The 60,948-nt window shown below is 53.0% G+C and overlaps 3 long non-coding RNA genes across 5 annotated transcripts; all 3 read left to right on the top strand.

Annotated features, from left to right (window-relative positions):
- The first annotated feature begins 5,573 nt into the window (after nt 1–5,573).
- LOC142093173 (uncharacterized) lies at nt 5,574–12,942 on the top strand. Its single transcript, XR_012677313.1, has 7 exons — nt 5,574–5,798; nt 7,466–7,524; nt 7,998–8,512; nt 10,577–10,643; nt 11,134–11,194; nt 11,300–11,534; nt 11,893–12,942. It is a non-coding gene; the product is annotated as an uncharacterized LOC142093173 (long non-coding RNA).
- A 14,915-nt stretch (nt 12,943–27,857) lies between these two features.
- Nucleotides 27,858–33,768, top strand: LOC142093181 (uncharacterized). Of its 2 annotated transcripts, XR_012677325.1 has the most exons (6): nt 27,858–28,082; nt 29,748–29,806; nt 30,280–30,794; nt 32,859–32,925; nt 33,416–33,476; nt 33,582–33,768. It is a non-coding gene; the product is annotated as an uncharacterized LOC142093181 (long non-coding RNA). The 2 variants fall into 2 exon arrangements; XR_012677324.1 differs by lacking the exons at nt 27,858–28,082; nt 29,748–29,806 and having other exon boundaries at nt 29,986–30,794.
- A 16,543-nt stretch (nt 33,769–50,311) lies between these two features.
- LOC142093186 (uncharacterized) lies at nt 50,312–57,470 on the top strand. 2 transcript variants are annotated; one of them, XR_012677326.1, is made up of 6 exons: nt 50,312–50,536; nt 52,207–52,265; nt 52,739–53,253; nt 55,317–55,383; nt 55,742–55,934; nt 56,040–57,470. It is a non-coding gene; the product is annotated as an uncharacterized LOC142093186 (long non-coding RNA). The 2 variants fall into 2 exon arrangements; XR_012677327.1 differs by lacking the exons at nt 50,312–50,536; nt 52,207–52,265 and having other exon boundaries at nt 52,445–53,253; nt 55,874–55,934.
- Nucleotides 57,471–60,948: the final 3,478 nt, after the last annotated feature.

Here is a 60,948-nt window from a genome sequence, read left to right as displayed (position 1 = left end):
AATGACTTAGTACATTAGTTGCAACATTTTTGTAAGGCTCAGCGGACGAATCGCAACAACAGTTCCTGATAAGAGCCAGGAGTTTGTTCGAAGCCAGTTGAAACCAACCCTGTGATTTGGGTAAAGGCCAAGGAACAACTGAGTCTGCGCAAAGACGGGGGTTATTAGCGGTGACGAAGAGGAACCACTAACCTTCATCCCCACGACCCCCGACGACCACCACCAGGAGGCAATGCGCAAGCGTAGATAGGAGGGGCTCATGGAAATAACGTCTTGAAGCTTATTTTAATACAAAGCGGGGATAGGTCATGCATATGTATAGGCGTATTATCTATATGCAACATTTCGCTGTATATATTTCTGGCAAGTACCGTGTTGAGGCGCGCACGACTTTGGTGGGGTTACCCCCCGTGCCGCCCAGCGCTGAATAAACATACCTACTTTACAATCTCACAGATTGTGGAGTCTGTTTTCCGCAAGTCGGGGGAGGTTGGCGGGGGGGCCGCTGCTGGGCTGCGGCTGGCTGGGCATCGGTCGGTTGGCAGCGAGCCGTTGTTTTCATTTGTACCGCTTGTCTGTCTGGGGTTTTTCTCTCTGTTGTTTGGGGTTTTTGTTTTCCCCCCTTTTCCTTACAAGTGGAGTTTTTTCACTTTTGCCCTTCCAATTCTCTCCCCCCTCCCACTGAGGGGGGCAGCGAGTGAGCGGTTGTGTGGTGCTGAGTTGCCAGCTGGGATTCAACCACGGCACAAGGTGAGTTGCAAGCCCTGCCTGGCTAAACGCTTTAGGCTCTCCGTGTTATTCCTGCCATCTTACGAGGCCCTCCTTGTTCTTTCCTGCTGCTTTCAAGTGCCTTGTGCTCCATCAGCAGTCTGGGAAGGATGGTTGTGGCAGGAGCTGCAGCACCCTGTGACTCCTTCTCAGGCTGTTAGCTTCGCCCCGACGCTGTTAGCGTCGGCTCTGCACGGGACGCAGGCAGCCCGCAGAGCTTGGCGCCAAGCCATTCCTTTCCCCTCTGCGCAGCAGCGGTTCTGCCGCTGCTACAGGCAGCCGCTTGCTCGAGGGCGAGGGGCTGGGATGACGACAGGCTGCTGCACGCTTCAGTCGAAGTAAGACGCCGTTCTCTGGGGAGCCGGTGCAAGGAGAGCTCAGGTCCGTTCTGTACTGCCGATGGCTCTTCACAAGGGAAGCGTGCTCTGGTTTTAGCAGAAAAAGGTGTCGGTCACAGGCAGCCACCTATCACTGTGCACAGCTCAGCTATTTGGCAGGGGTCTTGCTTGTTCAAGTAGAGGCGTATTCCTCGCCTTGCAGTCTCGATGGCAAAACAATCGGGGGTTCAAGCTACAAAAGCCTTTTGACATCGGAGCGAGGTGGCAGCTGGGTTTCTACCAGCACCGTACTTAGCTGTGTTGCTAGCTGAAAATGGCTCGCGGGCCAGGAGATATGCAGAGGGGTCTAAAATAAAGAAACCAAGTGTTGAAGTGATTGTTTCAAGGAGGCAAATTAGGCAGCTAAAGGAACCGAGCTGCTCACCTGTCACGTTGGCAGAACAGCCCCTCCAGCCCACTAAGTGCTGCGTGTTGCAGGCAGCAAAGTGCAACTGTGACGCTTGCTGGCAGGAGCGGCAAGGAGGGCAGAGCTACGCGCCCTGTACAGAGCAAGGATGGAACCTGCCGGGCTCTACGGTCAACTGCTGAGGACGCCTAATACACCAGCAGGCCTCTTGGCTTTCCCTGCTTCATTTCTAATTCCTTTGCACGCTGGAGGGCAGGGTGGTAAGTGACGTCGTGCAGTGTCTCTCCTCCAAGTGGCAAGCCCTGCGTGTGTGCAGGATGAGGAGAGCAAAGTGCTGATAGCACAGAGGCGAGGAAAGGTGCAAACACCGCAACAAAGGCCCAGGACCACCAGCGTATCGCTCGTTTGCAGGTCAGCCACTGGCACCGGGTCTGCTCAGAAGCGCGGTTTCCTGATGGACATAGCTGCCCCTCCTCTGCTCTCAGGGTGTCACCCGTGTGGCCTTATTTTTTTTAAATCTCTCTCCAGCATCCGTTGAGTCGCTGCTGTCACTCCCACAAGCCCGATGCCACCTGCAGACCGAGACAGCGATCCCTGGGGCTTCCTCCGGGTTAGAAAGAAACCTGTTCCACAGGTTCCCCGCGCTGCTTCTCCTCCCTGGGTAATGGGCTGGGGGGCACGGGCAGAAACAACCACGGGCCTTGTAAAGCGGCCAAAGGGAAAGGACTGAAATGCTGGAGCCACCGGGTGCTTTTTGGTACAGAGGCGATGAAGATTAGTGCCCGGGCCGCGAGTGGGAAAAGGGCAGGGAAATCTAAGCCCAGTACCGCCAGTAGGCAGTTACGGTCTTTCGATGGTACGAACTGGGCGGAGAGAAGGGGAAAGGGCCGGTGAGGCGACGGTGGCACCCGGCGGCCGGAATGGGGTACTGCAGCTCTTGAGCCGCGCATGCGCAGTGGCGCGCTTTTCTTGGCTCGCTGCTGCCACCGAGCGACCAGAATTGGGTACTGCAGCCCTTGAGCCGCCCATGCGCGGTGGCGCGCTTTTTCTTTGCTCGCTGCTGCCACCGAGCGACCAGAATTCGGTACTGCAGCTCGGGAGCCGCGCATGCGCGGAGGCGCGCTTTTCTTGGCTCGCTGCTGCCACCGAGCGACCAGAATTCGGTACTGCAGCCCTGGAGCCGCGCATGCGCGGTGGCGCCCCCTTTCTCCGCGCTGCCGTCCGCCGGTAACGGCAATGCCGTATTGTGGTGCCTGCGGGGTGATGCCGCCGCGTTCGTTGGTTCGTCCCGGTAAGGAAACGCCGCTGCCGCCCCACGTGCGCGATGCCGGCGGGCGCTGGGCGCCCAAAGCGCGGAACTGCACCGCTGGTGCCGCCCCCGGGCACGAGCCGCCCGGCGGCTGCTCGCTGCTGCTGCCGCCCCGTGGCCGAATCGCGGTACTGCAGCGCCGGCACCGCTCAGGTGCGCAGCAGCGCCGCCGCCGCCGCCTTCGCTGCTGCCGCCCCGAAGCCGAAGCGTGGTCCTGCAGCCCGGCGCTCGCGCGCCGGCTGTGGCCCCTCCATGCGCCGTCCCCATCCCGGTGCCTCCCTCATCCCGGTGCATTCGTCATCCCGGGCGGCAACGATTAGGGTGCCCCCCCCCCCGCATGCCAGCACCCCCAAGAGTGTCGGCGTGTCCCAGTGCTGTCCCCATCCCTGGGGCAGCTCCCCGTCCCCTGTCCCTGCGGCTGGTCGTTGGGCTCTGTGTTCCCCCAATAAAACACGGGGACGGAGGGGACCCCTGGGGACAGGGGGCGGGGACCCCCAGAGAGTGGGCTGTGCTGCCGTCGCTCCTTGGTGCTGGCCCTGCTTGTCCCCTGTCCCCCCAGTGGTGACGAGCTCCGGGCCACTGGCGGGGACCCTCACTGTCACCTTCCCCCCATGCCGGTTGCCACCAGCGACAGGGACAGCGACGCACCCCCGGGGGTGTTTGGGGTCCCCAGGGTGGGAGCGGAGCTGCAGGATGCCGGGTCCCCCCTGCCCGAGCCCTGCAGACCCAGGTGGAGCGCAGGCAACCCCGGCCCTGTCCCCAGCCCTGTCTCCGCGTGGCCGTGGGTCGGTGCTGCCATTGCGTGGCCAGCGGCTGGGAGGACACAGCTCCCGCCGGCTGGGGCCAGAGGAGCCCGGCAGCCTGGGGACCCCCGGGAAGGGCTGGCTGTCGTGGGGACTCGGCGCCCAGGGCCCAGGGCACCCCAGAGACCCTACAACAGCGTGCAGCATGAACTATTTTATTACCTGTGCAGTATCCATGAGTGAGTCCCCATCATTCCCATCCTGGTCCCCCAGTGGGTCGGGGTCCCAGCTGCCCCTGGGGGTGGCTGCAGGTGTGGGGGGTGGGATCCCTTCTCCCTGCGGTGCCCCCCACCTCCCCAGGGTCATCCCTCCCAGTCTCAACCCCCCACATGGTGTCCTCAATCTCCCGAGAAACACCTCTGTCCCCCAATGTCCCCCTACCTACCCCACTCCCAGGGTCCCTCCCGGACCCCAGGATTGCCCCCCTGCCCCATCCTGAGGCCCCCCCCCCATCGCCATGGTCACCCCTAGGCCTGAGACACCCCCCCTCCCCAGCACGGCAGGTGCCTGGGGAGACACTGGGAAGAGCCGGCACCGCCATCTCGGGGTCCTGCTGGCCCTCATCCCCCCTAAAGTCTTGCACCATGCTCTGCTCCTTGGGGGGAGTGCCCACAGTCAGGGGGGTGGGGGCTCCCCTCCTCCCCAGGGAACCCCCCCAACCTGTCCAGGGCACCCTCTGCCACCTCCCCAGGGTCCAATCACCGTAACAGGATCTGACCCTGGGATCCTGCTGGTTAACGTCAGGTGCAAGAGAAGGTTCCTCATTACTCCTTGATTAGTTCTTAGGTGCCAGCTCGAGCTGGGTGCCTCCAGAGAGGGACCCCTACCCCGGATCACCCTCCTTGCACACCTGCACCCGTTGCAGGAGGGTCCACGCACACCATGGGAGCCATGTGGGAACCGGAGGCGGCCTCGAGGCTGCTCAGCAGCAGTCAAAACACCCCAGTGGTTTCAGGCACCGGCTGTTTTGCTCCCGAACCCAAGGGTACTGCCGAGAAAACTAACCACCACTGTCACACGAGGGTCCTGCACAATCGCCACCATCGCACAAGGGTCCCCGTGCACCTGCCCGCCATTGCACGAGGGTCCCCTGCACACCAACCAATTGCATAAGGGTCTTCCTGCACTGCCCCCCCCATTGCATGGGGGTCTCCACACACCGACCCCCCGTTGCGCAAAGGTCCCTGCACAATCACCACCGTTGCAGGGGGGTCCCTGCGCAGGCACCCGCACTGCACGAGGCGCCGTGCGCATGCGCACTTCCGGGGCGGGGACTACAACTCCCGGCGTGCCCCCCGCGGGCGGCCCGGAGGAGCCGCGCGCTGATTGGCTGCGGAGGATATTTCAACGGGGCGCGCGGCGGGCTCTGCACCCAGGCGGCGGCGGCGGCGGCGGCGGCGGCGGCGGCGGCGGCGGCGGCGGCGGCGGCGGCGGCGGCGGCGGCGGCGGCGGCGGCGGCGGCGGCGGCAGTCTGAGGTGCCGCGGGCACGGCGGGCTGAGGGGAGACCTGCAGGCTCCGGGGAGGGGGACTGGGGGGAGGCTGCGGACTCCTGGGGGGGCTGAGGAGGGGGGCTGTGCGTCCCGGGGGGGCCGGGGAGTGGAGCTGGGGGGGGCTGTGCGTCCCGGAGGGGGCCGGGGAGGGCGGCTGGGGGGGGCTGTGCGTCCCGGAGGGGGCCGGGGAGGGGGGCTGGGGGGGGCTGTGCGCCCTAGATGCGCTGAGGAGTGGGGCTGTGTGTCCTAGGGGGGCTGGGGAGTGGGGCGGGGGGTGGGGGCTGCAGTCCCCCAAGGAGCTGGGGAGTGGGGCTGTGGGTCCTGGCGGGGCTTGAGAGTGGGGCTTGGGGCTCCCACGGGGCTGGAAAATGGTGTGGTCGGGTGCTGTGAGCACCGGGGGTCCTGGGGCTGGGAGGCACTTGCAAACACCGGGGAGGGGCTGCGAGCATGGGGGGGCACAAGGGTTGCACCAGGGTCCGTGCACGATCACCTCCATTGTACGGGTGTCGATGTGCAGCCAGCCGGGCTGCACGAGGCGCCGTGCGCATGCGCGGTCCCGGGGCGGGGACTACAACTCCCGGCGTGCCCCGCGCGGGCGGTGCGGTGGAGCCGCGCGCTGATTGGCTGCGGACGGTATTTCAACGGGGCGCGCGGCGGGCTCTGCACCCAGGCGGCGGCGCAGCGTGAGTGTGAGGGGCCGCGGGCCCGGGGAGCCGAGGAGTGGGGCTGTGGCGGGGGGCGGCGGTCCTGCAGGCTCCGGGGACGGGGGCTGGGGGGGCTCCAGGCGGGGGAGGGGCGGGGGGGGAGGGCTGTGTGCCCTAGGGGGGCCGCGCAGTGGGGCCGGGGCGGGGGGGCGGGGGGGGGCGCTGTGTGCAAACAGACCCTCCCTGCGAGTTCCCACTGTCGCCCCGTGGGGCCGGGGACCCCCCAGCCCTCCCTGCAGGCAGACGGGCAGCCTGTAGGCAATGGAGGCCGCCCGCCCCAGCGAGGTGCTCGAGCCTGGGGGCTTCACGGGCCGAGTCGAGGGAGGAGCTGCTGGAGAGAGGGCTTAGAAACGGCCTTCTGCCCCCGAAACTGCTGGAGCATTTGAAGGGGAGGGACAGGTCCACCCCAGGGCCCCAAGGGGAAGACCTCGGAGCAGGGACTTGGGGTTGTTCCAGGAGCAAAAGCTGGTCCCAGCCAGCTCGCCTCTGCTCCCCCGGCACCGGGATCGGACCTTTCAGCCCTGTTTCTGCCCGAAGCATCACACAAGCGCTTGCCCTCCCCCGGGGCATCTTTGGGCCTTGAGAACAGGTGCAGCAGCTGGGTTTTTGGGCTCAGAAATGGGCACCAAGTGAGCTGATTTGGGGGCCCAAAGCAAAAGCCGGTTTGGCCGTTTGTGCGGGGGGGTGGGAGGGCATTGGGGCTGCAGGGGAAAGCAGGGGGTGGGCAGGGTGCGTGGACCCTCCCCGGGGGTGGGGGTCTGGTCCTGCTGGACCTCGAAGTGCGGGAGGCCGGCATGCACCAGGCCCAACTCAACGTCTGCGGTGGTCTCTGGGGGGAAGAGGTGGTCTCTGCTTTTCAGACCCCGCACGCCCTCTTCGAGTCCAGCTCTTGCTTGTCGACTGCTTCGAATAGTTATTAACTAATTAGTCGTACAAACTAATTGGTATTTATACAATGTACAACTATGATATTTTATCCTAATGGTCAAGTTTTGACAGCGATTGGTTTACGACCTTGTCAAAAGCCCAGGCTGTTGCAAATAGCTGGAGCTTGTAAGGAGAAGGAGCTGAAATCAACGGTGCAGAGCTGGAGCTTCAATTAGCCAGAACCGTCGCAAGCAGGAGCTGGAACGAGACAGGGTGTCCGCTGTCTGGGGCATGCCTTAGCCAGAGGCAAAATTACCAGCAGCTGTAACGAGCAGGAGCTGCGATTCGCTGCAGTGTCTGTTTGCCGGAGCATCCGTCGGCCAGACTGCACTCCCAGCACGGCTGAAGAGCAGCCAGGCGCAGGCAGGGCTGTCCCCAGCAAGGCGCTCCGAGCGGCAGGGAGGCGAGTTGTCCTTCTGCCAGCGGGGAGCCCGGCCTCTTCCCTCAGGGATTAAATCCACGCCACGCGTGGATCCGCTCTCTTTGCGTGGAGGGTCTCTCCCGGACCCGTTCCCGAGGGCTGAAGCGAGGTCCCCCGGGGGGCAGGCGGCAGCACGAGGCGGCGGTGTCTCCCCGGTACCCGGCAAAGGGGAGCGAAACCGGCCGGCTGGAGCTCCCAGGGTGCACAGCCCGGCCCCGCACGGAAGAATCCTTCCCTGGGTTTTCACCGTTGGCTGGGTGTGACAAACAGGTTCATTTTGTGCCTCCTCTTTTCCCAGCGTCACCTTCTGCGTCACGTGAAGAAAATCCTGCGTGGTTGACGCCGCTTGCTGCTCAGGTAATGGCACGTGTGGGGCCGGGGGAGCCGGGAGAAACATTGGCGCGTTCAAGGACGCTGCAGATGCTCCATGTCAAACCCAGGGAAAAGGCAAATTTGCTGATGGTGCAGAAAAGCTGATGAACAATTGCCGTGAACAGAGCGTGCCTACGTACCCTCGTTAGCGTAACTAACCCTGGGTAGTTACGAGTGTTTTCCTTTCAGGGAAAAGAATGAGCTTTCATCTATGAAAAATTAAGAGCTGCCTGTGTCCTTCTTTAAGTTCAAGTGTTTCTCTTCTGTTTGTTCATACTGATTTTATGGGCAGGTTGGAAATAGCCTTCTATTTTTATAGGCATAACTCAATTTGTAGTACTACGTGGTGTCAGGGTAGTTAATTTTTGAGCACCCAGGTACCACTAGAAACGTAATGAATGAGACACGATGGAAACTGATATTTAAACTTGATTTTTACTTGATTTTTTTTTCATTAGAGTGTTGATGGCACGTTGTCCTGTGGCTCAATCCACGTTCTGTTCAGTGGAGTCTTCAGTCTAGGACTTCCAAGGGAAAAAGTTGGTCCTTCCAAAAAAGGGCTAGTCATTCATAGGATCGAGGTATAGACTTGGCGAGCCGCTTAAGTACGTGATCAGAATTAAAGCCGAATGTCGCTTCATGTTGCTGCTGTTGGCCTTCACTTTTGTTAATTTCCCCGCTGCTCCGTCATGGTTGGGAGCTCTGAATCATCATTTTTTTCACTCCTAACGCATTTTTCTCCCCAAGGAGAGGCTACGTTTAAAAGTTACTTAGTTTCCTCGCAAATGCATCGGTCAATAAAACGGAGTTATGATTATTAAAACCACACAAATGACACCAGTCTTACAGATCTGGACTATTTCTGAACACGTGTTCATCACGTGCAGATGTCATCGGGATACGGATCATCTGCACTTCGTGCTCTGATGAGACGATCAGCTGAGACAGGGACGAGCTCCAAAAGAAAAAAAACGTACAAGGTCAAGGTTTTGTTTTGTTGTTGGTTTTTGTGGGCTTTTTGTGTTTGTGTTATTTTTTGGTTTGTGGTTTGTTTTTTTTTTTTAAAAAGAGCGCGAAGTTGACAGGTGGCAGCCTGCAGAGCTCTCTTGCTGCCTGACCTCTCTTTTTCTTCTCTGTCACTCCTCTTTCGTGGCTGTAATTTTCACTCGGGTAGTTTTAGAAGAGCGATTTAGTTCCTCGCCTGTGTAAATGTGCTGGTAATTCCTGGAAGGTAAATGCTTGAACCGGTAGCGAATAACTTGGCTACAAGTAGAATTTCTGAAGGAAGAACAACAACAGCAGGAAGCAAGTAGCGAGTTACCACAAATTTGTGTGTGTCAAACACATCAAAGTTTTATTGCCAAACATTGTTTGGCAATGTGTTCCAAATGGCTCGTTTTGGTAAGCATAAATTTTCAGGAAGTTCAGGGTTGTGTGTGGAAAAACGTGCCCCTCTGTCTAGGTGTCCTGCTACGTAAATAGCATCAGTCAGTAGCACATCCAGCGGCAGGGCTGTTGTTCCCTGCTCTCGATATTGCCGTAGTAGTGTTGTGATATTTCGACCTAAGAGGCGGGTTTAGGAATGGAAGGAGAATGCCTGCGTTCTGTAAGGGCTACGAATGCCGACCCTTTTCTCTGCCTGCTGCTTTCCTGTGCGTGAGATGAAACTGTATTTTTTTTCTCCCTTGTTCCCGGTAGAAATATTTCTGAAGCTGTCGCTGCTGTGGGTTTGCAATTTGCGTTACTGCGTTTTTGTAGAGTTCTAGTCACGGATCGTTTCTGCCGCGGCAAAGTGTCAAGATACGGTTTTCAGTTTAAAGCTTCAGAAGCTGCATTCGCTGAAATCGGAGTAGGTGAAGCTGGTTGTTGTGGTTTAACCCGGCAGGCAGCTAAACACCACGCAGCTGCTCGCTCGCTCCCCCTGCCCCCAAAGTGGGGTGGGGGAGAGAATCGGAAAAAAAAGTGAAGTTCGTGGGGTGAGGTAAAGACAGTTTAATGGGACAGAACAGGAAGGGGAAACAATCATAACGATAAAAGAATATACAAAATAAGCGACGCACAATGCGATTGCTCACCGCCCGCCGACTGATGCCCAGCCGGTCCCCGAGCGGCAGTCGCCGCCGCCCGGCCAACTCCCCCAGCTTATGTACTGAGCGCGACGTCATATGGTATGGACTGTCCCTTTGGCCGGTTTGGGTCATCTGTCCTGGCTAAGGTCCCTCCCAGCTTCTCGCTGGCAGGGCATGAGAAGCTGAAAAGTCCCCGACTGGCGTAAGCGCTACTTAGCCACAACTAAAACATCAGCGTGTTATCCACGTTTTTCTCGTCCTAAATCTAAAACACAGCGCTATACCAGTTACCAGGAAGAGAATTAACTCTATCCCAGCCGAAACCAGGACACTGGTCTTGCGCATGATCCTGCTGTGCTCGCAGGGGTGCTCAGTGGCTCCTCATCAAAACAGCGAGGTGTGTGTGGACGTCCGTAGGGTTGCGCTAGGGGTCTGGGGGCGTTATGTATTTTTGCTGTTGGAAGACGGAATAGAGCGTGTGCCTGTTAAATCTAATGATGGTCGAAGGTTGGGAGGGACCCTGAGCAGGTTTGGTGGCACAACTGCAGTTTTCAAAGATCTCGACTGTTTGGAGAAACGGCCTGGAAAAAAGGATTCCTCTTTTGCAGCGAGTTTGCGAGGACAGACGGGTCGCCGTACTCTTTAACAAAAATACTCAACTTGGGACGTATAGGGTGAGGAAATCGCGGCTCTACTTAGGCTTGAGAAAACGTACGTAGGTGTCTGTGCCTGTCACCTGCGCGTCTCTAGGCAAGTGAGTTCTAGCGAAACTAAAGCTGCCGATGAGCCAAAAAAAAAGGCACGGTTGTCTAAAACATGCAGAAGCTCTAGTGGCCTGTCTCAACAACTGCACCACAGATGATGCCAAATACTTTCTTCTCCACTCAGTTGTAGTCTTCACAGAAAAGGAAGCTTTGTGCTAAACGTGTTTTTGTGTTTGTTTTTTTTTTTTTTTCCTTTCCTCTCAGCAGAATGTCAACTGCCGTGAAAGTACGAGACAGATGGAAAGGATCCATAGTGGTCTGCAAGTACAAGGTATGCCTGTGATATGTGTCTGCATTTTTCCTAAGGTGCTTGTAGTGTGGACTTTACAGTTAACACGAAGAATGTGGCAGCTCTCCTTCTATCTGATTTTTTAACATGAAATATTTTAACACAAATACTAAAAATAAAGGTCTGTTCTGGAGCGTGGTACACCTATTCAAGGCTTGTTTTCCTTCGTCTATTTTCTCTTCCTGAAAGCAGAGTCTTCTGTTTCTGTGTGCTTGCTATTAAAGGGTGCTGTGAAAATAATGTTGGACTAGAAGAGGAAAGGAACCGTTTGTAAGAGTTCGGATGTTCGGGAGAAACAGGCTTTGTTTTCATGATAAAAGCTTTATGCTTTTTCAGTCAGTGTTTAAAATACCTTACAGGAGCACTCGAAAACCTTACTGAGATACTAGCATCTGTGCTAAAAGCAATCAAGGTCAAAGAAGAGGCGTGGACAACACGGGACAAATCGGTGTCGCTTCGGTGTGTTTTCCAGGCTTTCCCGAGAAGCGGTAGCAGCCTCGTAACTAGCGACAGAGAGTCCTGATGTGTTTTTGGTGAGTTACTGCTACTATCGCGTCCTTTTTCCTTAACCTGCAGCGCGTAATTTTGACTTTGGTTGGAAAGAGATTTTCCAGAATGGAAATCTTTCTCATTCAAAGGAGTTGCCTTTTACGAACTTCCCATCAGAATGGATCTTCAGCGATGACGTGCTTGGCAGTAGAAGTCATCCGCAACGAGACTTTTTGCTCTCTCTGGAAAAAAAAAAGGGGTAAGTCGATTTCCTTGCAAGGACCCAAGCGCAGCACATCTTCCAATAGTCGACGTATGGCTGATCTTTGGTTCTCGGGTGTAACGGTCGAGAGATCGTAAAGACGCGTTCCTCTGCACGCTTGGGTACAGCCAACAGCATTAGCAAACCTGCCAGTCCTTTTTGGTAGCCTTATGTATTGCAGCACCGGGGATTTGATATTCCCCACTGCCTGCCCCTCCCCCCCCCCCCCCCCCCCCCAAAAAAAAGTAAAACCATATGGGAGATCTCTTATCTCACTGATTTTTCTATCATAAATGAAATTTTAAAAAGAAAGTTAAAATTGTCTAATTTCCAAACTGACTTGCATTGTTTAAACTGCAACTGCCAAATAGCTGTAGCGTATAATTTATTAGGTGTACTTAAGCAGTTGGGTAGTTGCTCTAAACGTTTAAAAAGAGAGGCAGCTGAACGTTACGGGTTTTTTCCCCAATCTTTTGGCAGAGTGCTCTGAAGTACTTTATTTCTGTCTCGCTTTCGACGGCACGTTTCCCCGGCAGTTTGGTAGCATCAGTCTCGGCGCAGCTGGCCAGGCGTCCCTCCTAGTCATGTCACACACGCAAAACCCCTGGTCAAACGATAGCTGTGTAGCTTGGGGGTAGATAATTTAACGGTATGAATTCACAGCTACGCAATTTCAATTAACGCAAAAGGAAAATCAAATATTTTTATAGTATGAGTCTTCTCATTGTACGTATGTAAGTGTGCGCACGCCTTTTTAGCATAAAATGAATTGCTGAGATTTGTTCTTTCTTTTTCATTTTACTCTTCCAAGTTTTACACTTCACTTCCAGCTTTATCGGCCAAGCGAGCGAGATGCGCAGCAGCAGCAGCAGCAGCGCAAGGGCTGGAGCTGTGGCGGCGGATCCGTGAGCGTAGATGCTGATTACGGCGCGCCCTTGTCCTGCAGCCTCACGGGGTTATCTCCCGGCAGCGGTGCTGTAAGGAAGGGACGAGGCGTTTTCCGACACCAGCGAGAGCGTTTACTTCTCTGCTAAGGACGTGTTCAGAATCGCGTCGATTAGTCCTCACGTGGATTTTAAGCGTTCGAATCGCTCGAGCTTTTAAAGGCCGTGTTGTATTTCGAGCTGACCCGTTTGCCTGGCACCCTCCTTTAGCTCGACTGCTACCCTCTCCCTTATCCTGACCGAATTCCTCTGTTGCCTTCGGTGCTGTTTTTTTAACGTGCTGAAATGCCAGTTGGGATTTTTGTTTTTCAGATGCCTCGCTGTGAGCGTCCCGTGGTGCTCAGGAGAGACCCCCAGCCCAGGTTTGCCTGCCGGTCGTTAGGCGTGCTGAGGGTAAGGGGCCGGCGGGCAGCCTGCGGGACGGGGGCTGGGGGGGGCTGCAAGCGTTTGGGGGGGCCGCCCCTCCTTTATCTTTCTAGCAGAGCCCCCCTTTTTGGCGGGGGTGCGTGCGTACATACGTAAATGGTATTATTAAAGTAACGAGCTGCCGGTTGGGGCCGTTTCCCTCGTTTTGTGTCTTTTTGGGGGGGTGAATAAAAAGGGGGGGTTGGGGGGCCTGGAGGGGTGATGATGTCATTTGGGGCACCCCAGCATCACCACGGGGGTGATGATGCCGTGGAGGAGCAGGTGAGTGGGGAATGGGGGGTCATGGGGGTCCGTGTCCCCCCCCTCTCCCCCCCCCCCAAAGGGGGTCACAGCCCAAATTGCCTGAAAATTCATGGGGGGGGTTTCAAAAATTTTTAAAAACTGTAAATATATCTGTGAGGCCTCGAAATAGAAAAAAATCTCTCTTTGTTACATATATTGAAAAATAATATTAATTTATATGTACAAAAGGATTTCAAAATAAGAACCTATATCTGCCCTATTATGTACAGGATTTTAGAGTATAAAAAAATTCGAAAGACGTATATAGGGTTTTAAAATACAAAAATAACTCACGTCTCTATAAATTAAAAAATAAAGAACTTCCAAATGCAAAAAGGATGATACATTTTATACATGAAGGAATTTAAAATAGAAAAAAGTCTGAATAGATACCGCTATCTACACTTACTACGTGTTACATAGAGAGTCTACATAGACATTATATGTAATCTAAGAGATTATGTACAAGTGTAAATAGATATCTAAGTCTAAAATCTAAGTCTATAAAGATATAGGTGTAAATATATGTAAGTGTAAATAGAGAAGTCTATAAAGACATTTAAGTGTTCAAAATATGTAAGTCAACAGATCCATAGTCTGAGCAGGTATTATATATAATAAGTGGGAAATAGGGGGATATAAGTGAAACATAAATATATTCACTAAATATATATATAGAGATATGTGTAAATACGTTAAGTGTAAATGTCTATGATAATAAGGTTTTTAAAATGCAAAGAAACCTTGTTTATAGAAAGGATTTTAAAACTCGACACACCCCACGCCCCGCCCCCCCGCCCCCGAAACACCTCTCTATTGAAGATATAAAAGCGCTTTCAAAAGCTGCCTCTTCCCTGTTCTCCTTTTCCACCTTTTCCCATCCTGATTGGGGGCCAGTTCCCCCAACAGGGACTTTCCCCTGCAGGGCTGCGCACGCAGAGCGGGACCTGCTGCCGTGGCATAAAAATACCACAAAACCCCTAATTCGGGGCCTGCAAGCGGTGGGAAAAAAAAAGCCCGCAATTTTGGGGGAAAAATACCCAACTTGGAGCTCCCGGGAAAGCCAAATCCGCCTGGATTTGGGCAGTCAGAAAGCCCCATTTTCACGCACAAAACGAAAAAGCAAAAACCACCAATTTTTGTTGTGAAAAAGCGTTGAAAAACCTCCAAATGGTGGAATGTTTTGGAAAAGGAAAAAACCCCAATTTTGATATTATGGAAAAGCAAACAACCCCCCGATTTGGGGAAGATTTGGGGTGAAACACCAGCCACTTGAGGGGCATCGCTCGTGGTTATCCAGCGAGGTTCGGTCATCGGGAACGGATTATCTGTTGCGGGTTATCCCAGGCGAGTTTTCTGCTTGTGGGTGGTCCCGGGTGGACCCCCTGGCGTAGGTCCCCCCCCGCCCCTCCCGGTGTCCGCCCCGCCTTTCCCCTGCGAGGTTTTTCCCCCCGTGCGAGGTTTTCCCTGTGACGCGCCCCCCGTATCCCCTGCCCTCCTACCTCGTGCCCGCACTGCCCTCCTCTCTCCTCTCTCTCCTCCCACCCCCCGTGTTCCGCACTGCCTCCCCGTAACCCCTCTGCCCCGGACCCCTGGGGTGCTGCCTGCCCCGCCAACCTGCCCGTTGCCCCCCGCCCAAACTCTGGCACCCCCCTCCCGCTCCCCCGCACCCCACTCCCACCCCGCTCTCCCTCCTCCTGCATTTTGGGTTTGTGCTGAAAACGGCGTCGGTGACGCGGGGCTGCGTGAGTTCCTGCTAAGCAGCGCTTGCACGGCGCCGGGGGCTGTTCTGCTCCTCGCCCGCCCTGCCGGCGAGCGGGCTGGGGGTGCGCGAGGGCCTGGGAGGGGGCACCGCTGGGAGAGCTGACCCCGGCGGACCCAGGGGATGTTCCAGACCCTACGACGTCAGGAAATAAAACTCGGGGGGGGTGAAAGGGTGAACGAGAAGGGATGAGTGATTAAAGAATTGAAACTATGGGCGAAATGACTTAGTACATTAGTTGCAACATTTTTGTAAGGCTCAGCGGAGGAATCGCAACAACAGTTCCTGATAAGAACCAGGAGTTTGTTCGAAGCCAGTTGAAACCAACCCTGTGATTTGGGTAAAGGCCAAGGAACAACTGAGTCTGTTTTCCGCAAGTCAGTTTTGGCGAGCCAGGCAGGAGATTTCTTTGCTTCACTGCGGGATCGGCTGAGAAGCGGACGCCCCTGGGCGCGCCCCGAGCACTTTCCTCGGAGGGGACTCCACTACCAGCCGCTCACCCTGGGAGTAGATAAGAACCTCCTGAGCCCGCGGAAAGGAAAGGGGCCTGTTTTTAGGAGAGGGGCCTGTAAGTCGTACGCGTGGCCGGGGCTGCTGGTAAATCGCGCAGAGACGTCTGGCGTGCAGCATAGTCCCCGTATGGTAGGAGGGTACCCTGCACGGTAATAGGGGGATCCGCTGACCGATAGAGCGGCCGCTAGCGATCTTGGGAGTAGATCGAGTGGATCCGAGGTTTTCGCTGCATCCCAGTGTTGGGAACCAGGACGGACCTGCTAATGACTGGTATATAAGAAGCAGGAGAAGGGTAAGCGAACCTCCCCGCAATTGCGGTTGGGCTATTTTTATATTTGCAGCTGCTGGAGGGATAACAGCCAGAATATGAATTGTATGCTTTATCTATGAAACGCCCGGGTATTTTATGTTAGAACCATTTGTGTGTTTGGGACGCAGCGCAGCTGCGGAGTGAGTGCAGAGTTTTGTTTTGTGACCTTCGCGAGGAGAGCGGCTGGCAATTATGTCTTTGTCTTTATGTGTGCGTAATGTATGGAAAGATTGAAAGATTGTAAATGTCTCTATATGTTAATGAAGGAGCAAGACGGAGGGGATCGCTTCTTTGGTGGTTTGGACTCGAACCCTGGGAATATTTAAACGAAGGAGGGAATTGGATAAGGAGGGAGTTACGAAATGGGTAACACTCAAAGGGAAATCTTGAAGAAAAGCCCCTTAGGCTGTGTGCTTGCCCATTGGAAGGATATTGTTGGAACTGGAGGGACAGAAAGTAAAAAGACTCTCATTAAGTATTGTAACCAATGGTGGCCGTTGTATAAATTGGAAAGTGAGGCTAAATGGCCATTCAATGGATCTATAGATTACAATACTCTCTTACAATTGATGCTGTTTTTAAGAAGGGAAGGGAAGTGGGATGAAGTTTCATATGCAGATATGTTTTTCACCTTCCGAAATCATCCGGAGTGGCAAAGGGACTGCGGGATGGTGCTGCCGCAGGACCCTATGGTACTTGCACTTGAGCGAGAAAATAACAAAAAATCTGAAAGTAAATTGAGACGATGCTGTTCGGCGTGCAGTATTGGGCATCGGTGTATTAAAGTAAACAAAATCCATCAGGCACCGGAGCCAGACTTGACTGACCTGTTTAAGCCTCCCCCTCGACCACAGGAACGGGGTGCGGACTCGGACGAAACTTCCACTCCCCCGGATAGCCCAGTATCTTCCCGCACCAGAAAGAAATCTGTCCCGACAGCCTTGCAGGCACCCCTGCGAGAAGCGGTAGGACCCGAGGGTGGGACAATGCTAATCAAGGTACCTTTTTCCACTACTGACTTAGGGGAATGGAAAAAAGTTGCAAAGGATTATAGGAGTGATCCGATAGGGGTAACCAAGCATTTTCAGTTTATAATAAAACAGCACAACCCTGATTGGAGGGACATACAACTGCTATTAGAATATATGACAGAAACAGAGAAGCAGTTGATTTTAAAAACAGCAGGAGATTTGGCTGAGGATCACTACAAAATCACAAGAGAGGATGTAAAGGAATTTTTCCCCCTCCAGGATCCAAAATGGGACCCAAATAGATCAGCAGATATAGAAAAACTACAAGGCTATCAAGAGTGGATCTCAAGAGGAATGGAAAGGGCCATCCCCAAAACTATAAATTGGTCAGTTTTGTATGCAGTGAAACAGGGTCCCTCTGAGTCCCCATCCGAATTCCTGGATCGATTGAGAGATGCAATGCGCCGTAATACGCCACTGGACCCTGGGTCTGAAGTAGGGATACAACAGCTAGTTTCTTTGTTTCTAGGTCAGTCCACCGGGGACATTAGACGTAAGCTCCAGAAGTTACGCACTACAGAAAGCAGGAATTTGGAAGTATTGTTGGATGAAGCGTGGAGAGTGTTTAGCAATAGAGAGGAGGGTTATAGGCAAGGGCAGAGGAGAATAATAGCGGCTGTTAGGGAAGAGGAAGAAAGGATACCTAGGCGGCTAGGCAAAGATCAGTGTGCATTTTGCAAAAGAATTGGTCATTGGAAGAATGAATGTCCGGAGAAATGGAGAAGGAAGGAAAAGGAGTGGAATAATCAGAAGAGGAGGATAGTGGCCCATGTGAAAAAGGACTGATGGGAACCGGGGGAATCTACCCTAGCGGATCCACTGGTTATAATGCAGCTAGGGAAGGAGCAAAAGAAAGTGGAATTTCTGGTTGACACGGGGGCAACGTATTCGGTTTTGAATCAAGCCTTGATGCCCCTGGGAAGTGACTGTATCATGGTAAAAGGGGCAACTGGCCAAAGTGAAAAGGCATATTTTTGTGAACCTCTGAGATATAAACTGGGAAAACAATGGGGCATCCACACATTTCTGTACATGCCTAACTCCCCAAAAGCACTTCTGGGGAGGGATTTATTGGAACAATTGGGTGCAATAATTAAATTTGAAAAGGGAGAAATTACTCTGGAGGTAAATGACCAGCAGTATATCCAAATAATGAGTTTATCCCTAACTAGTGTTCCTACAGAAGGAAAAATCAGCGAAGAAATCATGAACCAGGTATATCCCGGGGTATGGGCCACCGATGTGCCCGGGAAAGCAAAGAATGCTTCACCTGTTGAGGTTAAGCTCAAAGACGGACGACAGCCGGTAAGAATCAAACAATATCCCCTAAGGAAGGAGGACAGGGAGGGAATTCAGCCAATAATAGAAAAATTTTTGCAACTGGGATTATTAAAGGAATGCGAATCCGACTTTAACACTCCCATACTACCTGTCCGTAAACCCGACGGGTCATATCGGGTGGTCCAGGACCTACGGGCTATAAATAAGATAACTGAGGATCTCTACCCCGTAGCGGCTAATCCGTATACTCTGTTAACTGTATTAACGCCTGAGCTAACTTGGTTTACTGTTTTAGACCTGAAGGATGCCTTCTTTTGCCTCCCTCTCCATAAAGCCAGCCAGAAAATATTTGCATTCGAATGGGAAAACCCCAAAACCGGTCGCAAGACTCAACTCACCTGGACGGTGTTGCCACAAGGATTTAAAAATAGCCCTACGATTTTTGGCAATCAGCTTGCAAAGGACTTGGAATCATGGGAAATCCCGTCTGAAAAGGGAAAACTGCTACAATACGTGGATGGTATCCTGATTGCCACCGAAACAGAGAATGATTGTATCACCTGGACGGTGAGTCTATTAAATTTCTTGGGGCTCCAAGGGTACCGGGTGTCTAAGAAGAAAGCCCAAGTAATACAGCGCAAGGTGATTTATTTGGGCTATGAAATCAGTGCTGGACAAAGGACTTTGGGACAGGCCCGAAAAGAAATAATATGCCAAACTCCGAGACCGCAAACGGTGAAGGAGTTACGAACTTTCCTGGGGATGACTGGGTGGTGCCGACTGTGGATCTACAACTATGGACTGCTTGTTAAACCCCTGGTAACGACCACTGAGCAGAAACCCCTTAAATGGAACGAAGAGACCATACGGGCCTTTGAGCTGCTAAAAAAGGCCCTGATGTCGGCCCCAGCCTTGGGACTCCCAGATGCAAGTAAGCCATTTTTCCTTTTTTCCCACGAGAAGCAGGGGATTGCCCTAGGCATATTAGCTCAAGATCTGGGCCCATATCGACGAGCAGTTGCTTACCTTTCCAAACAATTGGATGCAACTGCAAAGGGTTGGCCTGGATGCTTGCGAGCGATCGCGGCCGTAGTACTAAACATCCAGGAAGCCCGAAAATTCACCCTGGGCCAGAAAATGACTGTGTTGGTGTCCCATACAGTATCTGCAGTACTAGAAGCGAAAGGTGGACACTGGCTTTCCCCACAAAGATTCTTGAAATACCAGGCTATAATGGTAGAACAAGATGATGTGGAGATTGTAGTCACTAACATTGTCAATCCAGCCTCTTTCCTCAGTAAAAACACAGGAGAACCAGTGCATCATGACTGTCTGGAAACCATAGAAGCAACATATTCGAGCCGTTCGGACCTGAGAGACAGTCCTATGGAAAACACGGAAAATTGGTTCACGGATGGAAGCAGCTATGTCCTAAGTGGTAAAAGACATGCCGGATATGCCATTACCACCAGTCAGGAAGTAATAGAGTCAAGGCCTTTGCCCATGAATACCTCTGCACAGAAGGCAGAAATAATTGCTCTAACTCGCGCCTTGGAATTGGCCCGAGGCAAAGCTGCGAATATCTATACAGACTCGAAGTATGCCTTTGGAGTTGTACATGCGCATGGAGCAATCTGGAAGGAGAGAGCATTACTGAACACACAGGGTAAGAACATCAAACATGCAGAGGAGATCCTGAAACTGTTGGAGGCAGTCCAACTCCCTGAGAAAGTGGCGATCATGCACATTAAAGCGCACCAGAAGGTGAATTCGGAGTTGGAAAGAGGAAATGAGCTGGCGGACAGAGAGGCAAAACAGGCAGCCAAAGCAAAGGTGAAAACAGAAGGAGCTTTAGTCCCTGACAGGCGAATCTCCCTAGAAGGTAAGCCAGAATATACAAAAGAAGATCAAAAGCTTATTACAGATTTAGAAGGGACATATAATAAAGAGGGGTGGGCTCTCACCCCACAAGGGAAACTAATCATTCCCTCCTATCTAACATGGTCTCTGATAAGGGAGGAACATAAGAAGAGACATTGGGGGGCAGAAGCCTTATATAAACATCTAATTAGAGAGATCGTAGCCAGAAATCTATACACCACTGTGAGACAAGTAACTCAACAGTGCGATCTTTGCCTCCAGATTAATCCCAAGAATACCCCCAAACCAGAAATGGGCCAAATTGGGAAAGGCAACGGGCCTGGACAACAATGGCAGATCGACTTTTCAGAACTCCCAAGAAAAGGGGGGTATCGATATTTATTGGTGTTGACTGATACCTTTTCAGGTTGGCCAGAGGCATTCCCTACCAGAACAGCCAAGGCTCGGGAGGTAACTAGAACATTAATACAAGAAATAATACCACGTTTTGGGGTTCCAGCAACCATATCTTCTGACAGAGGACCACATTTCATCTCAAAAGTAGTACAACAAATTAGCCGCCATTTGGGCATAGATTGGCAGCTTCATACCCCATATCGCCCTCAGTCAAGTGGCCAAGTAGAAAAAATGAACCACTTAATCAAACAGCAGATCGTGAAATTGGGACAGGAAACTAACTTGGCCTGGCCTCAGTCTCTTCCTTTGGCTCTTTTGCGCATACGAACTAGGCCAAGAGCAAGAGAAGGACTGAGCCCTTTTGAAATCTTGTATGGACGACCCTGTAGAATACAGAAAGGGATGTCTACACAAGTTGGGGATGAAATCATGACCTCCTATATGGTGGCATTAGGCAAACAACTCAGTAAAATTGAGAAGCATGTGGTTGGGACTCGAAGTAGGGGTTTGGATGGGCCTGTACATAACATACAACCTGGGGACTATGTGTATATAAAGTCTCTTACAGAAAAGACTTTGGAGCCACAGTGGGAAGGACCATTCCAGGTACTCCTTACCTCCTTCACGGCAATCAAGATTGAAGAACAGAGCGCCTGGATCCATCATACCAGAGTGAAAAAGGCCCCTCGGTCACTATGGAAATCAACGCCAGCTGGGCCCCTAAAATTACGCTTTCAACGAAAAATGGGTATTCATGGGTATTCATCGTAGGTATAATAGGACTATGGGCAAGAACAGTTTATACGTGGGAAAGTAATACCTTTTTACAGCTCCATAATAAAATCGCTGGAGTTATGAATTGGACTAATTGCTGGATGTGTTCACACCTGCCAAAGAGTCTAGGTAGTGGTCATCCCGTAATTGCCACAATTTTCTCAAATGATTCTAGAATAACCAAGGCGTTTCAGAACATGTCCCTTAAAGAATACATAGATGTTGGACAAGAGAGTCTAAACTGGATGATTGATTTAAGCTCCTTGTGGAACCGTACCCAAGGAGTGCCTTGTGTTCAGAGGTGCCGAATAGAGAATATTACAGGAATGGAGAGCAATATAGGGGTAATCGCACGAGTAAAGGGTGCGAAAATTTGAAATAGGAGATTATCCCAATTGCACCTCGTATATTAGTTATGGAAGTGCAAATATGTGGGCTAGCAAACAAACTAGACGAAGAAGTAATACTACTCCCAAAGGCTGGCCCACCCCAGTTGGACGAGGGCGGTACTGGATTTGTGGATCCAAGGGATATAAAGTATTGCCTCTGGGATGGGCAGGTAAATGTGCTATGGGAACTATAATACCAGATATTGAAACTAAACGAAACTATTACGAAACTCGTAATCGCACGAGTAAAGGGTGCGAAAATTTGAAATTCGAAATAGGAGATTATCCCAATTGCACCTCGTATATTAGTTATGGAAGTGCAAATATGTGGGCTAGCAAACAAACTAGACGAAGAAGTAATACTACTCCCAAAGGCTGGCCCACCCCAGTTGGATGAGGGCGGTACTGGATTTGTGGATCCAAGGGATATAAAGTATTGCCTCTGGGATGGGCAGGTAAATGTGCTATGGGAACTATAATACCAGATATTGAAACTAAACGAAACCTTACAGATTGGGTGGGATCAAATGGACTGTTACGAACCTATATGAAACAATTTAGAGGAAAACGGAATGCTAATCCATTAATAGAAAGAAATACTGGATTCCATAGTTTTGCTAGGTGGTTTCTCCCCTGGTTAGGAGTAAGTGAATTAGAGAAGGCTTTAGTAAATATATCGGCCGCTCTAGAAATTTTAAGTAATAGCACCGCTGAAGCTATCAAAGCCCGCCAGGAAGAGGTTTCCTCCCTGAGTAAGGTAGCTCTCCAAAATAGGTTGGGTTTGGATATGTTGTTCGCTCAGCAAGGAGGGTTGTGTACGGTTATAGGAGAGCGATGTTGTACATATATTAATCGTGAGCTGAGCGACAAGTGGAAAAGGACCTATCTCAAATTTGGAAGCAAGCTAAACTTTTCCATGAAGTAACTAGAGATGATACATCTTGGGGCCTTCAGGAACTATGGGAGAAACTTACCTCTTGGTTACCGAATTTAACATGGCTTAGACAACTGTTTATTATAATAATAATTATTATTGTTATGTTTATAGCTCTCTGTATTACAGTTCGATGTAGTCTGTGGTGTTTCAAAAACACAGGAGACTCTTACAGTGAATGGAAGAAAAATCAACTACGACGTAGACTTGAGTCCAATAAATATTTTGAAAAGACACTAGATAAAGAAACATTATGTTAAACCGAACATAGTAAAAGAATTTACTAACTCTTCAGAAAAGGGGGGAATGAAAGGGTGAACGAGAAGGGATGAGTGATTAAAGAATTGAAACTATGGGCGAAATGACTTAGTACATTAGTTGCAACATTTTTGTAAGGCTCAGCGGACGAATCGCAACAACAGTTCCTGATAAGAGCCAGGAGTTTGTTCGAAGCCAGTTGAAACCAACCCTGTGATTTGGGTAAAGGCCAAGGAACAACTGAGTCTGCGCAAAGACGGGGGTTATTAGCGGTGACGAAGAGGAACCACTAACCTTCATCCCCACGACCCCCGACGACCACCACCAGGAGGCAATGCGCAAGCGTAGATAGGAGGGGCTCATGGAAATAACGTCTTGAAGCTTATTTTAATACAAAGCGGGGATAGGTCATGCATATGTATAGGCGTATTATCTATATGCAACATTTCGCTGTATATATTTCTGGCAAGTACCGTGTTGAGGCGCGCACGACTTTGGTGGGGTTACCCCCCGTGCCGCCCAGCGCTGAATAAACATACCTACTTTACAATCTCACAGATTGTGGAGTCTGTTTTCCGCAAGTCGGGGGAGGTTGGCGGGGGGGCCGCTGCTGGGCTGCGGCTGGCTGGGCATCGGTCGGTTGGCGGCGAGCCGTTGTTTTCATTTGTACCGCTTGTCTGTCTGGGGTTTTTCTCTCTGTTGTTTGGGGTTTTTGTTTTCCCCCCTTTTCCTTACAAGTGGAGTTTTTTCACTTTTGCCCTTCCAATTCTCTCCCCCCTCCCACTGAGGGGGGCAGCGAGTGAGCGGTTGTGTGGTGCTGAGTTGCCAGCTGGGATTCAACCACGGCACAAGGTGAGTTGCAAGCCCTGCCTGGCTAAACGCTTTAGGCTCTCCGTGTTATTCCTGCCATCTTACGAGGCCCTCCTTGTTCTTTCCTGCTGCTTTCAAGTGCCTTGTGCTCCATCAGCAGTCTGGGAAGGATGGTTGTGGCAGGAGCTGCAGCACCCTGTGACTCCTTCTCAGGCTGTTAGCTTCGCCCCGACGCTGTTAGCGTCGGCTCTGCACGGGACGCAGGCAGCCCGCAGAGCTTGGCGCCAAGCCATTCCTTTCCCCTCTGCGCAGCAGCGGTTCTGCCGCTGCTACAGGCAGCCGCTTGCTCGAGGGCGAGGGGCTGGGATGACGACAGGCTGCTGCACGCTTCAGTCGAAGTAAGACGCCGTTCTCTGGGGAGCCGGTGCAAGGAGAGCTCAGGTCCGTTCTGTACTGCCGATGGCTCTTCACAAGGGAAGCGTGCTCTGGTTTTAGCAGAAAAAGGTGTCGGTCACAGGCAGCCACCTATCACTGTGCACAGCTCAGCTATTTGGCAGGGGTCTTGCTTGTTCAAGTAGAGGCGTATTCCTCGCCTTGCAGTCTCGATGGCAAAACAATCGGGGGTTCAAGCTACAAAAGCCTTTTGACATCGGAGCGAGGTGGCAGCTGGGTTTCTACCAGCACCGTACTTAGCTGTGTTGCTAGCTGAAAATGGCTCGCGGGCCAGGAGATATGCAGAGGGGTCTAAAATAAAGAAACCAAGTGTTGAAGTGATTGTTTCAAGGAGGCAAATTAGGCAGCTAAAGGAACCGAGCTGCTCACCTGTCACGTTGGCAGAACAGCCCCTCCAGCCCACTAAGTGCTGCGTGTTGCAGGCAGCAAAGTGCAACTGTGACGCTTGCTGGCAGGAGCGGCAAGGAGGGCAGAGCTACGCGCCCTGTACAGAGCAAGGATGGAACCTGCCGGGCTCTACGGTCAACTGCTGAGGACGCCTAATACACCAGCAGGCCTCTTGGCTTTCCCTGCTTCATTTCTAATTCCTTTGCACGCTGGAGGGCAGGGTGGTAAGTGACGTCGTGCAGTGTCTCTCCTCCAAGTGGCAAGCCCTGCGTGTGTGCAGGATGAGGAGAGCAAAGTGCTGATAGCACAGAGGCGAGGAAAGGTGCAAACACCGCAACAAAGGCCCAGGACCACCAGCGTATCGCTCGTTTGCAGGTCAGCCACTGGCACCGGGTCTGCTCAGAAGCGCGGTTTCCTGATGGACATAGCTGCCCCTCCTCTGCTCTCAGGGTGTCACCCGTGTGGCCTTATTTTTTTTAAATCTCTCTCCAGCATCCGTTGAGTCGCTGCTGTCACTCCCACAAGCCCGATGCCACCTGCAGACCGAGACAGCGATCCCTGGGGCTTCCTCCGGGTTAGAAAGAAACCTGTTCCACAGGTTCCCCGCGCTGCTTCTCCTCCCTGGGTAATGGGCTGGGGGGCACGGGCAGAAACAACCACGGGCCTTGTAAAGCGGCCAAAGGGAAAGGACTGAAATGCTGGAGCCACCGGGTGCTTTTTGGTACAGAGGCGATGAAGATTAGTGCCCGGGCCGCGAGTGGGAAAAGGGCAGGGAAATCTAAGCCCAGTACCGCCAGTAGGCAGTTACGGTCTTTCGATGGTACGAACTGGGCGGAGAGAAGGGGAAAGGGCCGGTGAGGCGACGGTGGCACCCGGCGGCCGGAATGGGGTACTGCAGCTCTTGAGCCGCGCATGCGCAGTGGCGCGCTTTTCTTGGCTCGCTGCTGCCACCGAGCGACCAGAATTGGGTACTGCAGCCCTTGAGCCGCCCATGCGCGGTGGCGCGCTTTTTCTTTGCTCGCTGCTGCCACCGAGCGACCAGAATTCGGTACTGCAGCTCGGGAGCCGCGCATGCGCGGAGGCGCGCTTTTCTTGGCTCGCTGCTGCCACCGAGCGACCAGAATTCGGTACTGCAGCCCTGGAGCCGCGCATGCGCGGTGGCGCCCCCTTTCTCCGCGCTGCCGTCCGCCGGTAACGGCAATGCCGTATTGTGGTGCCTGCGGGGTGATGCCGCCGCGTTCGTTGGTTCGTCCCGGTAAGGAAACGCCGCTGCCGCCCCACGTGCGCGATGCCGGCGGGCGCTGGGCGCCCAAAGCGCGGAACTGCACCGCTGGTGCCGCCCCCGGGCACGAGCCGCCCGGCGGCTGCTCGCTGCTGCTGCCGCCCCGTGGCCGAATCGCGGTACTGCAGCGCCGGCACCGCTCAGGTGCGCAGCAGCGCCGCCGCCTTCGCTGCTGCCGCCCCGAAGCCGAAGCGTGGTCCTGCAGCCCGGCGCTCGCGCGCCGGCTGTGGCCCCTCCATGCGCCGTCCCCATCCCGGTGCCTCCCTCATCCCGGTGCATTCGTCATCCCGGGCGGCAACGATTAGGGTGCCCCCCCCCCCGCATGCCAGCACCCCCAAGAGTGTCGGCGTGTCCCAGTGCTGTCCCCATCCCTGGGGCAGCTCCCCGTCCCCTGTCCCTGCGGCTGGTCGTTGGGCTCTGTGTTCCCCCAATAAAACACGGGGACGGAGGGGACCCCTGGGGACAGGGGGCGGGGACCCCCAGAGAGTGGGCTGTGCTGCCGTCGCTCCTTGGTGCTGGCCCTGCTTGTCCCCTGTCCCCCCAGTGGTGACGAGCTCCGGGCCACTGGCGGGGACCCTCACTGTCACCTTCCCCCCATGCCGGTTGCCACCAGCGACAGGGACAGCGACGCACCCCCGGGGGTGTTTGGGGTCCCCAGGGTGGGAGCGGAGCTGCAGGATGCCGGGTCCCCCCTGCCCGAGCCCTGCAGACCCAGGTGGAGCGCAGGCAACCCCGGCCCTGTCCCCAGCCCTGTCTCCGCGTGGCCGTGGGTCGGTGCTGCCATTGCGTGGCCAGCGGCTGGGAGGACACAGCTCCCGCCGGCTGGGGCCAGAGGAGCCCGGCAGCCTGGGGACCCCCGGGAAGGGCTGGCTGTCGTGGGGACTCGGCGCCCAGGGCCCAGGGCACCCCAGAGACCCTACAACAGCGTGCAGCATGAACTATTTTATTACCTGTGCAGTATCCATGAGTGAGTCCCCATCATTCCCATCCTGGTCCCCCAGTGGGTCGGGGTCCCAGCTGCCCCTGGGGGTGGCTGCAGGTGTGGGGGGTGGGATCCCTTCTCCCTGCCGTGCCCCCCACCTCCCCAGGGTCATCCCTCCCAGTCTCAACCCCCCACATGGTGTCCTCAATCTCCCGAGAAACACCTCTGTCCCCCAATGTCCCCCTACCTACCCCACTCCCAGGGTCCCTCCCGGACCCCAGGATTGCCCCCCTGCCCCATCCTGAGGCCCCCCCCCCATCGCCATGGTCACCCCTAGGCCTGAGACACCCCCCCTCCCCAGCACGGCAGGTGCCTGGGGAGACACTGGGAAGAGCCGGCACCGCCATCTCGGGGTCCTGCTGGCCCTCATCCCCCCTAAAGTCTTGCACCATGCTCTGCTCCTTGGGGGGAGTGCCCACAGTCAGGGGGGTGGGGGCTCCCCTCCTCCCCAGGGAACCCCCCCAACCTGTCCAGGGCACCCTCTGCCACCTCCCCAGGGTCCAATCACCGTAACAGGATCTGACCCTGGGATCCTGCTGGTTAACGTCAGGTGCAAGAGAAGGTTCCTCATTACTCCTTGATTAGTTCTTAGGTGCCAGCTCGAGCTGGGTGCCTCCAGAGAGGGACCCCTACCCCGGATCACCCTCCTTGCACACCTGCACCCGTTGCAGGAGGGTCCACGCACACCATGGGAGCCATGTGGGAACCGGAGGCGGCCTCGAGGCTGCTCAGCAGCAGTCAAAACACCCCAGTGGTTTCAGGCACCGGCTGTTTTGCTCCCGAACCCAAGGGTACTGCCGAGAAAACTAACCACCACTGTCACACGAGGGTCCTGCACAATCGCCACCATCGCACAAGGGTCCCCGTGCACCTGCCCGCCATTGCACGAGGGTCCCCTGCACACCAACCAATTGCATAAGGGTCTTCCTGCACTGCCCCCCCCATTGCATGGGGGTCTCCACACACCGACCCCCCGTTGCGCAAAGGTCCCTGCACAATCACCACCGTTGCAGGGGGGTCCCTGCGCAGGCACCCGCACTGCACGAGGCGCCGTGCGCATGCGCACTTCCGGGGCGGGGACTACAACTCCCGGCGTGCCCCCCGCGGGCGGCCCGGAGGAGCCGCGCGCTGATTGGCTGCGGAGGATATTTCAACGGGGCGCGCGGCGGGCTCTGCACCCAGGCGGCGGCGCTGGGGAGTGGGGCTGTGGGTCCTGGCGGGGCTTGAGAGTGGGGCTTGGGGCTCCCACGGGGCTGGAAAATGGTGTGGTCGGGTGCTGTGAGCACCGGGGGTCCTGGGGCTGGGAGGCACTTGCAAACACCGGGGAGGGGCTGCGAGCATGGGGGGGCACAAGGGTTGCACCAGGGTCCGTGCACGATCACCTCCATTGTACGGGTGTCGATGTGCAGCCAGCCGGGCTGCACGAGGCGCCGTGCGCATGCGCGGTCCCGGGGCGGGGACTACAACTCCCGGCGTGCCCCGCGCGGGCGGTGCGGTGGAGCCGCGCGCTGATTGGCTGCGGACGGTATTTCAACGGGGCGCGCGGCGGGCTCTGCACCCAGGCGGCGGCGCAGCGTGAGTGTGAGGGGCCGCGGGCCCGGGGAGCCGAGGAGTGGGGCTGTGGCGGGGGGCGGCGGTCCTGCAGGCTCCGGGGACGGGGGCTGGGGGCTCCAGGCGGGGGAGGGGCGGGGGGGGAGGGCTGTGTGCCCTAGGGGGGCCGCGCAGTGGGGCCGGGGCGGGGGGGCGGGGGGGGGCGCTGTGTGCAAACAGACCCTCCCTGCGAGTTCCCACTGTCGCCCCGTGGGGCCGGGGACCCCCCAGCCCTCCCTGCAGGCAGACGGGCAGCCTGTAGGCAATGGAGGCCGCCCGCCCCAGCGAGGTGCTCGAGCCTGGGGGCTTCACGGGCCGAGTCGAGGGAGGAGCTGCTGGAGAGAGGGCTTAGAAACGGCCTTCTGCCCCCGAAACTGCTGGAGCATTTGAAGGGGAGGGACAGGTCCACCCCAGGGCCCCAAGGGGAAGACCTCGGAGCAGGGACTTGGGGTTGTTCCAGGAGCAAAAGCTGGTCCCAGCCAGCTCGCCTCTGCTCCCCCGGCACCGGGATCGGACCTTTCAGCCCTGTTTCTGCCCGAAGCATCACACAAGCGCTTGCCCTCCCCCGGGGCATCTTTGGGCCTTGAGAACAGGTGCAGCAGCTGGGTTTTTGGGCTCAGAAATGGGCACCAAGTGAGCTGGTTTGGGGGCCCAAAGCAAAAGCCGGTTTGGCCGTTTGTGCGGGGGGGTGGGAGGGCATTGGGGCTGCAGGGGAAAGCAGGGGGTGGGCAGGGTGCGTGGACCCTCCCCGGGGGTGGGGGTCTGGTCCTGCTGGACCTCGAAGTGCGGGAGGCCGGCATGCACCAGGCCCAACTCAACGTCTGCGGTGGTCTCTGGGGGGAAGAGGTGGTCTCTGCTTTTCAGACCCCGCACGCCCTCTTCGAGTCCAGCTCTTGCTTGTCGACTGCTTCGAATAGTTATTAACTAATTAGTCGTACAAACTAATTGGTATTTATACAATGTACAACTATGATATTTTATCCTAATGGTCAAGTTTTGACAGCGATTGGTTTACGACCTTGTCAAAAGCCCAGGCTGTTGCAAATAGCTGGAGCTTGTAAGGAGAAGGAGCTGAAATCAACGGTGCAGAGCTGGAGCTTCAATTAGCCAGAACCGTCGCAAGCAGGAGCTGGAACGAGACAGGGTGTCCGCTGTCTGGGGCATGCCTTAGCCAGAGGCAAAATTACCAGCAGCTGTAACGAGCAGGAGCTGCGATTCGCTGCAGTGTCTGTTTGCCGGAGCATCCGTCGGCCAGACTGCACTCCCAGCACGGCTGAAGAGCAGCCAGGCGCAGGCAGGGCTGTCCCCAGCAAGGCGCTCCGAGCGGCAGGGAGGCGAGTTGTCCTTCTGCCAGCGGGGAGCCCGGCCTCTTCCCTCAGGGATTAAATCCACGCCACGCGTGGATCCGCTCTCTTTGCGTGGAGGGTCTCTCCCGGACCCGTTCCCGAGGGCTGAAGCGAGGTCCCCCGGGGGGCAGGCGGCAGCACGAGGCGGCGGTGTCTCCCCGGTACCCGGCAAAGGGGAGCGAAACCGGCCGGCTGGAGCTCCCAGGGTGCACAGCCCGGCCCCGCACGGAAGAATCCTTCCCTGGGTTTTCACCGTTGGCTGGGTGTGACAAACAGGTTCATTTTGTGCCTCCTCTTTTCCCAGCGTCACCTTCTGCGTCACGTGAAGAAAATCCTGCGTGGTTGACGCCGCTTGCTGCTCAGGTAATGGCACGTGTGGGGCCGGGGGAGCCGGGAGAAACATTGGCGCGTTCAAGGACGCTGCAGATGCTCCATGTCAAACCCAGGGAAAAGGCAAATTTGCTGATGGTGCAGAAAAGCTGATGAACAATTGCCGTGAACAGAGCGTGCCTACGTACCCTCGTTAGCGTAACTAACCCTGGGTAGTTACGAGTGTTTTCCTTTCAGGGAAAAGAATGAGCTTTCATCTATGAAAAATTAAGAGCTGCCTGTGTCCTTCTTTAAGTTCAAGTGTTTCTCTTCTGTTTGTTCATACTGATTTTATGGGCAGGTTGGAAATAGCCTTCTATTTTTATAGGCATAACTCAATTTGTAGTACTACGTGGTGTCAGGGTAGTTAATTTTTGAGCACCCAGGTACCACTAGAAACGTAATGAATGAGACACGATGGAAACTGATATTTAAACTTGATTTTTACTTGATTTTTTTTTCATTAGAGTGTTGATGGCACGTTGTCCTGTGGCTCAATCCACGTTCTGTTCAGTGGAGTCTTCAGTCTAGGACTTCCAAGGGAAAAAGTTGGTCCTTCCAAAAAAGGGCTAGTCATTCATAGGATCGAGGTATAGACTTGGCGAGCCGCTTAAGTACGTGATCAGAATTAAAGCCGAATGTCGCTTCATGTTGCTGCTGTTGGCCTTCACTTTTGTTAATTTCCCCGCTGCTCCGTCATGGTTGGGAGCTCTGAATCATCATTTTTTTCACTCCTAACGCATTTTTCTCCCCAAGGAGAGGCTACGTTTAAAAGTTACTTAGTTTCCTCGCAAATGCATCGGTCAATAAAACGGAGTTATGATTATTAAAACCACACAAATGACACCAGTCTTACAGATCTGGACTATTTCTGAACACGTGTTCATCACGTGCAGATGTCATCGGGATACGGATCATCTGCACTTCGTGCTCTGATGAGACGATCAGCTGAGACAGGGACGAGCTCCAAAAGAAAAAAAACGTACAAGGTCAAGGTTTTGTTTTGTTGTTGGTTTTTGTGGGCTTTTTGTGTTTGTGTTATTTTTTGGTTTGTGGTTTGTTTTTTTTTTTTAAAAAGAGCGCGAAGTTGACAGGTGGCAGCCTGCAGAGCTCTCTTGCTGCCTGACCTCTCTTTTTCTTCTCTGTCACTCCTCTTTCGTGGCTGTAATTTTCACTCGGGTAGTTTTAGAAGAGCGATTTAGTTCCTCGCCTGTGTAAATGTGCTGGTAATTCCTGGAAGGTAAATGCTTGAACCGGTAGCGAATAACTTGGCTACAAGTAGAATTTCTGAAGGAAGAACAACAACAGCAGGAAGCAAGTAGCGAGTTACCACAAATTTGTGTGTGTCAAACACATCAAAGTTTTATTGCCAAACATTGTTTGGCAATGTGTTCCAAATGGCTCGTTTTGGTAAGCATAAATTTTCAGGAAGTTCAGGGTTGTGTGTGGAAAAACGTGCCCCTCTGTCTAGGTGTCCTGCTACGTAAATAGCATCAGTCAGTAGCACATCCAGCGGCAGGGCTGTTGTTCCCTGCTCTCGATATTGCCGTAGTAGTGTTGTGATATTTCGACCTAAGAGGCGGGTTTAGGAATGGAAGGAGAATGCCTGCGTTCTGTAAGGGCTACGAATGCCGACCCTTTTCTCTGCCTGCTGCTTTCCTGGGCGTGAGATGAAACTGTATTTTTTTTCTCCCTTGTTCCCGGTAGAAATATTTCTGAAGCTGTCGCTGCTGTGGGTTTGCAATTTGCGTTACTGCGTTTTTGTAGAGTTCTAGTCACGGATCGTTTCTGCCGCGGCAAAGTGTCAAGATACGGTTTTCAGTTTAAAGCTTCAGAAGCTGCATTCGCTGAAATCGGAGTAGGTGAAGCTGGTTGTTGTGGTTTAACCCGGCAGGCAGCTAAACACCACGCAGCTGCTCGCTCGCTCCCCCTGCCCCCAAAGTGGGGTGGGGGAGAGAATCGGAAAAAAAAGTGAAGTTCGTGGGGTGAGGTAAAGACAGTTTAATGGGACAGAACAGGAAGGGGAAACAATCATAACGATAAAAGAATATACAAAATAAGCGACGCACAATGCGATTGCTCACCGCCCGCCGACTGATGCCCAGCCGGTCCCCGAGCGGCAGTCGCCGCCGCCCGGCCAACTCCCCCAGCTTATGTACTGAGCGCGACGTCATATGGTATGGACTGTCCCTTTGGCCGGTTTGGGTCATCTGTCCTGGCTAAGGTCCCTCCCAGCTTCTCGCTGGCAGGGCATGAGAAGCTGAAAAGTCCCCGACTGGCGTAAGCGCTACTTAGCCACAACTAAAACATCAGCGTGTTATCCACGTTTTTCTCGTCCTAAATCTAAAACACAGCGCTATACCAGTTACCAGGAAGAGAATTAACTCTATCCCAGCCGAAACCAGGACACTGGTCTTGCGCATGATCCTGCTGTGCTCGCAGGGGTGCTCAGTGGCTCCTCATCAAAACAGCGAGGTGTGTGTGGACGTCCGTAGGGTTGCGCTAGGGGTCTGGGGGCGTTATGTATTTTTGCTGTTGGAAGACGGAATAGAGCGTGTGCCTGTTAAATCTAATGATGGTCGAAGGTTGGGAGGGACCCTGAGCAGGTTTGGTGGCACAACTGCAGTTTTCAAAGATCTCGACTGTTTGGAGAAACGGCCTGGAAAAAAGGATTCCTCTTTTGCAGCGAGTTTGCGAGGACAGACGGGTCGCCGTACTCTTTAACAAAAATACTCAACTTGGGACGTATAGGGTGAGGAAATCGCGGCTCTACTTAGGCTTGAGAAAACGTACGTAGGTGTCTGTGCCTGTCACCTGCGCGTCTCTAGGCAAGTGAGTTCTAGCGAAACTAAAGCTGCCGATGAGCCAAAAAAAAAGGCACGGTTGTCTAAAACATGCAGAAGCTCTAGTGGCCTGTCTCAACAACTGCACCACAGATGATGCCAAATACTTTCTTCTCCACTCAGTTGTAGTCTTCACAGAAAAGGAAGCTTTGTGCTAAACGTGTTTTTGTGTTTGTTTTTTTTTTTTTTTCCTTTCCTCTCAGCAGAATGTCAACTGCCGTGAAAGTACGAGACAGATGGAAAGGATCCATAGTGGTCTGCAAGTACAAGGTATGCCTGTGATATGTGTCTGCATTTTTCCTAAGGTGCTTGTAGTGTGGACTTTACAGTTAACACGAAGAATGTGGCAGCTCTCCTTCTATCTGATTTTTTAACATGAAATATTTTAACACAAATACTAAAAATAAAGGTCTGTTCTGGAGCGTGGTACACCTATTCAAGGCTTGTTTTCCTTCGTCTATTTTCTCTTCCTGAAAGCAGAGTCTTCTGTTTCTGTGTGCTTGCTATTAAAGGGTGCTGTGAAAATAATGTTGGACTAGAAGAGGAAAGGAACCGTTTGTAAGAGTTCGGATGTTCGGGAGAAACAGGCTTTGTTTTCATGATAAAAGCTTTATGCTTTTTCAGTCAGTGTTTAAAATACCTTACAGGAGCACTCGAAAACCTTACTGAGATACTAGCATCTGTGCTAAAAGCAATCAAGGTCAAAGAAGAGGCGTGGACAACACGGGACAAATCGGTGTCGCTTCGGTGTGTTTTCCAGGCTTTCCCGAGAAGCGGTAGCAGCCTCGTAACTAGCGACAGAGAGTCCTGATGTGTTTTTGGTGAGTTACTGCTACTATCGCGTCCTTTTTCCTTAACCTGCAGCGCGTAATTTTGACTTTGGTTGGAAAGAGATTTTCCAGAATGGAAATCTTTCTCATTCAAAGGAGTTGCCTTTTACGAACTTCCCATCAGAATGGATCTTCAGCGATGACGTGCTTGGCAGTAGAAGTCATCCGCAACGAGACTTTTTGCTCTCTCTGGAAAAAAAAAAGGGGTAAGTCGATTTCCTTGCAAGGACCCAAGCGCAGCACATCTTCCAATAGTCGACGTATGGCTGATCTTTGGTTCTCGGGTGTAACGGTTGAGAGATCGTAAAGACGCGTTCCTCTGCACGCTTGGGTACAGCCAACAGCATTAGCAAACCTGCCAGTCCTTTTTGGTAGCCTTATGTATTGCAGCACCGGGGATTTGATATTCCCCACTGCCTGCCCCCCCCCCCCCAAAAAAAAAGTAAAACCATATGGGAGATCTCTTATCTCACTGATTTTTCTATCATAAATGAAATTTTAAAAAGAAAGTTAAAATTGTCTAATTTCCAAACTGACTTGCATTGTTTAAACTGCAACTGCCAAATAGCTGTAGCGTATAATTTATTAGGTGTACTTAAGCAGTTGGGTAGTTGCTCTAAACGTTTAAAAAGAGAGGCAGCTGAACGTTACGGGTTTTTTCCCCAATCTTTTGGCAGAGTGCTCTGAAGTACTTTATTTCTGTCTCGCTTTCGACGGCACGTTTCCCCGGCAGTTTGGTAGCATCAGTCTCGGCGCAGCTGGCCAGGCGTCCCTCCTAGTCATGTCACACACGCAAAACCCCTGGTCAAACGATAGCTGTGTAGCTTGGGGGTAGATAATTTAACGGTATGAATTCACAGCTACGCAATTTCAATTAACGCAAAAGGAAAATCAAATATTTTTATAGTATGAGTCTTCTCATTGTACGTATGTAAGTGTGCGCACGCCTTTTTAGCATAAAATGAATTGCTGAGATTTGTTCTTTCTTTTTCATTTTACTCTTCCAAGTTTTACACTTCACTTCCAGCTTTATCGGCCAAGCGAGCGAGATGCGCAGCAGCAGCAGCAGCAGCGCAAGGGCTGGAGCTGTGGCGGCGGATCCGTGAGCGTAGATGCTGATTACGGCGCGCCCTTGTCCTGCAGCCTCACGGGGTTATCTCCCGGCAGCGGTGCTGTAAGGAAGGGACGAGGCGTTTTCCGACACCAGCGAGAGCGTTTACTTCTCTGCTAAGGACGTGTTCAGAATCGCGTCGATTAGTCCTCACGTGGATTTTAAGCGTTCGAATCGCTCGAGCTTTTAAAGGCCGTGTTGTATTTCGAGCTGACCCGTTTGCCTGGCACCCTCCTTTAGCTCGACTGCTACCCTCTCCCTTATCCTGACCGAATTCCTCTGTTGCCTTCGGTGCTGTTTTTTTAACGTGCTGAAATGCCAGTTGGGATTTTTGTTTTTCAGATGCCTCGCTGTGAGCGTCCCGTGGTGCTCAGGAGAGACCCCCAGCCCAGGTTTGCCTGCCGGTCGTTAGGCGTGCTGAGGGTAAGGGGCCGGCGGGCAGCCTGCGGGACGGGGGCTGGGGGGGGCTGCAAGCGTTTGGGGGGGCCGCCCCTCCTTTATCTTTCTAGCAGAGCCCCCCTTTTTGGCGGGGGTGCGTGCGTACATACGTAAATGGTATTATTAAAGTAACGAGCTGCCGGTTGGGGCCGTTTCCCTCGTTTTGTGTCTTTTTGGGGGGGTGAATAAAAAGGGGGGGTTGGGGGGCCTGGAGGGGTGATGATGTCATTTGGGGCACCCCAGCATCACCACGGGGGTGATGATGCCGTGGAGGAGCAGGTGAGTGGGGAATGGGGGGTCATGGGGGTCCGTGTCCCCCCCCTCTCCCCCCCCCCCCAAAGGGGGTCACAGCCCAAATTGCCTGAAAATTCATGGGGGGGGTTTCAAAAATTTTTAAAAACTGTAAATATATCTGTGAGGCCTCGAAATAGAAAAAAATCTCTCTTTGTTACATATATTGAAAAATAATATTAATTTATATGTACAAAAGGATTTCAAAATAAGAACCTATATCTGCCCTATTATGTACAGGATTTTAGAGTATAAAAAAATTCGAAAGACGTATATAGGGTTTTAAAATACAAAAATAACTCACGTCTCTATAAATTAAAAAATAAAGAACTTCCAAATGCAAAAAGGATGATACATTTTATACATGAAGGAATTTAAAATAGAAAAAAGTCTGAATAGATACCGCTATCTACACTTACTACGTGTTACATAGAGAGTCTACATAGACTTTATATGTAATCTAAGAGATTATGTACAAGTGTAAATAGATATCTAAGTCTAAAATCTAAGTCTATAAAGATATAGGTGTAAATATATGTAAGTGTAAATAGAGAAGTCTATAAAGACATTTAAGTGTTCAAAATATGTAAGTCAACAGATCCATAGTCTGAGCAGGTATTATATATAATAAGTGGGAAATAGGGGGATATAAGTGAAACATAAATATATTCACTAAATATATATATAGAGATATGTGTAAATACGTTAAGTGTAAATGTCTATGATAATAAGGTTTTTAAAATGCAAAGAAACCTTGTTTATAGAAAGGATTTTAAAACTCGACACACCCCACGCCCCGCCCCCCCGCCCCCGAAACACCTCTCTATTGAAGATATAAAAGCGCTTTCAAAAGCTGCCTCTTCCCTGTTCTCCTTTTCCACCTTTTCCCATCCTGATTGGGGGCCAGTTCCCCCAACAGGGACTTTCCCCTGCAGGGCTGCGCACGCAGAGCGGGACCTGCTGCCGTGGCATAAAAATACCACAAAACCCCTAATTCGGGGCCTGCAAGCGGTGGGAAAAAAAAAGCCCGCAATTTTGGGGGAAAAATACCCAACTTGGAGCTCCCGGGAAAGCCAAATCCGCCTGGATTTGGGCAGTCAGAAAGCCCCATTTTCACGCACAAAACGAAAAAGCAAAAACCACCAATTTTTGTTGTGAAAAAGCGTTGAAAAACCTCCAAATGGTGGAATGTTTTGGAAAAGGAAAAAACCCCAATTTTGATATTATGGAAAAGCAAACAACCCCCCGATTTGGGGAAGATTTGGGGTGAAACACCAGCCACTTGAGGGGCATCGCTCGTGGTTATCCAGCGAGGTTCGGTCATCGGGAACGGATTATCTGTTGCGGGTTATCCCAGGCGAGTTTTCTGCTTGTGGGTGGTCCCGGGTGGACCCCCTGGCGTAGGTCCCCCCCCGCCCCTCCCGGTGTCCGCCCCGCCTTTCCCCTGCGAGGTTTTTCCCCCCGTGCGAGGTTTTCCCTGTGACGCGCCCCCCGTATCCCCTGCCCTCCTACCTCGTGCCCGCACTGCCCTCCTCTCTCCTCTCTCTCCTCCCACCCCCCGTGTTCCGCACTGCCTCCCCGTAACCCCTCTGCCCCGGACCCCTGGGGTGCTGCCTGCCCCGCCAACCTGCCCGTTGCCCCCCGCCCAAACTCTGGCACCCCCCTCCTGCTCCCCCGCACCCCACTCCCACCCCGCTCTCCCTCCTCCTGCATTTTGGGTTTGTGCTGAAAACGGCGTCGGTGACGCGGGGCTGCGTGAGTTCCTGCTAAGCAGCGCTTGCACGGCGCCGGGGGCTGTTCTGCTCCTCGCCCGCCCTGCCGGCGAGCGGGCTGGGGGTGCGCGAGGGCCTGGGAGGGGGCACCGCTGGGAGAGCTGACCCCGGCGGACCCAGGGGATGTTCCAGACCCTACGACGTCAGGAAATAAAACTCGGGGGGGGGTGAAAGGGTGAACGAGAAGGGATGAGTGATTAAAGAATTGAAACTATGGGCGAAATGACTTAGTACATTAGTTGCAACATTTTTGTAAGGCTCAGCGGAGGAATCGCAACAACAGTTCCTGATAAGAACCAGGAGTTTGTTCGAAGCCAGTTGAAACCAACCCTGTGATTTGGGTAAAGGCCAAGGAACAACTGAGTCTGTTTTCCGCAAGTCAGTTTTGGCGAGCCAGGCAGGAGATTTCTTTGCTTCACTGCGGGATCGGCTGAGAAGCGGACGCCCCTGGGCGCGCCCCGAGCACTTTCCTCGGAGGGGACTCCACTACCAGCCGCTCACCCTGGGAGTAGATAAGAACCTCCTGAGCCCGCGGAAAGGAAAGGGGCCTGTTTTTAGGAGAGGGGCCTGTAAGTCGTACGCGTGGCCGGGGCTGCTGGTAAATCGCGCAGAGACGTCTGGCGTGCAGCATAGTCCCCGTATGGTAGGAGGGTACCCTGCACGGTAATAGGGGGATCCGCTGACCGATAGAGCGGCCGCTAGCGATCTTGGGAGTAGATCGAGTGGATCCGAGGTTTTCGCTGCATCCCAGTGTTGGGAACCAGGACGGACCTGCTAATGACTGGTATATAAGAAGCAGGAGAAGGGTAAGCGAACCTCCCCGCAATTGCGGTTGGGCTATTTTTATATTTGCAGCTGCTGGAGGGATAACAGCCAGAATATGAATTGTATGCTTTATCTATGAAACGCCCGGGTATTTTATGTTAGAACCATTTGTGTGTTTGGGACGCAGCGCAGCTGCGGAGTGAGTGCAGAGTTTTGTTTTGTGACCTTCGCGAGGAGAGCGGCTGGCAATTATGTCTTTGTCTTTATGTGTGCGTAATGTATGGAAAGATTGAAAGATTGTAAATGTCTCTATATGTTAATGAAGGAGCAAGACGGAGGGGATCGCTTCTTTGGTGGTTTGGACTCGAACCCTGGGAATATTTAAACGAAGGAGGGAATTGGATAAGGAGGGAGTTACGAAATGGGTAACACTCAAAGGGAAATCTTGAAGAAAAGCCCCTTAGGCTGTGTGCTTGCCCATTGGAAGGATATTGTTGGAACTGGAGGGACAGAAAGTAAAAAGACTCTCATTAAGTATTGTAACCAATGGTGGCCGTTGTATAAATTGGAAAGTGAGGCTAAATGGCCATTCAATGGATCTATAGATTACAATACTCTCTTACAATTGATGCTGTTTTTAAGAAGGGAAGGGAAGTGGGATGAAGTTTCATATGCAGATATGTTTTTCACCTTCCGAAATCATCCGGAGTGGCAAAGGGACTGCGGGATGGTGCTGCCGCAGGACCCTATGGTACTTGCACTTGAGCGAGAAAATAACAAAAAATCTGAAAGTAAATTGAGACGATGCTGTTCGGCGTGCAGTATTGGGCATCGGTGTATTAAAGTAAACAAAATCCATCAGGCACCGGAGCCAGACTTGACTGACCTGTTTAAGCCTCCCCCTCGACCACAGGAACGGGGTGCGGACTCGGACGAAACTTCCACTCCCCCGGATAGCCCAGTATCTTCCCGCACCAGAAAGAAATCTGTCCCGACAGCCTTGCAGGCACCCCTGCGAGAAGCGGTAGGACCCGAGGGTGGGACAATGCTAATCAAGGTACCTTTTTCCACTACTGACTTAGGGGAATGGAAAAAAGTTGCAAAGGATTATAGGAGTGATCCGATAGGGGTAACCAAGCATTTTCAGTTTATAATAAAACAGCACAACCCTGATTGGAGGGACATACAACTGCTATTAGAATATATGACAGAAACAGAGAAGCAGTTGATTTTAAAAACAGCAGGAGATTTGGCTGAGGATCACTACAAAATCACAAGAGAGGATGTAAAGGAATTTTTCCCCCTCCAGGATCCAAAATGGGACCCAAATAGATCAGCAGATATAGAAAAACTACAAGGCTATCAAGAGTGGATCTCAAGAGGAATGGAAAGGGCCATCCCCAAAACTATAAATTGGTCAGTTTTGTATGCAGTGAAACAGGGTCCCTCTGAGTCCCCATCCGAATTCCTGGATCGATTGAGAGATGCAATGCGCCGTAATACGCCACTGGACCCTGGGTCTGAAGTAGGGATACAACAGCTAGTTTCTTTGTTTCTAGGTCAGTCCACCGGGGACATTAGACGTAAGCTCCAGAAGTTACGCACTACAGAAAGCAGGAATTTGGAAGTATTGTTGGATGAAGCGTGGAGAGTGTTTAGCAATAGAGAGGAGGGTTATAGGCAAGGGCAGAGGAGAATAATAGCGGCTGTTAGGGAAGAGGAAGAAAGGATACCTAGGCGGCTAGGCAAAGATCAGTGTGCATTTTGCAAAAGAATTGGTCATTGGAAGAATGAATGTCCGGAGAAATGGAGAAGGAAGGAAAAGGAGTGGAATAATCAGAAGAGGAGGATAGTGGCCCATGTGAAAAAGGACTGATGGGAACCGGGGGAATCTACCCTAGCGGATCCACTGGTTATAATGCAGCTAGGGAAGGAGCAAAAGAAAGTGGAATTTCTGGTTGACACGGGGGCAACGTATTCGGTTTTGAATCAAGCCTTGATGCCCCTGGGAAGTGACTGTATCATGGTAAAAGGGGCAACTGGCCAAAGTGAAAAGGCATATTTTTGTGAACCTCTGAGATATAAACTGGGAAAACAATGGGGCATCCACACATTTCTGTACATGCCTAACTCCCCAAAAGCACTTCTGGGGAGGGATTTATTGGAACAATTGGGTGCAATAATTAAATTTGAAAAGGGAGAAATTACTCTGGAGGTAAATGACCAGCAGTATATCCAAATAATGAGTTTATCCCTAACTAGTGTTCCTACAGAAGGAAAAATCAGCGAAGAAATCATGAACCAGGTATATCCCGGGGTATGGGCCACCGATGTGCCCGGGAAAGCAAAGAATGCTTCACCTGTTGAGGTTAAGCTCAAAGACGGACGACAGCCGGTAAGAATCAAACAATATCCCCTAAGGAAGGAGGACAGGGAGGGAATTCAGCCAATAATAGAAAAATTTTTGCAACTGGGATTATTAAAGGAATGCGAATCCGACTTTAACACTCCCATACTACCTGTCCGTAAACCCGACGGGTCATATCGGGTGGTCCAGGACCTACGGGCTATAAATAAGATAACTGAGGATCTCTACCCCGTAGCGGCTAATCCGTATACTCTGTTAACTGTATTAACGCCTGAGCTAACTTGGTTTACTGTTTTAGACCTGAAGGATGCCTTCTTTTGCCTCCCTCTCCATAAAGCCAGCCAGAAAATATTTGCATTCGAATGGGAAAACCCCAAAACCGGTCGCAAGACTCAACTCACCTGGACGGTGTTGCCACAAGGATTTAAAAATAGCCCTACGATTTTTGGCAATCAGCTTGCAAAGGACTTGGAATCATGGGAAATCCCGTCTGAAAAGGGAAAACTGCTACAATACGTGGATGGTATCCTGATTGCCACCGAAACAGAGAATGATTGTATCACCTGGACGGTGAGTCTATTAAATTTCTTGGGGCTCCAAGGGTACCGGGTGTCTAAGAAGAAAGCCCAAGTAATACAGCGCAAGGTGATTTATTTGGGCTATGAAATCAGTGCTGGACAAAGGACTTTGGGACAGGCCCGAAAAGAAATAATATGCCAAACTCCGAGACCGCAAACGGTGAAGGAGTTACGAACTTTCCTGGGGATGACTGGGTGGTGCCGACTGTGGATCTACAACTATGGACTGCTTGTTAAACCCCTGGTAACGACCACTGAGCAGAAACCCCTTAAATGGAACGAAGAGACCATACGGGCCTTTGAGCTGCTAAAAAAGGCCCTGATGTCGGCCCCAGCCTTGGGACTCCCAGATGCAAGTAAGCCATTTTTCCTTTTTTCCCACGAGAAGCAGGGGATTGCCCTAGGCATATTAGCTCAAGATCTGGGCCCATATCGACGAGCAGTTGCTTACCTTTCCAAACAATTGGATGCAACTGCAAAGGGTTGGCCTGGATGCTTGCGAGCGATCGCGGCCGTAGTACTAAACATCCAGGAAGCCCGAAAATTCACCCTGGGCCAGAAAATGACTGTGTTGGTGTCCCATACAGTATCTGCAGTACTAGAAGCGAAAGGTGGACACTGGCTTTCCCCACAAAGATTCTTGAAATACCAGGCTATAATGGTAGAACAAGATGATGTGGAGATTGTAGTCACTAACATTGTCAATCCAGCCTCTTTCCTCAGTAAAAACACAGGAGAACCAGTGCATCATGACTGTCTGGAAACCATAGAAGCAACATATTCGAGCCGTTCGGACCTGAGAGACAGTCCTATGGAAAACACGGAAAATTGGTTCACGGATGGAAGCAGCTATGTCCTAAGTGGTAAAAGACATGCCGGATATGCCATTACCACCAGTCAGGAAGTAATAGAGTCAAGGCCTTTGCCCATGAATACCTCTGCACAGAAGGCAGAAATAATTGCTCTAACTCGCGCCTTGGAATTGGCCCGAGGCAAAGCTGCGAATATCTATACAGACTCGAAGTATGCCTTTGGAGTTGTACATGCGCATGGAGCAATCTGGAAGGAGAGAGCATTACTGAACAGACAGGGTAAGAACATCAAACATGCAGAGGAGATCCTGAAACTGTTGGAGGCAGTCCAACTCCCTGAGAAAGTGGCGATCATGCACATTAAAGCGCACCAGAAGGTGAATTCGGAGTTGGAAAGAGGAAATGAGCTGGCGGACAGAGAGGCAAAACAGGCAGCCAAAGCAAAGGTGAAAACAGAAGGAGCTTTAGTCCCTGACAGGCGAATCTCCCTAGAAGGTAAGCCAGAATATACAAAAGAAGATCAAAAGCTTATTACAGATTTAGAAGGGACATATAATAAAGAGGGGTGGGCTCTCACCCCACAAGGGAAACTAATCATTCCCTCCTATCTAACATGGTCTCTGATAAGGGAGGAACATAAGAAGAGACATTGGGGGGCAGAAGCCTTATATAAACATCTAATTAGAGAGATCGTAGCCAGAAATCTATACACCACTGTGAGACAAGTAACTCAACAGTGCGATCTTTGCCTCCAGATTAATCCCAAGAATACCCCCAAACCAGAAATGGGCCAAATTGGGAAAGGCAACGGGCCTGGACAACAATGGCAGATCGACTTTTCAGAACTCCCAAGAAAAGGGGGGTATCGATATTTATTGGTGTTGACTGATACCTTTTCAGGTTGGCCAGAGGCATTCCCTACCAGAACAGCCAAGGCTCGGGAGGTAACTAGAACATTAATACAAGAAATAATACCACGTTTTGGGGTTCCAGCAACCATATCTTCTGACAGAGGACCACATTTCATCTCAAAAGTAGTACAACAAATTAGCCGCCATTTGGGCATAGATTGGCAGCTTCATACCCCATATCGCCCTCAGTCAAGTGGCCAAGTAGAAAAAATGAACCACTTAATCAAACAGCAGATCGTGAAATTGGGACAGGAAACTAACTTGGCCTGGCCTCAGTCTCTTCCTTTGGCTCTTTTGCGCATACGAACTAGGCCAAGAGCAAGAGAAGGACTGAGCCCTTTTGAAATCTTGTATGGACGACCCTGTAGAATACAGAAAGGGATGTCTACACAAGTTGGGGATGAAATCATGACCTCCTATATGGTGGCATTAGGCAAACAACTCAGTAAAATTGAGAAGCATGTGGTTGGGACTCGAAGTAGGGGTTTGGATGGGCCTGTACATAACATACAACCTGGGGACTATGTGTATATAAAGTCTCTTACAGAAAAGACTTTGGAGCCACAGTGGGAAGGACCATTCCAGGTACTCCTTACCTCCTTCACGGCAATCAAGATTGAAGAACAGAGCGCCTGGATCCATCATACCAGAGTGAAAAAGGCCCCTCGGTCACTATGGAAATCAACGCCAGCTGGGCCCCTAAAATTACGCTTTCAACGAAAAATGGGTATTCATGGGTATTCATCGTAGGTATAATAGGACTATGGGCAAGAACAGTTTATACGTGGGAAAGTAATACCTTTTTACAGCTCCATAATAAAATCGCTGGAGTTATGAATTGGACTAATTGCTGGATGTGTTCACACCTGCCAAAGAGTCTAGGTAGTGGTCATCCCGTAATTGCCACAATTTTCTCAAATGATTCTAGAATAACCAAGGCGTTTCAGAACATGTCCCTTAAAGAATACATAGATGTTGGACAAGAGAGTCTAAACTGGATGATTGATTTAAGCTCCTTGTGGAACCGTACCCAAGGAGTGCCTTGTGTTCAGAGGTGCCGAATAGAGAATATTACAGGAATGGAGAGCAATATAGGGGTAATCGCACGAGTAAAGGGTGCGAAAATTTGAAATTTGAAATAGGAGATTATCCCAATTGCACCTCGTATATTAGTTATGGAAGTGCAAATATGTGGGCTAGCAAACAAACTAGACGAAGAAGTAATACTACTCCCAAAGGCTGGCCCACCCCAGTTGGACGAGGGCGGTACTGGATTTGTGGATCCAAGGGATATAAAGTATTGCCTCTGGGATGGGCAGGTAAATGTGCTATGGGAACTATAATACCAGATATTGAAACTAAACGAAACCTTACAGATTGGGTGGGATCAAATGGACTGTTACGAACCTATATGAAACAATTTAGAGGAAAACGGAATGCTAATCCATTAATAGAAAGAAATACTGGATTCCATAGTTTTGCTAGGTGGTTTCTCCCCTGGTTAGGAGTAAGTGAATTAGAGAAGGCTTTAGTAAATATATCGGCCGCTCTAGAAATTTTAAGTAATAGCACCGCTGAAGCTATCAAAGCCCTCCAGGAAGAGGTTTCCTCCCTGAGTAAGGTAGCTCTCCAAAATAGGTTGGGTTTGGATATGTTGTTCACTCAGCAAGGAGGGTTGTGTACGGTTATAGGAGAGCGATGTTGTACATATATTAATCGTGAGCTGAGCGACAAGTGGAAAAGGACCTATCTCAAATTTGGAAGCAAGCTAAACTTTTCCATGAAGTAACTAGAGATGATACATCTTGGGGCCTTCAGGAACTATGGGAGAAACTTACCTCTTGGTTACCGAATTTAACATGGCTTAGACAACTGTTTATTATAATAATAATTATTATTGTTATGTTTATAGCTCTCTGTATTACAGTTCGATGTAGTCTGTGGTGTTTCAAAAACACAGGAGACTCTTACAGTGAATGGAAGAAAAATCAACTACGACGTAGACTTGAGTCCAATAAATATTTTGAAAAGACACTAGATAAAGAAACATTATGTTAAACCGAACATAGTAAAAGAATTTACTAACTCTTCAGAAAAGGGGGGAATGAAAGGGTGAACGAGAAGGGATGAGTGATTAAAGAATTGAAACTATGGGCGAAATGACTTAGTACATTAGTTGCAACATTTTTGTAAGGCTCAGCGGACGAATCGCAACAACAGTTCCTGATAAGAGCCAGGAGTTTGTTCGAAGCCAGTTGAAACCAACCCTGTGATTTGGGTAAAGGCCAAGGAACAACTGAGTCTGCGCAAAGACGGGGGTTATTAGCGGTGACGAAGAGGAACCACTAACCTTCATCCCCACGACCCCCGACGACCACCACCAGGAGGCAATGCGCAAGCGTAGATAGGAGGGGCTCATGGAAATAACGTCTTGAAGCTTATTTTAATACAAAGCGGGGATAGGTCATGCATATGTATAGGCGTATTATCTATATGCAACATTTCGCTGTATATATTTCTGGCAAGTACCGTGTTGAGGCGCGCACGACTTTGGTGGGGTTACCCCCCGTGCCGCCCAGCGCTGAATAAACATACCTACTTTACAATCTCACAGATTGTGGAGTCTGTTTTCCGCAAGTCGGGGGAGGTTGGCGGGGGGGCCGCTGCTGGGCTGCGGCTGGCTGGGCATCGGTCGGTTGGCAGCGAGCCGTTGTTTTCATTTGTACCGCTTGTCTGTCTGGGGTTTTTCTCTCTGTTGTTTGGGGTTTTTGTTTTCCCCCCTTTTCCTTACAAGTGGAGTTTTTTCACTTTTGCCCTTCCAATTCTCTCCCCCCTCCCACTGAGGGGGGCAGCGAGTGAGCGGTTGTGTGGTGCTGAGTTGCCAGCTGGGATTCAACCACGGCACAAGGTGAGTTGCAAGCCCTGCCTGGCTAAACGCTTTAGGCTCTCAGTGTTATTCCTGCCATCTTACGAGGCCCTCCTTGTTCTTTCCTGCTGCTTTCAAGTGCCTTGTGCTCCATCAGCAGTCTGGGAAGGATGGTTGTGGCAGGAGCTGCAGCACCCTGTGACTCCTTCTCAGGCTGTTAGCTTCGCCCCGACGCTGTTAGCGTCGGCTCTGCACGGGACGCAGGCAGCCCGCAGAGCTTGGCGCCAAGCCATTCCTTTCCCCTCTGCGCAGCAGCGGTTCTGCCGCTGCTACAGGCAGCCGCTTGCTCGAGGGCGAGGGGCTGGGATGACGACAGGCTGCTGCACGCTTCAGTCGAAGTAAGACGCCGTTCTCTGGGGAGCCGGTGCAAGGAGAGCTCAGGTCCGTTCTGTACTGCCGATGGCTCTTCACAAGGGAAGCGTGCTCTGGTTTTAGCAGAAAAAAGTGTCGGTCACAGGCAGCCACCTATCACTGTGCACAGCTCAGCTATTTGGCAGGGGTCTTGCTTGTTCAAGTAGAGGCGTATTCCTCGCCTTGCAGTCTCGATGGCAAAACAATCGGGGGTTCAAGCTACAAAAGCCTTTTGACATCGGAGCGAGGTGGCAGCTGGGTTTCTACCAGCACCGTACTTAGCTGTGTTGCTAGCTGAAAATGGCTCGCGGGCCAGGAGATATGCAGAGGGGTCTAAAATAAAGAAACCAAGTGTTGAAGTGATTGTTTCAAGGAGGCAAATTAGGCAGCTAAAGGAACCGAGCTGCTCACCTGTCACGTTGGCAGAACAGCCCCTCCAGCCCACTAAGTGCTGCGTGTTGCAGGCAGCAAAGTGCAACTGTGACGCTTGCTGGCAGGAGCGGCAAGGAGGGCAGAGCTACGCGCCCTGTACAGAGCAAGGATGGAACCTGCCGGGCTCTACGGTCAACTGCTGAGGACGCCTAATACACCAGCAGGCCTCTTGGCTTTCCCTGCTTCATTTCTAATTCCTTTGCACGCTGGAGGGCAGGGTGGTAAGTGACGTCGTGCAGTGTCTCTCCTCCAAGTGGCAAGCCCTGCGTGTGTGCAGGATGAGGAGAGCAAAGTGCTGATAGCACAGAGGCGAGGAAAGGTGCAAACACCGCAACAAAGGCCCAGGACCACCAGCGTATCGCTCGTTTGCAGGTCAGCCACTGGCACCGGGTCTGCTCAGAAGCGCGGTTTCCTGATGGACATAGCTGCCCCTCCTCTGCTCTCAGGGTGTCACCCGTGTGGCCTTATTTTTTTTAAATCTCTCTCCAGCATCCGTTGAGTCGCTGCTGTCACTCCCACAAGCCCGATGCCACCTGCAGACCGAGACAGCGATCCCTGGGGCTTCCTCCGGGTTAGAAAGAAACCTGTTCCACAGGTTCCCCGCGCTGCTTCTCCTCCCTGGGTAATGGGCTGGGGGGCACGGGCAGAAACAACCACGGGCCTTGTAAAGCGGCCAAAGGGAAAGGACTGAAATGCTGGAGCCACCGGGTGCTTTTTGGTACAGAGGCGATGAAGATTAGTGCCCGGGCCGCGAGTGGGAAAAGGGCAGGGAAATCTAAGCCCAGTACCGCCAGTAGGCAGTTACGGTCTTTCGATGGTACGAACTGGGCGGAGAGAAGGGGAAAGGGCCGGTGAGGCGACGGTGGCACCCGGCGGCCGGAATGGGGTACTGCAGCTCTTGAGCCGCGCATGCGCAGTGGCGCGCTTTTCTTGGCTCGCTGCTGCCACCGAGCGACCAGAATTGGGTACTGCAGCCCTTGAGCCGCCCATGCGCGGTGGCGCGCTTTTTCTTTGCTCGCTGCTGCCACCGAGCGACCAGAATTCGGTACTGCAGCTCGGGAGCCGCGCATGCGCGGAGGCGCGCTTTTCTTGGCTCGCTGCTGCCACCGAGCGACCAGAATTCGGTACTGCAGCCCTGGAGCCGCGCATGCGCGGTGGCGCCCCCTTTCTCCGCGCTGCCGTCCGCCGGTAACGGCAATGCCGTATTGTGGTGCCTGCGGGGTGATGCCGCCGCGTTCGTTGGTTCGTCCCGGTAAGGAAACGCCGCTGCCGCCCCACGTGCGCGATGCCGGCGGGCGCTGGGCGCCCAAAGCGCGGAACTGCACCGCTGGTGCCGCCCCCGGGCACGAGCCGCCCGGCGGCTGCTCGCTGCTGCTGCCGCCCCGTGGCCGAATCGCGGTACTGCAGCGCCGGCACCGCTCAGGTGCGCAGCAGCGCCGCCGCCTTCGCTGCTGCCGCCCCGAAGCCGAAGCGTGGTCCTGCAGCCCGGCGCTCGCGCGCCGGCTGTGGCCCCTCCATGCGCCGTCCCCATCCCGGTGCCTCCCTCATCCCGGTGCATTCGTCATCCCGGGCGGCAACGATTAGGGTGCCCCCCCCCCCGCATGCCAGCACCCCCAAGAGTGTCGGCGTGTCCCAGTGCTGTCCCCATCCCTGGGGCAGCTCCCCGTCCCCTGTCCCTGCGGCTGGTCGTTGGGCTCTGTGTTCCCCCAATAAAACACGGGGACGGAGGGGACCCCTGGGGACAGGGGGCGGGGACCCCCAGAGAGTGGGCTGTGCTGCCGTCGCTCCTTGGTGCTGGCCCTGCTTGTCCCCTGTCCCCCCAGTGGTGACGAGCTCCGGGCCACTGGCGGGGACCCTCACTGTCACCTTCCCCCCATGCCGGTTGCCACCAGCGACAGGGACAGCGACGCACCCCCGGGGGTGTTTGGGGTCCCCAGGGTGGGAGCGGAGCTGCAGGATGCCGGGTCCCCCCTGCCCGAGCCCTGCAGACCCAGGTGGAGCGCAGGCAACCCCGGCCCTGTCCCCAGCCCTGTCTCCGCGTGGCCGTGGGTCGGTGCTGCCATTGCGTGGCCAGCGGCTGGGAGGACACAGCTCCCGCCGGCTGGGGCCAGAGGAGCCCGGCAGCCTGGGGACCCCCGGGAAGGGCTGGCTGTCGTGGGGACTCGGCGCCCAGGGCCCAGGGCACCCCAGAGACCCTACAACAGCGTGCAGCATGAACTATTTTATTACCTGTGCAGTATCCATGAGTGAGTCCCCATCATTCCCATCCTGGTCCCCCAGTGGGTCGGGGTCCCAGCTGCCCCTGGGGGTGGCTGCAGGTGTGGGGGGTGGGATCCCTTCTCCCTGCGGTGCCCCCCACCTCCCCAGGGTCATCCCTCCCAGTCTCAACCCCCCACATGGTGTCCTCAATCTCCCGAGAAACACCTCTGTCCCCCAATGTCCCCCTACCTACCCCACTCCCAGGGTCCCTCCCGGACCCCAGGATTGCCCCCCTGCCCCATCCTGAGGCCCCCCCCCCATCGCCATGGTCACCCCTAGGCCTGAGACACCCCCCCTCCCCAGCACGGCAGGTGCCTGGGGAGACACTGGGAAGAGCCGGCATCGCCATCTCGGGGTCCTGCTGGCCCTCATCCCCCCTAAAGTCTTGCACCATGCTCTGCTCCTTGGGGGGAGTGCCCACAGTCAGGGGGGTGGGGGCTCCCCTCCTCCCCAGGGAACCCCCCCAACCTGTCCAGGGCACCCTCTGCCACCTCCCCAGGGTCCAATCACCGTAACAGGATCTGACCCTGGGATCCTGCTGGTTAACGTCAGGTGCAAGAGAAGGTTCCTCATTACTCCTTGATTAGTTCTTAGGTGCCAGCTCGAGCTGGGTGCCTCCAGAGAGGGACCCCTACCCCGGATCACCCTCCTTGCACACCTGCACCCGTTGCAGGAGGGTCCACGCACACCATGGGAGCCATGTGGGAACCGGAGGCGGCCTCGAGGCTGCTCAGCAGCAGTCAAAACACCCCAGTGGTTTCAGGCACCGGCTGTTTTGCTCCCGAACCCAAGGGTACTGCCGAGAAAACTAACCACCACTGTCACACGAGGGTCCTGCACAATCGCCACCATCGCACAAGGGTCCCCGTGCACCTGCCCGCCATTGCACGAGGGTCCCCTGCACACCAACCAATTGCATAAGGGTCTTCCTGCACTGCCCCCCCCATTGCATGGGGGTCTCCACACACCGACCCCCCGTTGCGCAAAGGTCCCTGCACAATCACCACCGTTGCAGGGGGGTCCCTGCGCAGGCACCCGCACTGCACGAGGCGCCGTGCGCATGCGCACTTCCGGGGCGGGGACTACAACTCCCGGCGTGCCCCCCGCGGGCGGCCCGGAGGAGCCGCGCGCTGATTGGCTGCGGAGGATATTTCAACGGGGCGCGCGGCGGGCTCTGCACCCAGGCGGCGGCGGCGGCGGCGGCGGCGGCGGCGGCGGCGGCGGCGGCGGCGGCGGCGGCGGCGGCGGCGGCGGCGGCGGCGGCGGCGGCGGCGGCGGCGGCGGCGGCAGTCTGAGGTGCCGCGGGCACGGCGGGCTGAGGGGAGACCTGCAGGCTCCGGGGAGGGGGACTGGGGGGAGGCTGCGGACTCCTGGGGGGGCTGAGGAGGGGGGCTGTGCGTCCCGGGGGGGCCGGGGAGTGGAGCTGGGGGGGGCTGTGCGTCCCGGAGGGGGCCGGGGAGGGCGGCTGGGGGGGGGCTGTGCGTCCCGGAGGGGGCCGGGGAGGGCGGCTGGGGGGGGCTGTGCGTCCCGGAGGGGGCCGGGGAGGGGGGCTGGGGGGGGCTGTGCGCCCTAGATGCGCTGAGGAGTGGGGCTGTGTGTCCTAGGGGGGCTGGGGAGTGGGGCGGGGGGTGGGGGCTGCAGTCCCCCAAGGAGCTGGGGAGTGGGGCTGTGGGTCCTGGCGGGGCTTGAGAGTGGGGCTTGGGGCTCCCACGGGGCTGGAAAATGGTGTGGTCGGGTGCTGTGAGCACCGGGGGTCCTGGGGCTGGGAGGCACTTGCAAACACCGGGGAGGGGCTGCGAGCATGGGGGGGCACAAGGGTTGCACCAGGGTCCGTGCACGATCACCTCCATTGTACGGGTGTCGATGTGCAGCCAGCCGGGCTGCACGAGGCGCCGTGCGCATGCGCGGTCCCGGGGCGGGGACTACAACTCCCGGCGTGCCCCGCGCGGGCGGTGCGGTGGAGCCGCGCGCTGATTGGCTGCGGACGGTATTTCAACGGGGCGCGCGGCGGGCTCTGCACCCAGGCGGCGGCGCAGCGTGAGTGTGAGGGGCCGCGGGGCCGGGGAGCCGAGGAGTGGGGCTGTGGCGGGGGGGCGGCGGTCCTGCAGGCTTCGGGGACGGGGGCTGGGGGGGCTCCAGGCGGGGGAGGGGCGGGGGGGGGAGGGCTGTGTGCCCTAGGGGGGCCGCGCAGTGGGGCCGGGGCGGGGGGGCGGGGGGGGGGCGCTGTGTGCAAACAGACCCTCCCTGCGAGTTCCCACTGTCGCCCCGTGGGGCCGGGGACCCCCCAGCCCTCCCTGCAGGCAGACGGGCAGCCTGTAGGCAATGGAGGCCGCCCGCCCCAGCGAGGTGCTCGAGCCTGGGGGCTTCACGGGCCGAGTCGAGGGAGGAGCTGCTGGAGAGAGGGCTTAGAAACGGCCTTCTGCCCCCGAAACTGCTGGAGCATTTGAAGGGGAGGGACAGGTCCACCCCAGGGCCCCAAGGGGAAGACCTCGGAGCAGGGACTTGGGGTTGTTCCAGGAGCAAAAGCTGGTCCCAGCCAGCTCGCCTCTGCTCCCCCGGCACCGGGATCGGACCTTTCAGCCCTGTTTCTGCCCGAAGCATCACACAAGCGCTTGCCCTCCCCCGGGGCATCTTTGGGCCTTGAGAACAGGTGCAGCAGCTGGGTTTTTGGGCTCAGAAATGGGCGCCAAGTGAGCTGGTTTGGGGGCCCAAAGCAAAAGCCGGTTTGGCCGTTTGTGCGGGGGGGTGGGAGGGCATTGGGGCTGCAGGGGAAAGCAGGGGGTGGGCAGGGTGCGTGGACCCTCCCCGGGGGTGGGGGTCTGGTCCTGCTGGACCTCGAAGTGCGGGAGGCCGGCATGCACCAGGCCCAACTCAACGTCTGCGGTGGTCTCTGGGGGGAAGAGGTGGTCTCTGCTTTTCAGACCCCGCACGCCCTCTTCGAGTCCAGCTCTTGCTTGTCGACTGCTTCGAATAGTTATTAACTAATTAGTCGTACAAACTAATTGATATTTATACAATGTACAACTATGATATTTTATCCTAATGGTCAAGTTTTGACAGCGATTGGTTTACGACCTTGTCAAAAGCCCAGGCTGTTGCAAATAGCTGGAGCTTGTAAGGAGAAGGAGCTGAAATCAACGGTGCAGAGCTGGAGCTTCAATTAGCCAGAACCGTCGCAAGCAGGAGCTGGAACGAGACAGGGTGTCCGCTGTCTGGGGCATGCCTTAGCCAGAGGCAAAATTACCAGCAGCTGTAACGAGCAGGAGCTGCGATTCGCTGCAGTGTCTGTTTGCCGGAGCATCCGTCGGCCAGACTGCACTCCCAGCACGGCTGAAGAGCAGCCAGGCGCAGGCAGGGCTGTCCCCAGCAAGGCGCTCCGAGCGGCAGGGAGGCGAGTTGTCCTTCTGCCAGCGGGGAGCCCGGCCTCTTCCCTCAGGGATTAAATCCACGCCACGCGTGGATCCGCTCTCTTTGCGTGGAGGGTCTCTCCCGGACCCGTTCCCGAGGGCTGAAGCGAGGTCCCCCGGGGGGCAGGCGGCAGCACGAGGCGGCGGTGTCTCCCCGGTACCCGGCAAAGGGGAGCGAAACCGGCCGGCTGGAGCTCCCAGGGTGCACAGCCCGGCCCCGCACGGAAGAATCCTTCCCTGGGTTTTCACCGTTGGCTGGGTGTGACAAACAGGTTCATTTTGTGCCTCCTCTTTTCCCAGCGTCACCTTCTGCGTCACGTGAAGAAAATCCTGCGTGGTTGACGCCGCTTGCTGCTCAGGTAATGGCACGTGTGGGGCCGGGGGAGCCGGGAGAAACATTGGCGCGTTCAAGGACGCTGCAGATGCTCCATGTCAAACCCAGGGAAAAGGCAAATTTGCTGATGGTGCAGAAAAGCTGATGAACAATTGCCGTGAACAGAGCGTGCCTACGTACCCTCGTTAGCGTAACTAACCCTGGGTAGTTACGAGTGTTTTCCTTTCAGGGAAAAGAATGAGCTTTCATCTATGAAAAATTAAGAGCTGCCTGTGTCCTTCTTTAAGTTCAAGTGTTTCTCTTCTGTTTGTTCATACTGATTTTATGGGCAGGTTGGAAATAGCCTTCTATTTTTATAGGCATAACTCAATTTGTAGTACTACGTGGTGTCAGGGTAGTTAATTTTTGAGCACCCAGGTACCACTAGAAACGTAATGAATGAGACACGATGGAAACTGATATTTAAACTTGATTTTTACTTGATTTTTTTTTCATTAGAGTGTTGATGGCACGTTGTCCTGTGGCTCAATCCACGTTCTGTTCAGTGGAGTCTTCAGTCTAGGACTTCCAAGGGAAAAAGTTGGTCCTTCCAAAAAAGGGCTAGTCATTCATAGGATCGAGGTATAGACTTGGCGAGCCGCTTAAGTACGTGATCAGAATTAAAGCCGAATGTCGCTTCATGTTGCTGCTGTTGGCCTTCACTTTTGTTAATTTCCCCGCTGCTCCGTCATGGTTGGGAGCTCTGAATCATCATTTTTTTCACTCCTAACGCATTTTTCTCCCCAAGGAGAGGCTACGTTTAAAAGTTACTTAGTTTCCTCGCAAATGCATCGGTCAATAAAACGGAGTTATGATTATTAAAACCACACAAATGACACCAGTCTTACAGATCTGGACTATTTCTGAACACGTGTTCATCACGTGCAGATGTCATCGGGATACGGATCATCTGCACTTCGTGCTCTGATGAGACGATCAGCTGAGACAGGGACGAGCTCCAAAAGAAAAAAAACGTACAAGGTCAAGGTTTTGTTTTGTTGTTGGTTTTTGTGGGCTTTTTGTGTTTGTGTTATTTTTTGGTTTGTGGTTTGTTTTTTTTTTTTAAAAAGAGCGCGAAGTTGACAGGTGGCAGCCTGCAGAGCTCTCTTGCTGCCTGACCTCTCTTTTTCTTCTCTGTCACTCCTCTTTCGTGGCTGTAATTTTCACTCGGGTAGTTTTAGAAGAGCGATTTAGTTCCTCGCCTGTGTAAATGTGCTGGTAATTCCTGGAAGGTAAATGCTTGAACCGGTAGCGAATAACTTGGCTACAAGTAGAATTTCTGAAGGAAGAACAACAACAGCAGGAAGCAAGTAGCGAGTTACCACAAATTTGTGTGTGTCAAACACATCAAAGTTTTATTGCCAAACATTGTTTGGCAATGTGTTCCAAATGGCTCGTTTTGGTAAGCATAAATTTTCAGGAAGTTCAGGGTTGTGTGTGGAAAAACGTGCCCCTCTGTCTAGGTGTCCTGCTACGTAAATAGCATCAGTCAGTAGCACATCCAGCGGCAGGGCTGTTGTTCCCTGCTCTCGATATTGCCGTAGTAGTGTTGTGATGTTTCGACCTAAGAGGCGGGTTTAGGAATGGAAGGAGAATGCCTGCGTTCTGTAAGGGCTACGAATGCCGACCCTTTTCTCTGCCTGCTGCTTTCCTGTGCGTGAGATGAAACTGTATTTTTTTTCTCCCTTGTTCCCGGTAGAAATATTTCTGAAGCTGTCGCTGCTGTGGGTTTGCAATTTGCGTTACTGCGTTTTTGTAGAGTTCTAGTCACGGATCGTTTCTGCCGCGGCAAAGTGTCAAGATACGGTTTTCAGTTTAAAGCTTCAGAAGCTGCATTCGCTGAAATCGGAGTAGGTGAAGCTGGTTGTTGTGGTTTAACCCGGCAGGCAGCTAAACACCACGCAGCTGCTCGCTCGCTCCCCCTGCCCCCAAAGTGGGGTGGGGGAGAGAATCGGAAAAAAAAGTGAAGTTCGTGGGGTGAGGTAAAGACAGTTTAATGGGACAGAACAGGAAGGGGAAACAATCATAACGATAAAAGAATATACAAAATAAGCGACGCACAATGCGATTGCTCACCGCCCGCCGACTGATGCCCAGCCGGTCCCCGAGCGGCAGTCGCCGCCGCCCGGCCAACTCCCCCAGCTTATGTACTGAGCGCGACGTCATATGGTATGGACTGTCCCTTTGGCCGGTTTGGGTCATCTGTCCTGGCTAAGGTCCCTCCCAGCTTCTCGCTGGCAGGGCATGAGAAGCTGAAAAGTCCCCGACTGGCGTAAGCGCTACTTAGCCACAACTAAAACATCAGCGTGTTATCCACGTTTTTCTCGTCCTAAATCTAAAACACAGCGCTATACCAGTTACCAGGAAGAGAATTAACTCTATCCCAGCCGAAACCAGGACACTGGTCTTGCGCATGATCCTGCTGTGCTCGCAGGGGTGCTCAGTGGCTCCTCATCAAAACAGCGAGGTGTGTGTGGACGTCCGTAGGGTTGCGCTAGGGGTCTGGGGGCGTTATGTATTTTTGCTGTTGGAAGACGGAATAGAGCGTGTGCCTGTTAAATCTAATGATGGTCGAAGGTTGGGAGGGACCCTGAGCAGGTTTGGTGGCACAACTGCAGTTTTCAAAGATCTCGACTGTTTGGAGAAACGGCCTGGAAAAAAGGATTCCTCTTTTGCAGCGAGTTTGCGAGGACAGACGGGTCGCCGTACTCTTTAACAAAAATACTCAACTTGGGACGTATAGGGTGAGGAAATCGCGGCTCTACTTAGGCTTGAGAAAACGTACGTAGGTGTCTGTGCCTGTCACCTGCGCGTCTCTAGGCAAGTGAGTTCTAGCGAAACTAAAGCTGCCGATGAGCCAAAAAAAAAGGCACGGTTGTCTAAAACATGCAGAAGCTCTAGTGGCCTGTCTCAACAACTGCACCACAGATGATGCCAAATACTTTCTTCTCCACTCAGTTGTAGTCTTCACAGAAAAGGAAGCTTTGTGCTAAACGTGTTTTTGTGTTTGTTTTTTTTTTTTTTCCTTTCCTCTCAGCAGAATGTCAACTGCCGTGAAAGTACGAGACAGATGGAAAGGATCCATAGTGGTCTGCAAGTACAAGGTATGCCTGTGATATGTGTCTGCATTTTTCCTAAGGTGCTTGTAGTGTGGACTTTACAGTTAACACGAAGAATGTGGCAGCTCTCCTTCTATCTGATTTTTTAACATGAAATATTTTAACACAAATACTAAAAATAAAGGTCTGTTCTGGAGCGTGGTACACCTATTCAAGGCTTGTTTTCCTTCGTCTATTTTCTCTTCCTGAAAGCAGAGTCTTCTGTTTCTGTGTGCTTGCTATTAAAGGGTGCTGTGAAAATAATGTTGGACTAGAAGAGGAAAGGAACCGTTTGTAAGAGTTCGGATGTTCGGGAGAAACAGGCTTTGTTTTCATGATAAAAGCTTTATGCTTTTTCAGTCAGTGTTTAAAATACCTTACAGGAGCACTCGAAAACCTTACTGAGATACTAGCATCTGTGCTAAAAGCAATCAAGGTCAAAGAAGAGGCGTGGACAACACGGGACAAATCGGCGTCGCTTCGGTGTGTTTTCCAGGCTTTCCCGAGAAGCGGTAGCAGCCTCGTAACTAGCGACAGAGAGTCCTGATGTGTTTTTGGTGAGTTACTGCTACTATCGCGTCCTTTTTCCTTAACCTGCAGCGCGTAATTTTGACTTTGGTTGGAAAGAGATTTTCCAGAATGGAAATCTTTCTCATTCAAAGGAGTTGCCTTTTACGAACTTCCCATCAGAATGGATCTTCAGCGATGACGTGCTTGGCAGTAGAAGTCATCCGCAACGAGACTTTTCGCTCTCTCTGGAAAAAAAAAAGGGGTAAGTCGATTTCCTTGCAAGGACCCAAGCGCAGCACATCTTCCAATAGTCAACGTATGGCTGATCTTTGGTTCTCGGGTGTAACGGTCGAGAGATCGTAAAGACGCGTTCCTCTGCACGCTTGGGTACAGCCAACAGCATTAGCAAACCTGCCAGTCCTTTTTGGTAGCCTTATGTATTGCAGCACCGGGGATTTGATATTCCCCACCGCCTGCCCCCCCCCCCCCCCCCCCCCCCCCCCCCCCAAAAAAAAGTAAAACCATATGGGAGATCTCTTATCTCACTGATTTTTCTATCATAAATGAAATTTTAAAAAGAAAGTTAAAATTGTCTAATTTCCAAACTGACTTGCATTGTTTAAACTGCAACTGCCAAATAGCTGTAGCGTATAATTTATTAGGTGTACTTAAGCAGTTGGGTAGTTGCTCTAAACGTTTAAAAAGAGAGGCAGCTGAACGTTACGGGTTTTTTTCCCAATCTTTTGGCAGAGTGCTCTGAAGTACTTTATTTCTGTCTCGCTTTCGACGGCGCGTTTCCCCGGCAGTTTGGTAGCATCGGTCTCGGCGCAGCTGGCCAGGCGTCCCTCCTAGTCATGTCACACACGCAAAACCCCTGGTCAAACGATAGCTGTGTAGCTTGGGGGTAGATAATTTAACGGTATGAATTCACAGCTACGCAATTTCAATTAACGCAAAAGGAAAATCAAATATTTTTATAGTATGAGTCTTCTCATTGTACGTATGTAAGTGTGCGCACGCCTTTTTAGCATAAAATGAATTGCTGAGATTTGTTCTTTCTTTTTCATTTTACTCTTCCAAGTTTTACACTTCACTTCCAGCTTTATCGGCCAAGCGAGCGAGATGCGCAGCAGCAGCAGCAGCAGCGCAAGGGCTGGAGCTGTGGCGGCGGATCCGTGAGCGTAGATGCTGATTACGGCGCGCCCTTGTCCTGCAGCCTCACGGGGTTATCTCCCGGCAGCGGTGCTGTAAGGAAGGGACGAGGCGTTTTCCGACACCAGCGAGAGCGTTTACTTCTCTGCTAAGGACGTGTTCAGAATCGCGTCAATTAGTCCTCACGTTGATTTTAAGCGTTCGAATCGCTCGAGCTTTTAAAGGCCGTGTTGTATTTCGAGCTGACCCGTTTGCCTGGCACCCTCCTTTAGCTCGACTGCTACCCTCTCCCTTATCCTGACCGAATTCCTCTGTTGCCTTCGGTGCTGTTTTTTTAACGTGCTGAAATGCCAGTTGGGATTTTTGTTTTTCAGATGCCTCGCTGTGAGCGTCCCGTGGTGCTCAGGAGAGACCCCCAGCCCAGGTTTGCCTGCCGGTCATTAGGCGTGCTGAGGGTAAGGGGCCGGCGGGCAGCCTGCGGGATGGGGGCTGGGGGGGGCTGCAAGCGTTTGGGGGGGCCGCCCCTCCTTTATCTTTCTAGCAGAGCCCCCCTTTTTGGCGGGGGTGCGTGCGTACATACGTAAATGGTATTATTAAAGTAACGAGCTGCCGGTTGGGGCCGTTTCCCTCGTTTTGTGTCTTTTTGGGGGGGTGAATAAAAAGGGGGGGTTGGGGGGCCTGGAGGGGTGATGATGTCATTTGGGGCACCCCAGCATCACCACGGGGGTGATGATGCCGTGGAGGAGCAGGTGAGTGGGGAATGGGGGGTCATGGGGGTCCGTGTCCCCCCCCTCTCCCCCCCCCCCAAAGGGGGTCACAGCCCAAATTGCCTGAAAATTCATGGGGGGGGTTTCAAAAATTTTTAAAAACTGTAAATATATCTGTGAGGCCTCGAAATAGAAAAAAATCTCTCCTTGTTACATATATTGAAAAATAATATTAATTTATATGTACAAAAGGATTTCAAAATAAGAACCTATATCTGCCCTATTATGTACAGGATTTTAGAGTATAAAAAAATTCGAAAGACGTATATAGGGTTTTAAAATACAAAAATAACTCACGTCTCTATAAATTAAAAAATAAAGAACTTCCAAATGCAAAAAGGATGATACATTTTATACATGAAGGAATTTAAAATAGAAAAAAGTCTGAATAGATACCGCTATCTACACTTACTACGTGTTACATAGAGAGTCTACATAGACTTTATATGTAATCTAAGAGATTATGTACAAGTGTAAATAGATATCTAAGTCTAAAATCTAAGTCTATAAAGATATAGGTGTAAATATATGTAAGTGTAAATAGAGAAGTCTATAAAGACATTTAAGTGTTCAAAATATGTAAGTCAACAGATCCATAGTCTGAGCAGGTATTATATATAATAAGTGGGAAATAGGGGGATATAAGTGAAACATAAATATATTCACTAAATATATATATAGAGATATGTGTAAATACGTTAAGTGTAAATGTCTATGATAATAAGGTTTTTAAAATGCAAAGAAACCCTGTTTATAGAAAGGATTTTAAAACTCGACACACCCCGCCGCCCCGCCCCCGAAACACCTCTCTATTGAAGATATAAAAGCGCTTTCAAAAGCTGCCTCTTCCCTGTTCTCCTTTTCCACCTTTTCCCATCCTGATTGGGGGCCAGTTCCCCCAACAGGGACTTTCCCCTGCAGGGCTGCGCACGCAGAGCGGGACCTGCTGCCGTGGCATAAAAATACCACAAAACCCCTAATTCGGGGCCTGCAAGCGGTGGGAAAAAAAAAGCCCGCAATTTTGGGGGAAAAATACCCAACTTGGAGCTCCCGGGAAAGCCAAATCCGCCTGGATTTGGGCAGTCAGAAAGCCCCATTTTCACGCACAAAACGAAAAAGCAAAAACCACCAATTTTTGTTGTGAAAAAGCGTTGAAAAACCTCCAAATGGTGGAATGTTTTGGAAAAGGAAAAAACCCCAATTTTGATATTATGGAAAAGCAAACAACCCCCCGATTTGGGGAAGATTTGGGGTGAAACACCAGCCACTTGAGGGGCATCGCTCGTGGTTATCCAGCGAGGTTCGGTCATCGGGAATGGATTATCTGTTGCGGGTTATCCCAGGCGAGTTTTCTGCTTGTGGGTGGTCCCGGGTGGACCCCCTGGCGTAGGTCCCCCCCCCGCCCCTCCCGGTGTCCGCCCCGCCTTTCCCCTGCGAGGTTTTTCCCCCCGTGCGAGGTTTTCCCTGTGACGCGCCCCCCGTATCCCCTGCCCTCCTACCTCGTGCCCGCACTGCCCTCCTCTCTCCTCTCTCTCCTCCCACCCCCCGTGTTCCGCACTGCCTCCCCGTAACCCCTCTGCCCCGGACCCCTGGGGTGCTGCCTGCCCCGCCAACCTGCCCGTTGCCCCCCGCCCAAACTCTGGCACCCCCCTCCCGCTCCCCCGCACCCCACTCCCACTCCGCTCTCCCTCCTCCTGCATTTTGGGTTTGTGCTGAAAACGGCGTCGGTGACGCGGGGCTGCGTGAGTTCCTGCTAAGCAGCGCTTGCACGGCGCCGGGGGCTGTTCTGCTCCTCGCCCGCCCTGCCGGCGAGCGGGCTGGGGGTGCGCGAGGGCCTGGGAGGGGGCACCGCTGGGAGAGCTGACCCCGGCGGACCCAGGGGATGTTCCAGACCCTACGACGTCAGGAAATAAAACTCGGGGGGGGTGAAAGGGTGAACGAGAAGGGATGAGTGATTAAAGAATTGAAACTATGGGCGAAATGACTTAGTACATTAGTTGCAACATTTTTGTAAGGCTCAGCGGAGGAATCGCAACAACAGTTCCTGATAAGAACCAGGAGTTTGTTCGAAGCCAGTTGAAACCAACCCTGTGATTTGGGTAAAGGCCAAGGAACAACTGAGTCTGTTTTCCGCAAGTCAGTTTTGGCGAGCCAGGCAGGAGATTTCTTTGCTTCACTGCGGGATCGGCTGAGAAGCGGACGCCCCTGGGCGCGCCCCGAGCACTTTCCTCGGAGGGGACTCCACTACCAGCCGCTCACCCTGGGAGTAGATAAGAACCTCCTGAGCCCGCGGAAAGGAAAGGGGCCTGTTTTTAGGAGAGGGGCCTGTAAGTCGTACGCGTGGCCGGGGCTGCTGGTAAATCGCGCAGAGACGTCTGGCGTGCAGCATAGTCCCCGTATGGTAGGAGGGTACCCTGCACGGTAATAGGGGGATCCGCTGACCGATAGAGCGGCCGCTAGCGATCTTGGGAGTAGATCGAGTGGATCCGAGGTTTTCGCTGCATCCCAGTGTTGGGAACCAGGACGGACCTGCTAATGACTGGTATATAAGAAGCAGGAGAAGGGTAAGCGAACCTCCCCGCAATTGCAGTTGGGCTATTTTTATATTTGCAGCTGCTGGAGGGATAACAGCCAGAATATGAATTGTATGCTTTATCTATGAAACGCCCGGGTATTTTATGTTAGAACCATTTGTGTGTTTGGGACGCAGCGCAGCTGCGGAGTGAGTGCAGAGTTTTGTTTTGTGACCTTCGCGAGGAGAGCGGCTGGCAATTATGTCTTTGTCTTTATGTGTGCGTAATGTATGGAAAGATTGAAAGATTGTAAATGTCTCTATATGTTAATGAAGGAGCAAGACGGAGGGGATCGCTTCTTTGGTGGTTTGGACTCGAACCCTGGGAATATTTAAACGAAGGAGGGAATTGGATAAGGAGGGAGTTACGAAATGGGTAACACTCAAAGGGAAATCTTGAAGAAAAGCCCCTTAGGCTGTGTGCTTGCCCATTGGAAGGATATTGTTGGAACTGGAGGGACAGAAAGTAAAAAGACTCTCATTAAGTATTGTAACCAATGGTGGCCGTTGTATAAATTGGAAAGTGAGGCTAAATGGCCATTCAATGGATCTATAGATTACAATACTCTC

Source organism: Calonectris borealis, chromosome 26, assembly GCF_964195595.1.
Source record: "Calonectris borealis chromosome 26, bCalBor7.hap1.2, whole genome shotgun sequence".
Taxonomy (NCBI): Eukaryota; Metazoa; Chordata; class Aves; order Procellariiformes; family Procellariidae; genus Calonectris; species Calonectris borealis.
This window is presented reverse-complemented; position numbering and strand designations above follow the sequence as displayed.